The sequence below is a fragment of the Rutidosis leptorrhynchoides genome, chromosome 6 (assembly GCF_046630445.1).
Source record: "Rutidosis leptorrhynchoides isolate AG116_Rl617_1_P2 chromosome 6, CSIRO_AGI_Rlap_v1, whole genome shotgun sequence".
In the NCBI taxonomy this organism is placed as follows: Eukaryota; Viridiplantae; Streptophyta; class Magnoliopsida; order Asterales; family Asteraceae; genus Rutidosis; species Rutidosis leptorrhynchoides.
Genome location: NC_092338.1, coordinates 29825277 through 29897365, shown reverse-complemented (window position 1 = coordinate 29897365; position 72089 = coordinate 29825277). Strand labels below are relative to the sequence as shown.

The following is a 72089-nucleotide window of genomic DNA, read 5'->3' as shown; positions in this document are numbered from 1 at the left end:
CATACGACCAAGTACATCACCATGGGGAGCTCCTGTTTTGTTTGTCAAAAAGAAGGATGGTACATTCAGGTTGTGTATCGACTACCGAGAGTTGAACAAACTTACCATCAAGAACCGTTACCCACTACCGAGAATCGATGACTTATTTGATCAACTACAAGGCTTGTCGGTTTATTCGAAGATCGATTTACCTTCTGAATATCATCAAATGCGGGTGAAGGAGGATGATATTCCAAAAATAGCTTTTAGGACGCGTTACGGTCATTACGAGTTTATGGTTATGCCATTTGGTTTGACTAATGCACCAGCTGTGTTCATGGACCTTATGAACCGAGTGTGTGGACCATATCTTGACAAGTTTGTCATTGTTTTCATCGATGACATACTTATCTACTCAAAGAATGATCAAGAGCACGAAGAACATTTGAGAAAAGTGCTAGATTTGTTGAGGAAAGAAAAAATGTACGCTAAGTTTTCAAAGTGTGCATTTTGGTTGGAAGAAGTTCAATTCCTCGGACACATAGTGAACAAAGAAGGTATTCAGGTGGATCCAGCAAAGATTGAAACCGTTGAAAAGCGGGAAACCCCGAAAACTCCGAAGCATATACGCCAATTTTTAGGACTGGCTGGTTACTACAGAAGGTTCATCCAAGATTTTTCCAAAATAGTAAAACCCTTGACTGCATTAACGCATAAAGGGAAGAAATTTGAATGGAAGGATGAGCAGGAGAAAACGTTTCAATTGTTAAAGAAAAAGTTAACTACAACACCTATATTGTCATTGCCTGAAGGGAATGATGATTTTGTGATATATTGTAACGCCTCAAAGCAAGGCCTCGGCTGTGTATTAATGCAACGAACGAAGGTAATTGCTTATGCATCCAGACAATTGAAGATTCTCGAGAAAATTATACGACTCACGATTTGGAATTGGGCGCTGTTGTTTTTGCATTAAAGACTTGGAGGCACTACTTATGTGGGGTCAAAAGTATTATATATACAGACCACAAAAGTCTCCAACATATATTTAATCAGAAATAACTAAACATGACACAGCGTAGGTGGATTGAACTGTTGAATGATTATGACTTTGAGATTCGTTACCACCCGGGGAAGGCAAATGTGGTAGCCGATGCCTTGAGCAGAAAGGATAGAGAACCTATATGAGTAAAAGCTATGAATATAATTATTCATACTAACCTTACTACCCAAATAAAGGAGGCGCAACAGGGAGTTTTAAAAGAGGGTGTGACGATCGCTCCAAATCCATATGGACAAACACGTCATTCATCGATTTCATTGCGAGGTATTTGACCTTTATATGATACGTTTTGTAAACATTGCATTCTTTTGAAAAGGCACACCATAAATGAATATTTAAATCAAAGGTTTTCGACATCTGATGATTTCTATATATAGACAATCACCGTAATATAATAGTTTACAATGATGCTTCCGTTGACAATGCAGTCAAAATAAGATACATGGTGATGATTTGGTGAATGCAACGTTTCCTTGAAAAATATGCCATGTAAGACTACATACACATAGCTTGTCTAACATATAAGCAAACAGCAGAAGACTTCTAGGGAACCTGAGAATAAACATGCTAACAAGTGTCAATATAAAGGTTGGTGAGTTCATAGTTTTAGTGTTTCGCATAATCTATATATAAAAGTGGATCACAAGATTTCAGTTGTTTCATCCAGAAACGTTTATCAATAGATTCTACATAACAGAGCACCCTGGTAACTAAGCTTTAACGTTATAATGATAAATACCCCATTCGTTTTAATACACGCAAACCAACGTGTCCTAAACTTAAATAACACACGTTCGTTAAAAGGCTAGCACTCTAGCTCGGATGGGGATGTCAAGCCCTATGGATCCATATACTGTTATTCGCGCCCACCAGTCCATATCCTATGTACTGGCAGTTACTAGTTACCAAAGCTAAGGGATTTTCGGTTTAAACTCAGTGTAGAATTAAGTATGTACTTGTATCCATTGCGTTTAAAATAAAGTGCATGTATTCTCAGCCCAAAAATATAGATTGCAAAAACAATTAAAAAGGGATCATATGAAACTCATCTTAGCAGCATATAAAGTTGTTCATCGTAATGTGACCGAAACTCAGAATATCAAATAATCGTAGATCTCAACCTAGAGAATATATGTTGGTCAATAAATGTCTATCAAGCTAGGTCAGGTCATAGTGTATCACAATCCTAAAGCTAAATATCGACATAAAAAAGTTATCCAATGTTGTTACAAAAAGTCAATTTTGACAATAGTTCAACAAACGAGACGTACCTTATATAAGGATTCATTTACTCGGCTGGTAATATTTAAAAAACCATTTTATCAATCTTGTAAACAAGTTGTTTAAATCTTAATTGCAGATTCAAAAGCAATTTCAATTATCGTTGATCATATCTTTTAATCCGTTCATCGAAACTATTCGATATCTAAATGAAAACTCATTGATTTTTCACCAGCTTTCCAAAAACATGCATATCATATACTTTTTACCAGTAATATATGTATTTAATTCGTGATTCATTATAAACTATTTAGTGACGAAATTTAGCATACAAGCATGTATAAATATATATACTCGAGCACTAGACATGGATACACCATTAATATATAAAAGATAAAATATGAGTGCTTACGTATCAATATTGAGATTCATATTGTAGGAAAGTACGTAGACGTAACGGAGATGATAAACACTAGGTTTAACTTGAGAACAATAATACCCACGTACATTACCCATAACCTCCATAGCTATAACCCATAATTTCCTTATCTCTATCCCGCTTGAAAACCCATTTTGAAAGTGACACGCTCATAACCTCGTCATAGTATTTTATGTATAAATAATAATAATACTAATACTACTAATAATGATAAGATTAATAATAATATTAATCTTAATAATAATAATAATAATAATATATAATTTAAATATATACGGAGTAAAATGATTGAGGAAACAAAGAACCAGATCGAGCTTTTATAGTACTTTGGCCTGCTACAGTACCCCATGCGATCTCATGGGGTTTAGCCTCCTTGGCCATGCAATCGTATGGCTAGAGGATCCAGCTCACAATCGTTTAACTTTTAGCTGTCGACATAAAAATACTGTAGCAAATAGTGTTTACTGCAGCAAATAGCGTACTGCAGCAAATAGTGTTTACTGTAGCAAAATAGTGTTCACTGCAGCAAATAGTGTTTTACTGTAGCAAAGTCGTTTTCACTGTAGCACTGTAGCAAAGTCGTTTTCACTGTATCAAATAGTGTTTTACTATAGCAAAGTCGTTTTCACTGTAGCAAATTGTGATTTTCGAAAACACTGTAGCTTTTCGAGTACTATAGCAATTCGAAAATACTGTAGCAAATTAGTGTTTTACTTGTTCATCTTAAACGTTTAACTTATCTAAATATCAATCGAATCAATAATCGAATGTTACTATCGTTTACTAAATAACTTGAAATTACATATATATATATATATATATATATATATGTATATATATATATATATATATATTTAATATACATAAATCAGTTTTTAAATACACATTGCAAGTTATTCATATAATTAATATTCCAACTTATCATATATATATTCAAATAGATATTTAAACCAATAAATTTAATGCCTAGTATCATACAATTAAAACTTTGTTACGCTTTCAAGTTATAGTACACATATCTATTTACACATAATAGTTCGTGAATCGTTGAGAACAGTCGTTGGGTAATTGAATAGTTCAAGAATTTTGAGATTCAACTTCATAGACTTTGCTTATCGTGCCGGAAACGTTAAAGATTAAGTTTAAATTTGGTCAGAAATTTCCGGGTCATCACAGTACCTCCCCGTTAAAGAAATTTCGTCCCGAAATTAGAGTGAGGTCGTCATGGCTAACAATAAAAATGTTTTTATGACGAATATGAGTTGATAAATAGAATTTTTATCACCGTTGAATAATATGGATAAAACAATCCAATTACTCGAAGCGTATGAGGGAAGTTATCGTAATAGAGTGAAATGGAGAATAGAGATGCGTCTTATCTCTTAACTTAGTAATGATTGATTTCCAGAATTTAAGGAATAGAAAATCTTCATAATATAAATAAGATTTGATTCTTCGAAATTTGCGGAAATTAGCATTTCCTTAATTAAATGCGTAATCTGCCTCGATTGCTATGTCTGATATTTCGCTATAAATTGACCTCTTCCGTTTCATTTATTTTCACCACTCCTATAATCTCCTTCCTTATTTCATACTTCTTAATAGATTGTGAAAATGCTTCATCCAGTTCTGATTCTTGATATACTCCTAACTTTCATATCTATCATTCTTCTTTTTCATCTACCGTCGGAGGAATCTATTCACTTTTACTATACTCTTGGCTTTATAGTGTTTTTAGTTCTCCCGTGTCTTTACATTGCAATACTTATTGATATACATGGTTTGTAATTTATGTGTTTTTATCGGGCTTTATATTTTCTGTTATATTTCGAAGCTTCATGCTTTCTTTCTCTCTTCGCGCCTTCAAGTCAAGTGAATAATGGTCCAGAATTCGTAGGTATGAATTTCGAAATGAACATAGTTAATGTTCTAAGAAGGAAATTGTAATGGCACGATCTTGATTTGTTAAATTACCAGAATATTCAGAGAAGACCGAATCATCAAGAAATATATTTTCTTGATATATTTAGAGATTATATAGAATGAAAGAGTTATGTAACATGGTTCATGATGAGGGTGAGATCTGTGAACCTTTATCACGTTCCATTAGAAACTCAACATGACTTACTGTAATATAATCACGTTGATCAAGTGTCATTATATTATACTAATTTATGCTTCAGTTCACAACACTACTTCAAAACATTCATATTTTAAACTTGAAGGTTTCAGAATTTAGAAACTAAAATAGTTTCTTTTATGATGTAACGCAGATAGCGCAAAGAGATGAATGGTTTCAGATAAGAATAATTATGAAAATATCTTCAGAAATATGGAGGATATTTATAATGGGAGATACGATGATTTCTTAGAATATTTAAGATAAGATGATGATGAAGAATATTGTCCGCAACGGTTTTAGAGTAAGGAGCAAGGTATTCGCTAATGATTTCAGCAGACACTGAATCATTTGGATTCTTTGAAGGTAGATTTTGTCTTTGTGATTTTTCCACAGCCTCCTTCATGGTCTGCTCAATCCGTTTTCCAGTTCCAAACCTTCTCTTTTTCTCAGCTTTACCATCATACTATTCTTTATTATCAAACTTTTGACTGTTAAGGTCGTTTACAGTTTTTGCTGCTTCATCAGCATTGTTCCAATTTCAGAGAACTAGTTCATAGTTTGGGATATTTTTCAGAAACTTCACATTCGAAGTATGTAAGTCTAGAAGATAGATGTTATTTATATATAAGTGTTGTCATAGAAAATGCTGCGAGATTCAAAATACTGATTGCTAATTCCCGGTAGTTGGTATGGCAATTACCGTTACAAGATGTGGATTAGTACATGATAGGGTTTCAATGAGTATAATGATTTTTCGGAAGGTCAAGGATCAATGAAGTTGTTGGTAAATTTACTGCTAATGTGGTAGGACATAAAAGGTTCCCCAGTAACAAAAACGTATATACCAAAGTTTCAAGTCTGAAAGGTTGTCGTTGACTGATTGAATGGTTGATAATACTGGATACTTTGAAAAGGAAATTGCAAGGTTATTTTTGGTAAAAACAACGCTAAAGGATCTTGCACAGTTTTGAAGTCAAAGTATATCTTTGAAAGATGCAGAGATCTAAGAGTGATGTCACCGATTCAGAGTTATGACTTGGATTCTGATCCGTCAATATCAGAATATGTAATTGAATTTGTATGAAAACGATTGTATATCGTTGTGAGTATTGTTAATATTTTTTGAATCAAAGTTGAAGAATGTACAGTGTAACATATTAATTGCGAACTTAAATATTTCCCGGGTATTACCTACCCGTTAAAGATTTCACAATTAATATTTTGTACAAAAGAATATTTTTTTTATTACCGTCTTTATGAAAATATATGTATGTATATTTTCTTCAGATGTAATACAGATTTAATGAGTTAATATCATATTAAGCTCATTTGATTTTTGGCTTGACTTAGAAATGATTAATCTCTAAAATATTAAAGATTACATAATCTTTGCGGAGTATTTTGCTAATGTAATCGATACTTCATTATTTATTCTTATTCCTTGGTGAAGGATCTTGATGCTTGTGGAATTCTTGCGAACTTCGCAAGGCACAGATGATATTTTCTGGAAAGTTTCGAGTACATCGAAAATGAAAATGTAAAATCAATTATGTAATTGAATAATACACTTGGTTTATTAGGAAATGGAATTCATTGAGTTGAAACAGAGATTTGTAGTAAACGATGGTTAAGTTGTTAACGAAGGATGTACATCATAGCATTTTAGTAGTATGAATTAACCGAGTAATATTTACCCTTTTTCAATTCATACATAATAGCTTAGTACGAAAAGATTTATGATGGTTTTAAAATTTATATATATAAGATATACATATAAATTCTTTAGAGGAATGGAGTTATTACTTCACAACTCATTGATACAATATACTCGTTGTTGACTCGTAATGATGTCCATGGTGATTTCTTGAACTGGCGGAGCTTGTGATGTAGCAGATGCTGCTGGTGCTGTCGATGCAGATGGTACTGACGGTGCTGATGATGCTGACGGTACTGTTGATGTTGTGATATAACAAGTCTAGCTTGTAAATCATACACCATTCCGATCAGGGTTTCTACTCTACCTGATTTATGGTTAAAGCTAGAATAGATAATCTCTAAGATTATAGATTATATAATCGCCGTAGGATATTTATCCGATGAAGTTATGAATCAATACTTCATCATTTATTGTTGTTGGTACTCCTTGGTACCTATGGTGCGTATGATGTTGATATCCGAGGTACAGATTGTGATGTTGAGGCGTGTGATGGGGATGTTGTTATTGGTGGTGGTAATGGTACTGTTGGTGTTGTTTTCGGTGGTACTGGTTATGCTGCTGGTGCTGCTGCTGGTGTTTGTAATCCTTGCACCATATTCTCCAAAGCCACTACCAGAGCGCGAACCTCGTTGACTTCTTCTATTATACTGGGATGATTGGATGTTCGGAAAAGCGGATGAATAAGATTTAGAATATCGGATATTACGTAGTCATTGCGAGCTGTTCTAGAAATGAGGGTGAAAATGGTGTTACGAACGGGTTCGCCGGTAAGTGCTTCAGGTTCTTCGCCAAGAGGTGAATGTGGTGGATGGAAGGGATCGCCTTCTTCATGTCTCCAATGATTAAGTAGATTACAAACCTATCCCCAATTCATCCAGAATAGATGATGGCTAATTGGTTGATCCATTCCGGTTACGCTGCCTTCGGAGCTCGAGTGGAAATCCATATCGGAATAGCTGTCGGAATCTGAGGAATTCGAACTAGATGCAGAATTCATCTTACACGGTTTGGATAAAGAATTTTTGATATGAAATGATTTTTGGATATCGGATGATATTCTAATTACATAGAATACCTATATATAATACAAGGGATCCGTAAATTACGGAGGAACTTTCGAAAGCTGTCAGATAAAGCTTATAGTAACATATACGCTAAGATATGAATTAGCAGATACGCTATGATACGAATTTTGTCTATACATTAGTCATGCAATCAATGCAGGAAAATGCGTCTAGACTTAAGAATGATAAACAGGTAATTTTCGACAAGAAATGATAAGCAAAACTTTTGACATGCAGACACAGTCGAAGTCCAGACTTACGAATGTATCCTAACAACTATCAGTTAGACACACTAATGCAAGACCTGGTTCACTAGGACCAACAATCTGATACCAACTGTGACGATCGCTCCAAATCTATATGGACGAACACGTCATTCATCGATTTCATTACGAGGTATTTGACCTCTATATGATATGTTTTGTAAACATTGCATTCTTTTGAAAAGGCACACCATAAATGAATATTTAAATCAAAGGTTTTCGACATCTGATGATTTCTACATATAGACAATCACCGTAATATAATAGTTTACAATGATACTTCCGTTGACAATGCAGTCAAAATAAGATACATGGTGATGATTTGGTGAATGCAACGTTTCCTTGAAAAATATGCCATGTAAGACTCCATGCACATAGCTTGTCTAACATATAAGCAAACAGCGGAAGACTTCTAGGGAACCTGAGAATAAACATGCTAACAAGTGTCAACACAAAGGTTGGTGAGTTCATAGTTTTATTGTTTCGCATAATCTGTATATAAAAGTGGATCACAAGATTTCAGTTGTTTCATCCAGAAACATTTATCAATAGATTCTACATAACAGAGCACCATGGTAACTAAGCTTTAACGTTATAATGATAAATACCCCATTCGTTTTAATACACGCAAACCAACGTGTCCTAAACTCAAATAACACAAGTCCGTTAAAAGGCTAGCGCTCTAGCTCAGACGGGGATGTCAAGCCCTATGGATCCATATACTGTTATTCGCGCCCACCAGTCCATATCCTATGTACTGGCAGTTACTAGTTACCAAAGCTAAGGGATTTTTGGTTTAAACTCAGTGTAGAATTAAGTATGTACTTGTATCCATTGCGTTTAAAATAAAGTGCATGTATTCTCAGCCCAAAAATATAGATTGCAAAAGCAATTAAAAAGGGATCATATGAAACTCACCTTAGCAGCATATAAAGTTGTTCATCATAATGTGACCGAAACTCGGAATATCAAATAATCGTAGATCTCAACCTAGAGAACATATGTTGGTCAATAAATGTCTATCAAGGTAGGTCAGATCATAGTGTATCACAATCCTAAAGCTCGATATTGACATACAAAAGTTATCCAATGTTGTTTCAAAAAGTCAATTTTGACAATAGTTCAACAAACGAGACGTACCTTATATAAGGATTCATTTACTCGGCTGGTAATATTTAAAAACCCATTTTATCAATCTTGTAAACAAGTTGTTTAAATCTTAATTGCAGATTCAAAAGGAATTTCAATTATCGTCAATCATAATTCAGTTGATCATATCTTTTAATCCGTTCATCGAAACTATTCGATATCTAAATGAAAAGTCATTGATTTTTCGCCAGCTTTCCAAAAACATGCATATCATATACTTTTTACCAGTAATATATGTATTTAATTCGTGATTCATTATAAACTGTTTAGCGACGAAATTTAGCATACAAGCATGTATAAATATATATACTCGAGCACTAGACATGGATACACCATTAATATATAAAAGATAAAATATGAGTGCTTACGTATCAATATTGAGATTCAATATTATAGGAAAGTACGTAGACGTAACGGAGATGATAAACACTAGGTTTGACTTGAAAACAATAATACCCACGTACATTACCCATAACCTCCATAGCTATAACCCATAATTTCCTTAGCTCTATCCCGCTTGAAAACCCATTTTGAAAGTGACACGCTCATAACCTCGTCATAGTATTTTATGTATAAATAATAATAATACTAATACTACTAATAATGATAAGATTAATAATAATATTAATCTTAATATTATTATTAATAATAATAATAATAATAATAATAATAATAATAATAATAATATATAATTTAAATATATACGGAGTAAAATGATTGAGGAAACAAAGAACCAGATCGAGCTTTTATAGTACTTTGGCCTGCTACAGTAACCCATGCGATCGCATGGGGTTTAGCCTCCTTGGCCATGCGATCGCATGGCTAGAGGATCCAGCTCACAATCGTTTAACTTTTAGCTCCTCGACAATGGTTAAAAACCGCCCAAAGTCGACAAAAGAGCTACGCGGATATTAAAAGAAAAGATATAGAATTTGAAATTGGAGAGATGGTCATGCTTAAGGTTTCACCTTGGAAAGGTGTTGTTCGATTTGGTAAACGGGGGAAACTAAATCCAAGATACATCGGGCCATTCAAGATTATAGATCGTGTCGGACCAGTAGCTTACCGACTTGAGTTACCTCAACAACTCGCGGCTGTACATAACACTTTCCATGTCTCGAATTTGAAGAAATGTTTTGCTAAAGAAGATCTCACTATTCCGCTAGACGAAATCCAAATCAATGAAAAACTTCAATTCTTCGAAGAACCCGTCGAAATAATGGATCGTGAGGTTAAAAGGCTTAAGCAAAACAAGATACCAATTGTTAAGGTTCGATGGAATGCTCGTAGAGGACCCGAGTTCACCTGGGAATGTGAAGACCAGGTAAAGAAGAAATACCCGCACTTATTTCCAGAAGATGTGTCAACACCTTCAACCGCTTAAAATTTTGGGACGAAATTTATTTAACGGGTAGGTACTGTAGTGACCCAAACTTTTCCATGATTATTCCATGATTATATATTAAACGAAAACTATATTTGCATGATTAAATGTTTCCAACATGTTAAGCAATCAAACTTGTTAAGACTTGATTATTTGAAATGAGTTTCATGTAGACAATTGACCTCCCAAGTTGACCGGCGATTCACGAACGTTAAAACTTGTAAAAATGACATGATGATATATATATATATATGGACATATATATGGTTAACATGAGATTATGATAAGTAAGTATCTCACTAAGTATATTAACAATGTGTGATATACATAAAAAATGAGAATATTGAATTATGAAGCTCGAAACGATATACATAACGATTATCGTTATAACAACGTCTTACTAAATACATATGTATTGTATTAAGATATTGATATACTATATTTAACATGATAAAATGATAATTAAGTATATCATTAAGTGTATTAACAATGAACTATACAAGTAAGATGAGACTACTAACTTAAGGATTTCGAAACAATATATATATGTAACGATTATCGTTGTAATAGTATTTTAACATATATATATATATATATATATATATATATATATATATATATATATATATATATATATATATATATATATATATATATATATATATATATATATATATATATATATGATGTTAAGATATATTCATACACCATGTTATCATGTTAACATAAAAATTTAACATCTCATTTAAGTATAATAACAATGAATTAATTACATTTAACAAGATCGTTAACTTAAAGGTTTCAAAACAACACTTACATGTAACGACTAACGATGACTTAACGATTCAGTTAAAATGTATATACATGTAGTGTATTTAGATGTATTAGTACACTTTTGAAAGGCTTCAAGACACATATCAAAGTACTTCTACTTAACAAAAATGCTTACAATTACATCCTCATTCATTTTCATCAATAATTCTACTCATATGCAACTGTATTCGTACTCGTACAATACCCAGCTCCTAGATGTACACACTATTGGTATATACACATAAAAATCTACTCCTTAGCAGCCTTAAATAATTAAGGAACATGTGAAACCAACCATTTGTCAACTAGCATGAATTATTTAGCAAGAAAACAAACTTAAGAATCTTTTCTTTCTTTATAATGAGTAAAAACGTTTTTATGATTTCACCTCATTTTCCCATTCCATTTTCTCATACTTACACTCCAAATTCTCTCTCAAAATACTCCTAACATCATACTTGATCATCTTCAAGCATTTTCACCATATTTTATCTTCAATTACAAGCTTTAATCGTCATAAAAACAACCATTCAAGAACACTTCAATAAATCTTTCAAACTTGCTAGATTACTTCCAAGCTTTCAAATCCATTCCAAGTAATCATCCAAGATCAAGAAACTTTTGTTAATCTTAGTAGTTTTTCATTTTAAATCAAAGGTAAGAATCATATTCAAGCTTTGATTCAATTTCTATAAACATAACTATCTTAATTCAAGTAGTAATCTTACTTGAACTTGTTTTCGTGTCATGATTCTACTTCAAGAACTTTCAAGCCATCGAAGATCCTTTGAAGCTCAAGTTTATTTTTCATCATTTCCAGTAGGTTTACCAACTACACTTGAGGTAGTAATAATGTTCATAACATCATTCGATTCATATATATATAACTATCTTATTCGAAGATTTGAACATGTAATCACTAGAACATAGTTTAGTTAATTCTAAAGTTGTTTGCAAACAAAGTTAATCCTTTAACTTGACTTTTAAAATCAACTAAACACATGTTATATATCTATATGATATGCTAAATTAATGATTTAAACCCTGAAAACACGAAAAACACCGTAAAACCGGACATACGCCGTCTTAGTGAAACCGGGGGCTGTTTTGGGTTAGAAAAATAAAAAAAAAACTATCTTAATCTTTGAATTGGAAGTTTGTTTTTTGGAAAAATAATATTTCATATGAATATGATACTATATCCAAAAATCATGGTTAAACACAAATTTGAAGTATGTTTTTCAATATGGTCATCAAGATGTCGTTTTTTCGACAGAAATGACTACCTCTTTAAAAAATGACTTGTAACCGGTATTTTTAACTATAAACTTATACTTTTTTTGTTTAGTTTCATAAATTTCAGTTCATTATGAAACCATAGCAACTTGAATCACTCAAAACGGATTTGAAACGAAGAAATGACGGGTAAAACAAAATTGGATAAATTTGCTAGTTTTAGCTACGAAAATTTTGTAACAAATCTAGACTAACCATAACTTAACTAACTTATATTGTATTATACATGTATTCTAACATATATTATGTAATCTTGGGATACCATAGACACGAATACAATGTTTTGACATATCATATCGACCCATCTATATATATTTCGGAACAACCATAGACACTCTATATGCAGTAATGCTTGAGTTAGCTATACAGGGTTGAGGATGATTCCAAAATAATATATATACTTTGAGTTGTGATCGAGTCTGAGACTTGTAGACACTGGGTCGTGGATTGATTCGAGATAATATATATTGCTTTATTTCTGTACATCTAACTGTGGACAACTAGTTGTAGGTTACTAACGAGGACTCCTAACTTAACAAACTCAAATCATTAAAACGTAATAAAAATGTTGTAAATATATTTTGAATATACTTTGATATATATGTACATATTTGTTATAGGTTCGTGAATCGACCAGTGGCCAAGTCTTATTTCCGGCAAAGTAAAAATCTGTGAAAGTGAGTTATAGTCCTACTTTTAAAATCTAATATTTTTGGGATGAGAATACATGCAGTTTTATAAATGTTTTACAAAATAGACACAAGTACGTGAAACTACATTTTATGGTTGAATGATCGAAATCGAATATGCCCCTTTTAGCTTGGTAGCCTAAGAATTAGGGAACTGGCCCCTAATTGACGCGAATCCTAAAGGTAGATCTACGGGAAGTAACAACCCCCATTCTGGAATTTGGAATGCTTTAGTACTTCGAGTTTATCATGTCCGATGGGTGTCCCGGAATGATGGGGATATTCTATATACATCTTGTTAATGTCGGTTACTAGGTGTTCACCACATGAATGATTTTTATGCAGATTGAATGTTATTGAAAAATGGAAATGAAAATCTTGTGGTCTATTATTATGATTTGATAAATATATAGATTAAACCTATAACTCACCAATATTTTTGTTGACGTTTAAAGCATATTTATTCTCAGGTGATTATTAAGAACTTCCGATGTTGCATGCTAATTTATGGACAAGAGTTGGAGTCAGCATGCTTGTATAATATTGTTTAAAAACTGCATTCGTTGACTTAAATTGATGTGTAATATTATTGTAAACCATTATGTAATAATCGTGTGAAAACGCTATATTTTAGATTATCATTATTTGATAATCGTCGTAATATTTTTAAACCTTTATCGATAAAATAAAGGTTATGGTTTGTTTTAAAATCGAATGCAGTCTTTGAAAAACGTCTCATATAGAGGTCAAAACCTCGCAACGAAATCAATTAATATGGAACGTTTATAAACGATATGAACGGGACATTTCAGATAGTTATAATTCTTTGTGATTTAATCAATAAAGAATAACAGTTGAAAAATTACCTTTGACTCTATTTAAATTACATGCTTGAATACTAAACTTTGTTTAATTGGTTAGTTAATTAAAAGAAATTGTATTCACCCCCCCCCCCCCCTACAATACTCCTGTTGTTAATTAAGGGACCAACAGTACTATTCGAACATATAAAAAGTTCAATATGATTAATTCTTGATTAAACTTCGTTATGGTTAATTAATCTCAACAATGTTTCGAAAAAGTAGTTTCTAATTAACGTAGATGTACCTATGGTTAGCCAATCATCCTTTTCCGACCTACTTCTTTGGTTGTGCCTTATGTGTAGTACCTGGCGGATCTCCATGTTAGAAAATTGGATATAGCTTAAGAGATGTGGCTAGTATTTTGCAGTTGGAGTCATCTTTAGTTGCGTCATGAAGATTTTTGGTTGTTGGCTCCCATTTTCGACATTTACATCGGTCTTCCTCATTTCTCATGATGACCTATTGTGTTTTGTCGAAATTTTTATTGGTCTCGATGGTACTACGGGGTTAGATGTAGTCTTAGTCGTGTGTTTTTATTAGAAATATACATAGTATATTCTATAAGATATTTATATTTGTATCTTATTCTACATGATCTTTATCATACATAGAATATCTCCACAATCCATTCCATAAATGTATTTTGGTTAGGGTTATCTTGTAATTGTATATATAGGGCTATAAGCCTAATGAAAACATTATCAATTCATCAAATCTAATATGGTATCAAGCCAAAACCCTACATTCTCCTAAAAACTTTCTCCCACACGTCTTCTGTTTTTCTTCTTCTACTCTCTGCCAATTTTTTTTCTTTTCTGTTTCTTTTGTTTCATGATGGCAAACAATACCAAAATACATCCAGCATTCACTGTTTCAAACATCAAAAACCATGTTCCTATTACTCTGGAACTTAACCAACCTCACTATAACACATGGTCCGAACTATTCAAGATTACTTGCACGGCGTATGGGGTACTAGATCATCTCGCTACTTCAACAGACTCGGGCTCTTCTATGATTTCTACTGATCCAGCAAACACGCTTGTTCAACAAGCCACCTGGGCACGTCTTGATGCCCTTGTTCTCAGCTGGATCCATGGAACTATTTCTTTGGATTTACTTAACACAATGTTTGAGGCTGGATCTACTGCAGCCAATACATGGCTACGAATCAAAAACCTGTTTCAAGACAACAAAAGCTCGCGTGCTTTGTATCTTCAACGTCAGTTCAACAACATCAAACTCGATAATTTTTCGGACATTTCATCGTACTGCCAGGAGATCAAATCCATCGCAGATCAACTAGCTAATGTTGATGACAAAGTGTCGGATGCAAGAATGGTGCTGCAGTTAGTTATTGGACTGAATGATAATTTCGATTTCATTGGATCTCAGCTAGCTCATTTTACTCCATTACCTACGTTCTACCAGGCCCGATCTATGTTGTTATTGGAAGAAACACGCAAAGGAAAACAACACGAGTCTGCTACTCATGTTCCTCCTCCTGATTCGGCTTTAATCTCAACTGCCCTAACTAGTCACAAACCGACGACAGCTGCTCCAAACTTTAATTCTCCTTAGACGTATCGTGGTAATTCTTCTAGGGGTCGAGGTAACAACAAAGGATCTTACCGGGGTCGTTCGGGTAGTCGTGGACGTGGTAAAAGGAATTACAATAACAACAATGCTTCGGTTTGGGCTAATCCACCATCATGGGCTTATCCACAACAACCTCCTTGAGCCTATTATCCACCTTGTCCCTACCCCACCACTTCCTGGAACCAGCCCACTTCATCACAGACAGGTATATTGGGCCCCAGGCCTGCTGTTCAGGCCAATTCGGTTGCCTCTAGTTCGAACACTTACTGTCCCACAGACCTCGAAGGCGCATTGCATACTATGACACTTAATCCTCCAGAAGATACATGGTACATGGACACAGGGGCTACCTCTCACATGGCTTCTAGTTCAGGTAATCTAACTTCTTATTTTCCTTTACGTGGACCTAAAGTATTTATTAGAAATGGCCAATCTATTCCAATTCAAGGTGTTGGACACACCTCTCTAAACTATACAACCCGTCCTTTATTCTTACGTAATATTCTTCATGTCCCAAACATCATTAAAAACTTAATTTTTGTACGACGATTATCCACTGACAATAATCTTTCTTTTGATTTTGATCCTTTTGGTTTTACTGTGAAGGAATTTCCGAAGGGCAACCCAATCCTTAGATGCAACAGCACTGGCGGCCTCTATCCTCTCACTCCCACCATGCTACAACAAATAAAGAGGACTCCTCCATCTACTTTTATTGCTTTATCATCAAACGTTTGGCATCATCGTCTTGGACACCCGGGCGATAATGTCTTACGTTCGCTTAGGAATAAGGATTTTATCCAATATAATAAACATAATTCTACTTTATGTCAATCTTGTGTTTTTGGGAAACATATTAAGTTGCCATTTATTTCTTCTCTTTCGTGTACTTTATCACCTTTTGATATTATTCATAGTGATGTATGGACTTCACCGATTTTAAGCACATCTGGTCATCGTTATTATGTGTTCTTTCTTGATAACTATTCTAATTATTTATGGACGTTTCCTATATCACGCAAGTCAGAAGTTTATAGTATTTTTCTTACATTTTGCACATATATAAAGACTCAATTTAGCAAGTCCATCAAAACATTCCAATTTGATAACGGCACTGAATATAAAAATGCATCATTCTATCAATTTTGTGCTAAAACTGGTATGGACTTTCGTTTTTCTTGTCCACATACCTCTTCTCAAAATGGGAAATCGGAACATAAAATACGTGCAATCAATAACATTATGTGATCTCTACTATCTCACGCATCGGTTCCACATTCTTTTTGGCACCATGCTCTTCAAATGGCAACTTATCTTCTAAATATTCTTCCTTCGAAACTACTAAATTATCAAAGCCCAACTCAAATACTTTACTCTCGCAACCCTTCTTATCATCATCTTTGTATATTTGGGTGTCTATGTTATCCACTTATTCCTTCAATCAAAATTAACAAGCTTCAACCTCGTTCTACACCTTGTGTATTCCTCGGGTATCCACAAAATTATCGGGGTTACAAATGCTATGACCTCAACACCAAAAAGTTCATTATCTCTCGTCATGTATTATTTGATGAAACTAAGTTTCCTTTCTCTTTTCCTAATAAGCCTCCTGTTGACTATCAGTTTTTAAGTGAAACTATATGTCCCCTGTTTATTCACTCTCAAGTCGACATGTCCACTAGCCAAGCCCAACCAATAACTACGCCAAACACTAGCCCAGCCCACACGCTACGCGAGCCTACAAGCCCAAATACTCCCATTTCTACACTTACTGTTACATCTACTCAACATACACCTATTGTTGCCTCTAGTCATACGCATGCATCTCCACCTACAGATGAACCTACAAATCTCTCTAATCAATCTCACTAACCACCTCAGCCTATTCGCACAATGACCACTCGTAGCATGGATGGTATTTTCAAACCCAAAATGTCATTTAATCTTCATGTTTCTTCATCTCTCTCTCCTTTACCTTCCAATCCTAACGAAGCCATTTTTGATCCTAATTGGAATAAGGCCATGACCAATGAATATGATGCACTTATGGAAAATAAGACATGAATAATTGTACCTAGGACTAATGATATGAAAGTTATTCGTAGCATGTGGATTTTCAGGCACAAATTTAGATCTGATGGCTCTTTGGAACGTTATAAAGCTCGCCTAGTGGGCGATGGTCGGTCACAAACTGTTGGTGTTGATTGTAATGAAACTTTTAGTCCCGTGATTAAACCTGCTACGATTCGGGTTGTTCTTACTATTGAATTATCAAAGTCTTGGCTAATTAATCAACTTGACGTTAAAAATGCCTTCTTACATGGGGAACTCCATGAAACAGTTTATATGCATCAACCTTATGGTTTTTGGGATCAAACTAAGCCGGATCACGTGTGTCTTCTTAAACGTTCGCTTTATGGCTTGAAACAAGCCCCTCACGCATGGTATCATCGTTTTGCTACTTTTATTTCCACCATTGGCTTTTCTCATAGTCGCTCGGATAACTCATTATCTATTTATCAACATGGTAATGACACGGCTTACTTATTACTGTATGTGGATGATATCATCTTGGTTACTTCGTCCAAGTCACTTCGTGACTCGCTTATGTTTCGTCTTGCCAAAGAGTTTGCTATGAAAGATTTGGGTCCGCTTAGTTATTTTTTTGGGTATTCATGTTACACGCAATGCCCAAGTTCTTTTCTTGAACTAAACGAAATATGCCAATGAAATTATTGAACGTGATGATTTAGCTAATTTCAACCCAGTTCGTACTCCTGTTGACACAAATGGCAAGCTTAGTTCCAATGCTGGACCACGGTACTCGAACCCAACTCTCTTCTGAAGTTTAGCTGGGGCGTTACAATATCTTACTTTCACTCGACCGGATATCTCTTACGCTGTTCAGCAAGTTTGTTTACACATGCATGATCCTAAGGAATCTCACATGAATGCCTTTACACATGCATGATCCTAAGGAATCTCACATGAATGCCTTGAAACGTATTATTCGCTATATCAAAGGCACTATTTCTTTCGGGCTACAACTTCACAAGTCTTCGTTACATACACTTGTTTCTTACACGAATGCGGATTGGGGTGGTTGTCCGGATACAAGACGATCTACTTCAGGTTATTGTGTGTTTTTGGGTGAGAATTTAGTATCCTGGTCTTCTAAACGTCAAGCAACGGTCTCTTGCTCTAGTGCCGAAGCCGAATATCGTGGAGTTGCGACTGTTGTCTCTGAATCATGTTGGCTTCGCAACTTATTATTAGAACTTCATGTGCCCCTTACGAAGGCTACTATGGTTTTTTGTGATAATGTTAGTGCTATTTACTTATCGGGTAATTCTGTTCAGCATCAACGTACCAAGCACATTGAGATGGATATCCATTTTGTTCGTGAGAAGGTGGTTCGGGGTCATATACGTGTTTTACACCTTCCTACTCATTTTCAAGTTGCTGACATTTTTACTAATGGGCTACCACGGATTTTGTTTGAAGATTTTCGGGACAGTCTCAGCATCCGTTCTCCTCCAGCTTAGACTGAGGGGCTATATTAGACATATACATAGTATATTCTAGAAGATATTTATATTTGTATCTTATTGTACATGATCTTTATCATACATAGAATATCTCCACAATCCATTCCATAAATGTATTTTGGTTAAGGAGATTAGGGTTATCTTGTAATTGTATATATAGGGCTATAAGCCTAATGAAAACATTATCAATTCATCAAATCTAATAGTTTTTGCTATCCTCATTAACCTTTGTTCACTCTGTTAGTTGTTAGGTTCAGTTTTATTTAACTAGGTTGTTTGTTCACATGTTTATTGTGTTTGTTTACTAGCTAGTTTTTTTTTTTTCTTGCTATATCAATTTTGTATCTTAGGATCTTTGGATTCGTTAATTTATGTAATTATTTTTTCAAAAAGAACATTGTTAGCCAATTAAAAATGGACTAACGAGCAGAGGCGAACCTACATGAAAGGGTATGGGGTCCTATGACCCCACATGTTTGAAATTTTTTTTAATAATCTACTCTTGAAACTGTGTATGACACCACTAAATTTAAGTATAAGACCCCATATATATTCAGGATTTATAGATTTTTGAAGGTAAACGAACACTAAAATCCCTTCAAATATAATTTGTAATAGCAAAAAATTTCGGGACCCCATTAAATTTTAATCCTAGATTCGCCACTGCTAACGAGGGAGATTGAAACTATTTATATTTTATTCTTTGTCATTTGAGGTCACCTTACTTGACTTTTGCAGAATATAAAATAAAATAAAATTTCGTATCATTTGTTTTCAATGGTAAGAGATTCAAATACATTTTGGTGTTTTCTTTTTGATATTTTATGTTAACTTTATGTCTATTTCGGTAACTTTATGTTACGGAGTATTTATTTTGAATCGAATATACAACTAACAAATAGTTTATACTTTGTTTGAATCTTAGTCTTGTGTGGGCCCAATCCTTTTAATCATTTGTGTCTTGTATATATGTGTGAATGAGTCTGTATGTATATTTCATGTATAGGTATTATGTGGGTTTGCAAAAGGCTAAATTGCACTCACTCTCATCCATGTATATTATTGTGTTCATTTTTATATAATAGTTGCTTAAAAAAAAAAACCAAAATTTAAATAGTATATATGTGGTGTATGGAGAGGCAATATGTAAACAATTTTTTTTTATTCTAGAATAAATAAATGTCATTTATTTATTTAAAGTGAAATAATCTAATAGTAGAAAGTCATCTCTTTCAATCTTTATGGTTAGAAAAATTTATTGGAGAAGGATTGTACCAAGTAAGTTGGTCAAACAATATATCTTCAAGTTATTGTGTCTCCGGCTAAATTTATATGATTAAAAATAACACTAGCAGCATATATATTATTTAATACTTATTCAATAACTAACTAACGCACAAGAATTTTTCAAGGAAAATGGAAACTAGACTAGTACTATAAGGTACTCTCTACAACTTAACAACAACAATACTCGATTTTACGAATGTAAAGTATGAAAGAAAAAATTAATAATTATTTTATGCACATAAACTTTCTATCTATAACACAAAGTTCATTAATTATAGTAATGAAATTTCAATTATACATTTATATGAATATTAATTAAGGTTTATATTATTCAATAGTCATATATATTTTTTGTTATAATGTAAGCTATATACCCCAAAAATACCAATGTAGATCACATACTTTCAAAAAGTGTAGCGATGTGTACAAAAGGTAACATCTTCATCTTCATGTTCAACAACAGAATCCGGCAGAAGCTATAGTGGTCCATGGCGACTTATGGTGGTGCAAATCGAAAACACCTCAAAACTTGAACAACACTTATTAAAATTTGTAGTTAGCTGCAGTAGATCATTCTAAGCATAAACCCATTCATGGATTTCACAAACGCATAACCAAATCTGAGAAATCAGTCGATTCCATTAACAATTTTTTGAAAACAAAAAATGCTCATAACTTGTGAAAACTTTGAGTTAGCCTATGAGATTTTGAGGAAACATTCACTAGATGATTACCAAGATTTCCTCATTTTTACTTTTCTCAGATTCGTGCTAAATCTCTCAAACCCAAAAATAGTCAACAAAAGTCAAAAGGAGCACAAGAACTTCTGGTTAACAAGTTTAGTCAGTTTACATTGATACATCACTTGAGAGTTTATGACCTACAATAATATTTTTTTTTTAATATATAGCCTACATTTGAAAAAAATATGACTATTGAGTAGCATAAACGCTATTAATTATAGCCTAAGTTACTTTTGTAAATCTAAGCTTTATTAAATGTTATTAGCTCGTGTTCTTTAGACAATAGTTAATTATAGTTAACATTTAAATGTTATTAGCTCGTGTTCTTTAAATAATAGTTAATTACTATATTAATGGTTCCTATGGTCTAATCAAAATTATACCGATAGCCTTTAAAATAAAAAAATTATACCGGTTTTTCCAATCGTTTTTGAAATGCACACCGATGGTCGTACGATTTTGAAAGCCAGTGGTGGTGATTGCCGCCACTAGAACCAGGTGACGGTGGTGGTCTCTGTTGTTACCACCCCGTAGCCGAAACCATCTCGAATGTCAGAGGTTGCGTGTACTTGTTTATAATTATTGTCGATTGATTTGTGAAATTGTGATAATAGGCCACGTTAGCAGTGCTTTTGCAAGTTTGTTTATAAACTAGATCCAGGGTTTTGAAAGAGATGTTGAAGGTGTTTCTGTAAGATCGCATAGCCCAAACACAATTTCCTGCAATATAAGCCCAAGAGTCCATCCTTTTCTAAAACCAATTGGTATTAGAGGGACTTTCCCTTAGACTTATATACATACATTTGTTTTTGTCTCCATCCTATGTGGGATAGGTTTGCACCCCAACTGTGATGACCCGGAGATTTCCAACTAAATTTAAACTTAATCTTTATATGATTTCGATACAATAAGCAAAGTCTGTAATGTTGAGTCTCAGAAATTTTGAACTGTTTTCATATATACAATTACCCTTCGACTTTTCTCGACGATTCACGAACAACTATTTGTAATTAGATAAGTATATATATATAAATAAATATATTTATATAATAAGTGTTATTAAATTCTTATATGAAATTGTTATTATAAATAAATATGTAAAATAATATTAAGTAATGAAATACATATATATAAATGTAAGTATATATGATAATTAAAAATAATAAAATAGGATTTAAACATTTGAATTACAAAGGTAAGATAAGTTGTAAACTAATTATGTTGTAAAGAATTTATATAAATATATTTGATTTTATGTATATTATAATATGTGTATAGGGTATAAATATTTAATTACATATCAAACAATTAGTAACTATGATATATTTGGCAAATTGTAATCTTAATATATCAAATGTAGTTACAAGCTAAAAGTAAAAATTTGTTACATTAAGAATACTACTTATTATTATTATTAATATTATTATCTACAGATAAGAAATTGGATATATATGAAGTCTTATTATTATCATTAATAATAGTATCATTATAACTAGTATTATAATAAATAATGTTATTAGAATTATTAATACCATTATTATTATTATATTTTTTTAAACTTATTAGAAATCATTATTATTATTTTTTTAATATTACTAATAATATTATTATCATTAGTGATATTATTATCATTTTTTTATCATTACTAATTATTATTATTAATATAATTATTATTATTAGAATTATTATTATTAATACACTTATTTATTTATTTATATTAATTATATTATATTAATTATAAAATCAGTTATATAATTGGAGTAGGTTATATATCTCGATCAAATAGTACAGATTCTTGTTTCCTTCTGCAATTTGATACCATCAATTTCACAATACTACAAAATCTGTTTAATGCCTCGATCCACATTCCATTCCTTATTTATTTATTTTTTTTTTTTTAAAAAACCCGTCGACCAAATTGATATATAACACCAATGATTCCAGTTGTAAATGATACCCTACAACCTTACATTATCAATTACAATTCATCAAAATCATTAACCACTCTTAATTGAACGAATTCAATCAGAAAACTTATGAAAGCAGCCGTACCCTGTTCTATCTTCCATTTTTTCAAACAGCTCAATTCTGTAATGAATTTCAAAAAGTGAAAATGCAGTTTTGTTAGGTATTTTATACTTAAACTATCTTCAAATTTATAGCCTCCAATTCCTTGTCTTGATTTCTAATTTTAGAGTCAAACTTTTGAAATTAAAAAGTCAACTATCTGTTCATCACAAAATTTGAATTTGTTTCTATGATTTCAGTTAAATTAAAGGCTCAGATAGTTTCTAACAACGATTTGAAATTTTTTTTTTGTGTTATAAGTATAGCCTAAAACCTTCAAAAAGTTTGAGTTTGATTTTGAGTTCAAATGGGTTTTTTTTTAAACGAGCTGTAAAGTTTTTTTTTATTATTATTTTTGTTCTAATCTAATTGAAACGTTCTTATGGGTTGTGCCTATTACTTGTACAGATCATAAAATAAATACTTAATTTAAGCTTAGAAAAGTTCCAGATCAATTTGATTTGTAAAGAAGATGAAGGTTATAAATTTACGGGTTATATAATATAGAAATGGGTATAAATCAGAAAATGGGCAGCAGTCCAATGGTCAGACGTTGTTTGTGTGAGCGAGAGGTCTCGGGTTCGAGACCCGGCTGAGGCATTTCTTTTTATTGGAGGTAGCTTTCAATTTTTCTTAATTGAATTATTATTATCATCAGCATTATTATTATTATTATTATTATTATTATTATTATTATTATTATTATTATTATTATTATTATTATTATTATTATTATTATTATTGTTGTTGTTATTATTATCATTATTATTTTAGTATTATTGTTACCATTATTATTATTATTCTAATTGTTATTACTATTAATATTAGAACAAGTATTATAACCAAGATTATTGTTATTGTTAATATATTATCATTAATTATCATTGTTGTTATCTTTATCATTAATATTAAAAGTATTATTATATAGTTATTGAAATCTCTAGTAAAACTATCATTCTTATCATTTTTTTATTTATTTATTAAAATTAACATTATTATTCATATTATTATTATTATTAATATATTTATTTATATTATTATTATCATTATTAGTATCATGATTAGTAAGTATTATACATACTAGTGTTATTATGAAAAAGATAGTAATTGATATGTTTTGATGCTAAAGAATATAAGTATAATATTAGTATTAGTATCTTTTTCTATAATTATTAGTATTAATATTGACGTAAGTATTATTATTAATAGTACCACTTTCATTAAAATGATTATCATTAACGAGTATTGTTATTATTAAAAATTTATATAATCATTACTAAAAAGTATCATTGCTTTGAATATATATATTTTTTTTATATGAAAACTGTTATTAATACTATCAATATTATTATTAAGAAAATTATTATTTTATCATTATACTTATTCTAGTATAACTATAACTATATTATGTAAACAAAAGATTTTCTTAGATAAAAAGATATATAATATAAAACTTAACTATATTAAAATTCTTATATATTTAAATAAATAAGAATTCATATAATTTATTAATATAAAAATTATATCATTAATAATAATATATATAAATTTGTTCGATTACGATTATAGGTATTAATATATATATGAATGATATAGGTTCGTGAATCCGAAGCCAACCCTACAATTGTTCAATGTCGTCATATGTATTTTTACTACAAAATACAGTATTGTGAGTTTCATTACTCCCTTTTTAAATGCTTTTGCAATATATATTTTTGGGACTGAGAATACATGCACTTTTATAAATGTTTTACGAAATAGACACAAGTACTTAAAATTACATTCTATGGTTGGATTATTAAACCGAATATCGCCCATCAAGTCTGGTAACCTAAGAATTTAGGGAAATGGCCCCTGATTGACGCGAATCCTAAAGATAGATCTATGGACCTTGACAAGTCCCATTCGGGGTACGATTGCTTTAGTACTTCGAGATTATTATACAGACGAGAGGTTCTGTTTGGGGATATTCTATGCATTAAGTTAACGTCGGTTACCAGGTGTTCAATCCATATGAATGATTTTTATCTCTATGCAGTTTGTGAAATGCTTGATACGAGAATGATGTTTATGAAAATGAAATCTTGTGGTCTATTATACTATCTGAAATTATTATTTATGATAAACTAATGAACTCACCAACCTTTTGGTTGACACTTTAAAGCATGTTTATTCTCAGGTATGAAAGAAATCTTCCGCTGTGCATTTGCTCATATTAGAGATATTACTTTGAGTCATTCATGACATATTTCAAAAGACGTTGCATTCGGGTCGTTGAGTTCATCAAGATTATTATTTAGTCAATTATAGTTGAATATATTATGAAATAGTATGCATGCCGTCAACTTTCGATGTAAATGAAAATTTGTATTTTAAAACGAATGCAATATTTGTAAAATGTATCATATAGAGGTCAAGTACCTCGCAATGTAATCAACTATTGTGAATCGTTTATAATCGATGTGGACTTCGTCTGGATGGATTAGAACGGGTCATTAGAGTTGGTATCAGAGCGGTGGTCTTAGCGAACCAGGTCTTGCATTAGTGTGTCTAACTAGTAGTTGTTAGGATGCATTAATGAGTCTGGACTTCGACCGTGTCTGCATGTCAAAAGTTTTGCTTATCATTCCTAGTCGGAAATCATCTGCTTATCATCCTTAGGAAATTACCTGCCTATCATTCTTAGTCTAGATACATCTTACTGCAATGACTGCATGAATAGTGTGTAGACAAAATCCATATCTTAGCGTATCTGACAATTCATATCTTAGCGTATCTGTCACTGTAGACTTTGCCTGACAACTTCCGTAGATTCCTCCGTAACTTATGGGATTTTAGTATTATATATGCATATGTAAATTATGTATTGCAGGGTACTAATCTACATCCTATAATCTATTTCTTATCGAAAATACTTCATCTGATCGTACGAGATGAATCCCTCAACCAGTTCGAATTCCTCTGATTCCGACAGCTATTCTGATATGGAGTTTCACCTAAGCTCCGAAAGCGGTGTCACCAAAATGAATAAATCATCAACCATCCCCAATTCATCTGATGGGTTTGTAGTCGACTTAATCAATGGAGACGCGAAGAAGGCGACCCTTTCCATCCACCAAATTGCCCTCTTGGCGAAGAACCTGAAGCACCTACCGGCGAATCTATCCGAAACACCATTTTCAGCCTCATTTCCGGAGTAGTTCGACACGATTATATTCTATCCATAATTCTAAACCTTATTCATCCGCTCGTTCCAACTGACAATCATCCCGGAATAATAGAAGAAGTTAGCGAACTTCGCGCTCGAGTAATCAATTTAGAGAATATGGTGCGAAGGTTACAAACACCAGCAGCAGCACCAGCAGCATAACCAGTACCACCACCAACGCCAATAGTACCATTACCACCACCAAAAACAACCGCATCGCAAACCTCAACTTCACAATCTGTCACGCGAACATCAACGTCATACGCACCATGGATACTAAGGAGTACCAACAACAATGAACGATGAAGTATTAATTCATAACTTCATTGAAGAAATATTCTGCGAAGAATATGTGGTTTCTAAAAGTTTTAGAGATTATTTATCTTAACTCAAACCGAAAATTAAATAAGTTTAATATCATATTGACTCATTAAATTCATAATTACATCTGAAGAAAATATATATGTATATATATTTTCATAAAGATTGTAATTAAAAATCCTTTCGTACAAACTGTTAATGGTGAAAATATTTTAACGGGTAGGTAATACCCGAGGAATATTTAGATTTCACATTAATAAGTTATACTGTACATTCTTCGAATCCGATTCAACAGTCATTTACTATCTTACTTACAACCACCGATATACGTATCCGTTCACCACAGAATAACCATTTTTTATTCAATTTCATATTCGGATTTTGACCTATCAGAATCCAACAAGTGGCATAATGAAGAAAACATATGACAAAATAAAATTTGTTAGAAACAGACTAATTAACTATGAGAAATTGTGTTTAGAATCCACGCTAACTGTTCCTAGCTAATTGTTCCTAGCTAACTGATTACATTTTATTTATCGCAATTTACATTCTCACAATTTACATTCTCGCAATTTACATTCTCGCAATTTTATTTATTGTCATTTAATTTCTGTATTTATTTTACGCACTTTAAATATCGGGACACGTATACAAGGTTTTGATATATCATATCGATGCATATATATATATATTATTTGGAATAACCATAGACACTCTATATGCAGTAATGATCGAGTTCTCTATATAGGGTTGAGGTTGATTCTATAATAATATATATACTTTGAGTTATGATCGAGTCTGAGACGAATACGGGTCACGATATTTATTAATTAATTCAAATATTATATATTAAGTAATATATGAATTATTGGACTGTTATTTGTGGACTATCAACCGTGGACTGCCGACATTGGACAATTAAAATGAATTAAAATATTGATTATAATATATGAAACTAAACAATTCTTCAAGTTTGCCACTTGATCTCATCTTAAACCTCAATTGTATCTTGCTGATTACAATCTACGTTCAAACCTTTCATGATTCTTGAAAACACCTCAATCAAGAGGATGAATCAACCGCACTTCATCTACGGGAGAAAAGATTGATGCATATAGTTATGTACCTGAAAACACTCGGAACCTGAGTAAACGCTTAAAACGTATCTGTGCTAGCTCTTTTGGCGTTGTTATTACCGAAAATAACTTTGCTATTCATTTTCAAAGTAGCAAATTTTGTCACAGCTCCAGCAAGTCAACATCGACTTTTCGTTTGAAACAACCTTATTATAACCTTGATATATATGCGTGCTCTTTTATTGTTACCAGGGAACCTTTTATATTCTACCATATTACCAGCAGACATACCAGTAATCTCGTTGCTCCTTGGTTTAAATCCCTCCGACAAATCACTATATTTATCTATTGAAGTCTCATCATGTACTCATCCACATCTTGTAACAAGAATTGCCATACCAATTACCGGGAATTAGCAACCAGTATTTTGAAATCTCGCAGCATACCTATGCCAACAGTTATATGTGTACATATAACGTCTATCATCTGGACTTACATGCTTGAATGTGAAGTTTCTGAAAAACACCCCGAACTGCGAACTAGTCATCGAAATGCTGATGAAGCAGCAAAAATCATAAAACGACATTAATCATCGAAAGTTTTATGATAAAGAATAGTATGTTGGAAAAACTCAGAAAGGTTGGAACTGGAAAACGGATTGAGCTTACCACGAAGGAGACCAAGGACAAATACAAGAACCATACCCTATATTCAAAGAATCCAGGTAATTCTGGATCCAATGAAACCTTCAACGTATATCTTGCTCCGTACTCATGTTAAAATCTTGCGGAAAATCTTTCTTCATCAACCATCGATATTAGAAATTCCAAGATATCATCGTATCTTTCATTATAAATATCCTCGATATTTCTGAATATATTTTCATAACTAATCTTATCTGAAATCATTAATCTCTTCGTGCTATCAGTGTTACATCATATAGAAACTGTTATTTTCTATATTCTGTAAACTTTTGAGCTTAAGATATGAATGTTATTGAAGTAATGTTGGGAACTGAAGCATGAGTTAGTATAATATCATGACATTTGATCAACGTGATTATATTACAGTAAGTCATGTTGAATTTCTAAATGGAACATGATGATTCACAGATTATAACGTCATCATGAGTCATGTTACATAACTCTTTCATTCTGATTAACTTCTGAACATATCAAGAAAATATATTTTTGATAGTTCTATTCTCAGTGATTCTGGTAATTTTGACAAATTAAATCGTGCTATTACGTTCTTTCTCGTTTAGAACATTAAGTTCATTCGAAACTCCATATTTACGAAGTCCGGACCATTACTCGCTTTACTAGAGGACGAGAGGAGAATAAAAAGGCAAAGAGCTCCAAAATATAAGAGAAAATATAAAGCCCAATAACAACACGGAGGTTACAAACCGTGGATATTAATACGAATAGCAATATAAAGACACGGTATAGTTAAGAATAGTTTCACCCCGAGGTAATAGTAGAAAGGAACAGATTCCTCTGGTGGTAGTTGAAAAAGAAGAGTGATTGATACGATAATCAAGAAGATATTAAGGATTAGAACTGGATTAAGCATTTTCACAATCTTTTGGATGTACGAACAAAAAAAAAGAAAGTATAGGAATGGTGGGAATAATGGAATAGAAGAGTTTAATTTATAATGGAAATATCAGACAGAGTAATCGAGACAGATCACCGTATTTAATTATAGAGATCTTAATTTCCTTACTCGCCGAAAAATCAAATCTTTTAGATTTAAAAGATTTTCTTTAAATCCTTTGAATTCTGGAATTCAACCAAGGCAACGTCAAAAAGCTAAGACACGCCTTATTTTCTAAATTCAACCATGACTAGTCAAAAGTTATGATGAAACTTGTCTTTCTCATTTCACTCTTTTGTGATAACTTCACTCACCCGCTTCGAGTAATCGAATCATATTATCCACATTACTCAATGGTAATAAAATTCTATTTTATCAACTCATATTCGTCATGAAGACATTCTTATTGTTAATCATGACAACCACACTCAAATTTCGGGATGATATTTCTTTAACGGGTAGGTACTGTGATGACCCGGAATTTTCGACTAAATTTAAACTTAATCTTTATATGATTTCGATACAATAAGCAAAGTCTGTAATGTTGAGTCTCAGAAATTTTGAACTGTTTTCATATATACAATTACCCTTCGACTTTTCTCGACGATTCACGAACAACTATTTGTAATTAGATAAGTATATATATATATATATAAATATATTTATATAATAAGTGTTATTAAATTCTTATATGAAATTGTTATTATAAATAAATATGTAAAATAATATTAAGTAATGAAATACATATATAAATGTAAGTATATATGATAATTAAAAATAATAAAATAGGATTTAAACATTTGAATTACAAAGGTAAGATAAGTTGTAAACTAATTATGTTGTAAAGAATTTATATATATAAATATATTTGATTTTATGTATATTATAATATGTGTATAGGGTATAAATATTTAATTACTTATCAAACAATTAGTAACTATGATATAATTGGCAAATTGTAATCTTAATATATCAAATGTAGTTACAAGCTAAAAGTAAAAATTTGTTACATTAAGAATACTACTTATTATTATTAATATTATTATCTACAGATAAGAAATCAGATATATATATATGAAGTCTTATTATTATCATTAATAATAGTATTATTATAACTAGTATTATAATAAATAATGTTATTAGAATTATTAATATCATTATTATTATTATATATTTTTTAAACTTATTAGAAATCATTATTATTATTTTTTTAATATTACTAACAATATTATTATCATTAGTGATATTATTATTATTATCATTTTTTTATCATTACTAATTATTATTATTAGAATTATTATTATTAATACACTTATTTATTTATTTATATTAATTATATTATATAAATTATAAAATCAGTTATAAAATTGGAGTAGGTTATATATCTCGATCAAATAGTACAGATTCTTGTTTCCTTCTGCAATTTGATACCATCAATTTCACAATACTACATGATCTGTTTAATGTCTCGATCCACATTCCATTCCTTATTTATTTATTTATTTATTTTTTTAAAACCCGTCGACCAAATTGATATATAACACCAATGATTCCAGTTGTAAATGATACCCTACAACCTTACATTATCAATTACAATTCACCAAAATCATTAACCACTCTTAATTGAACGAATTCAATCAGAAAACTTATGAAAGCAGTCGTACCCTGTTCTATCTTCCATTTTTTCAAACAGCTCAATTCTGTAATAATGAATTTCAAAAAGTGAAAATGCAGTGTTGTTAGGTATTTTATACTTAAACTATCTGCAAATTTATAGCCTCTAATTCCTTGTCTTGATTTCTAATTTTAGAGTCAAACTTTTGAAATTAAAAAGTCAACTATCTGTTCATCACAAAATTCAAATTTGTTTCTATGATTTCAGTTAAATTAAAGGCTCAGATAGTTTCTAACAACGATTTGAAATTTTTTTTTGTGTTATAAGTATAGCCTAAAACCTTCAAAAAGTTTGAGTTTGATTTTGAGTTCAAATGGGTTTTTTTTTTTAAAACGAGCTGTAAAGTTTTTTTTTTTTATTATTTCTGTTCTAATCTAATTGAAACATTCTTATGGGTTGTGCCTATTACTTGTACAGATCATAAAATAAATACTTAATTTAAGGTTAGAAAAGTTCCAGATCAATTTGATTTGTAAAGAAGATGAAGGTTATAAATTTACGGGTTATATAATATAGAAATGGGTATAAATCAGAAAATGGGCAGCAGTCCAATGGTCAGACGTTGTTTGTGTGAGCGAGAGGTCTCGGGTTCGAGACCCGGCTGAGGCATTTATTTTTATTGGAGGTAGCTTTCAATTTTTCTTAATTGAATTATTATTATCATCATTATTATTATTGTTATTATTATCATTATTATTTTAGTATTATTGTTACCATTATTATTATTATTCTAATTGTTATTACTATTAATATTAGAACAAGTATTATAACCAATATTATTGTTATTGTTAATATATTATCATTAATTATCATTGTTGTTATCTTTATCATTAATATTAAAAGTATTATTATATAGTTATTGAAATCTCTAGTAAAATTATCATTCTTATCATTTTTATTTATTTATTTATTAAAATTAACATTATTATTCATATTATTATTATTAATATATTTATTTATATTATTATTATCATTATTAGTATCATGATTAGTAAGTATTATACATACTAGTGTTATTATGAATAAGATAGTAATTGATATGTTTTGATGCTAAAGAATATAAGTATAATATTAGTATTAGTATCTTTTTCTATAATTATAAGTATTAATATTGACGTAAGTATTATTATTAATAGTACCACTTTCATTAAAATGATTATCATTAACGAGTATTGTTATTATTAAAAATTTATATAATCATTACTAAAAAGTATCATTGCTTTGAATATATATATATATATATATATATATATATATATTTTTATGAAAACTGTTATTAATACTATCAATATTATTATTAAGAAAATTATTATTTTATCATTATGCTTATTCTAGTATTACTATAACTATATTATGTAAACAAAAGATTTTCTTAGATAAAAAGATTTATAATATAAAACTTAACTATATTAAAATTCTTATATATTTAAATAAATAAGAATTCATATAATTTATTAATATAAAAATTATATCATTAATAATAATATATATAAATTTGTTCGATTACGATTATAGGTATTAATATACATATGAATGATATAGGTTCGTGAATCCGAGGCCAACCCTACAATTGTTTAATGTCGTCATATGTATTTTTACTACAAAATACAGTATTGTGAGTTTCATTACTCCCTTTTTAAATGCTTTTGCAATATATATTTTTAGGACTGAGAATACATGCGCTTTTATAAATGTTTTACGAAATAGACACAAGTACTTAAAATTACATTCTATGGTTGGATTATTAAACCGAATATCGCCCATCAAGTCTGGTAACCTAAGAATTTAGGGAAATGGCCCCTGATTGACGCGAATCCTAAAGATAGATCTATGGACCTTGACAAGTCCCATTCGGGGTATGAATGCTTTAGTACTTCGAGATTATTATACAGACGAGAAGTTCTGTTTTGGGGATATTCTATGCATTAAGTTAACGTCGGTTACCAGGTGTTCAATCCATATGAATGATTTTTATTTCTATGCAGTTTGCGAAATGCCTGATACGAGAATGATGTTTATGAAAATGAAATCTTGTGGTCTATTATACTATCTGAAATTATTATTTATGATAAACTAATGAACTCACCAACCTTTTGGTTGACACTTTAAAGCATGTTTATTCTCAGGTATGAAAGAAATTTTTTGCTGTGTATTTGCTCATATTAGAGATATTACTTGAAGTCATTCATGACATATTTCAAAAGACGTTGCATTCGGGTCGTTGAGTTCATCAAGATTATTATTTAGTCAATTATAGTTGGATATATTATGAAATAGTATGCATGCCGTCAACTTTCGATGTAAATGAAAATTTGTCTTTTAAAACGAATGCAATGTTTGTAAAATGTATCATATAGAGGTCAAGTACCTCGCAATGTAATCAACTATTGTGAATCGTTTATAATCGATGTGGACTTCGTCCGGATGGATTAGGACGGGTCATTAGACCAACAATCCTCCCCTCAAACCGAAGACCATATCACCGAGCCTCCCCTTCAACGATACTCCCGCCATCTTATATCACCGGTCTCTTTTTCTTTCACTTTTCTTTCACTACCGGGACACGCCTCTTATACCACCGATCTCTTTCTTTCACTTTTTCTTTCACCATCGGGACACGCCGCACTTCCACGCCTTGGGAAGGAAGACTTTCGATATAAGGTACCATGGCTCCATTATCGTTGGCAAACTGAGGGGTGTGCCATGTCGCACCGTGCGCTTAGGGGTGCGCCACCACTGCGTCGTTCACCACATCGGGCTATAGCCTAGCTCTGATACCATTTGTAAGATCGCATAGCCCAAACACAATGTCCTGCAATATAAGCCCAAGAGTCCATCCTTTTCTAAAACCAATTGGTATTAGAGGGACTTTCCCTTAGACTTATATACATACATTTGTTTTTGTCTCCATCCTATGTGGGATAGGTTTGCACCCTGATATCGGCTAAAAAGTCACGTTTTCACCCCGGTATTAAGGCCCAAAAACAAGAAAGATTCGAACTTTGTCGGAAAAATACTCACTTCGTCGGTTAGAATTGAAGAACAAGTAATTACGAAGACGGTGCAAAAAGAATCAAGAGAATCGGAGCTAAAACGAAGATTCTAGAGCGAAAACGGTGAAAGACAAGAAATCAAGTTACGATCCAGGGAATTCAGGCTGACCAGCAATCCAAACGGCCTGCCATACCGCCTGCCAGTATGGAAACGGCCTACCATATACGAGCCACCACACGAGCCACCAAACGGCCTGCCTTGCATACGGCCAGCCAAATACGGCCTGCCATACGGCCTGCCAAACGGCCTGCCAGGCGTATTTGGCAATTTTCAAGTCTATTTAAAGGGTCTTTGTCATTCATTCCAACACACACTTCAATTCACTTCTTTCTCTCTCTTGTACAATATTAGTCATACTTTCAAGGCCTTCTCACCTCCGAGCGGGAAATTAAGTACCCGGAGGCGAACGCTGAAGATTGTATTAGGAGCGGTCTGGAGTCTTGAAGTTGTCTTTTTTGTATTCGGAACTCGTTTAATCTACTGGTACTTCTATCCTTTATCTTATAATGTTTTATGATATTATTGCCATGATTAGCGAGTAGTTATCTTTAGTGTATGCTATGATGTAAGCAGTTATAATGCCGAAATAATATTATGGTTTGTGTATGCTGTTGAAATGCTTTCCGATTATGCTTTAAACTCAATCGCTTTTCCAACTAATAGAAAGTAGTTATAGGCTCTGTTATTGAGAAGTCGCGAACCCCGATTCAGAGTACACTATCTGTGTCACCCCTTGGTAAGAGAAGTCTATCGGATACAACGTAAGATCGACCGAGGCACACCGGTTGTAGTAAGTCTATCAAGCTTTGGATTTTGACTGAGGACTCTTTCGTAGTGAAACATCTAACTAGACCCCTAGTACATTGTCGGTCCTAGACCATGCTAGTGTAGTCACCAAGAATATAAACTTCGTACGTGCACGCTGAAGCACAGCGATTGTTGTAAGCTGTACCTCTGCTAAGTAAGGCCATGGAACACGGTTAGTGTTGGCCAGTACGCTGCACCATAACGCGGTCTCAAGCATTGCACCCCGCTTGAGGGATTCTTAGTTAATTAAGGAACTGTTTGTTTAGACACATAAAGGATTGGACCGTTAGGATAACCGAACGTGTTCATGGAAGTCATCTTGACTTGGCCATGGTGTTCTTTATGGTTGAACTCTTTTTAAGGGCCTAACTATCTCTTACCAATCATTAACGAAAGCATTGAAGCACATCACGTCTCTCGAATATGGTACACCATGTATTCTATTATGCTTAAGAAAGTTTAGACCATTTTGAAATGTTAATACGTCACCCAACCGAGTCGCTCAATTGGATGAGCCGTCTGAACGTGTATGCCTGTAATCAGACTGCACGGGCGTCGGGGGTAAGGGACGTTGCTGTCTATTCAGAATCTTCAAGCCTAACGCAATACCCAGTGACATGTCTTATGACAGGGGCGTTTAGGACCAGTGTAATGAATACAGGGCCTCTGCCTATTCATGAGCCAGCATTCCATAATCTCGGCAGAATAACTGATGAAGTCATAGTATGCACTTACTTTAACCTTATCTGAATTACAAATTTTATCGCATTTACTTTATCTATCTTATAAATTAGAAAATCCCAAAATAAATATTCACTACTCCCTAACTATCTTAGGTTACAATATAGGTTCGATGTTACTGATATCTCTAAAATATGACTCTAGGTCATACTTCCCTTACTTATAATGAGTAGTAAGATTTAGGCCCCGCTAAATATAAATTTAAAACAAGTATCCTCTCCCACGAGTGGCTGATCCTGGCGAGCCGCGGCCTAACGATACCGCGCAAATAAAAACCGTCCGTTTCGGCCATATCACACCCCAACAGTTTCTTGGTAGTTTGAAGGTTGAAAGTTAGGTAGCCGGTGACATCTTCAGTTTTATTTAATTTGGATGAATGAAAAGGTGAATTGATGGAGATGATGAAAAAAAAAGATGCCTAGTAAGAAATTTTCAAACCATCGAGGAACATAGATTGAAACCCAGATTTTATTCTTTTTGATTTCAAGATGAAGGTGAAAAAATTTATGTATCCTCGTAACACGATTATGTTTTATGAGTTAATTATAACATTGGTTTATGTGGATTACCCCTATGCTTTAAAAGATTCACGTCGTTGATCCTAAATCTAACAACGATTAATTTGTTCTGTTAATCAAACAACTGACGTTAGATTTAGGACCATCGTTGTGTATTTTAACAACCATATGAACTACCGGGAAAATTTTAAAAAGAAAAGAACTAACACTACAATTTTGAGTAAACCAGGGAGACCAACGGTATAATTAACTCTGATATTTGTCTATTTTAAATATCTTAACGCACTTCTAAAACATTTTTACCTTTTTACTTTAAAAGAGATAGTACCAGAGGGCTTCTGACTTAGCGGTATCAAGGGAAATCATCAATCTTAATGTTGTGAGTTCGAGTTCTGCTATGGACAAAAAACATGTGTATGTTTGTTGTTCAAAAATGGAAAAAAGTTAGTCAAAATCAACAATTCCTACAAAAAGTTAACAATATACACATTCAAATGATTTCTTGGAAAAAATAGATAATACATGTTTTTTATTTCATGAGTTTCCGACTCGCTTTGATAGTCCACTAATTTTAAAGTGACGACTCACTTAAAGAGTAACCCGAAGTCATAGTGTGTGTACATGGCCACATGCTTTTTTTTAAACACATGTTAGAAGACATGCATAAATACATACACATGCACACTATATATGTATGTGTGTGTGTGTATTTGCATGCTCTTGAATGAAAAAGTTTTATTGGGTAAACAATCTGAAGGGACCAAATTCTATGAACATAAAACAAATGATAAGAAAATCACGTAGGCTTGCCTGAGAGGCCACTGAGTTGCTCGATGAAACACACCACTCGGGTTCGAATCTTGGCAAAACCATTTCATTCAAAAAGGAAGTGTGACCAGAGGGTGCATCTTGTGCGCAATTCACCCGGTACCAGGTCTCGCGCTCAGGGGGCTTAATTACCTGAGGTTTACCCTCTACAGGGGAGTCAATATTCTCGTTCATATGGGAGTTTCCTCGCTAATCCTAAAAATTAAATAAAAAGGAGTATGCTCCTTGAATGAACAAGGTAAAAAAAGAATGGTAGCAGGACTTGAACCAGAGGAATTTGAAAGATTATGATTCAAGAAAACCATTTAACTAGTCTAACCTTTGTCGTACTATTTTGAAAATCATTAGATATAACCTAATCTTTTGAGAGGGCTAGCACCCACCTTTGTCCTCTAAAAATCCGCCAAAGGGTTCAAGTTCCCCGTGAACATGTTGATGAATTAATAGGTGTTGAGTGTGTGAGTTGATATTCCAAAATATAATACTTTGTGACTATAGATATATTATAGAAGTATTATTATTATTATGGTAAAAATAACGAAAACTCGTATATAATCGAAAACGTTTTTTAAAAGAAAATGATTCCAACCAAAAGATAAAACACGACACTGAAGAAGTTCGTACATAGAAAGCTACAACAACGAAGCTTGTATGTATTCGAATAAATCAATCAACTAAACAAAGCTAATCCATGTTAGAACACTAAACGGCTACAACAACCAAAACAAGGATTCAAATAAACCAATCAAATACCACGAACACAAAACGAAACAAGCAAATAACAAACGAGGTTTGAGCCTCGTTTTTTTCTATTTACCATTTACGGTTTCACGTTGAATTTTCTTACCCAACCGATTAACTATCTTGTATGTAAAGATATTAGAGGAGCCATATCCGACTAATATTGACGTTGAGGGAGCTAGCTTTCCACGATCTACAAAATGTTGTAAACAGCGTTTGTGGACCGACTTGTTATCCGCAATCGACGGGCACCCAACACCAGCAACGCCTTGACCTTCTTTGAACAAATTTTGAACCATGTGATAATAATACATAACAGGTAGGGCACCAGGTGATCTCCAAGCATTGCTCAACATGTTGGCTGCCTTTTCTTTTGTTCGTGGTAACATAGACAAGTGGTGCTAGAATATGGCAACTGATGGAGGGTTAAAAGTCAAGACACTAACACTAGAAATTAACAAAAAAACTCTGGGAGCAAACAGTTCGCAGCAAAGCACTATACATAACAATTATGTTCCAAAAAAGATTGAGATTTTCGTTTGGCGAGCTTCAAAGAAAGGAGTTCCGGTAAGAATTGAACTTGACAAAAGAGGTGTGGATTTACATAGTGTAAGATGCCCGCTTTGTGACGACGATTTGGAGTCCGTGGACCATGCACTTATATTTTGTAAATTCCCACTCGACGTCTGGGATCGGGTGTTTAAATGGTAGAACATGGGTAGCTTCGGGAATTTCAGTCTAGTAGAGATCTTCAACAATTCGGGTATGCAAGCAATGACGAGATGTGGCAAGAAGATATGGCAAGCCTTACAATGGATTTGTGCATGCCTCATTTGGAGTAACCGAAACAATATGGTGTAAACTTGGAATACCCCGGTCGCTCTAAATGAGATACAAGTCATATCCTTCGAGTGGATCTCAAATAGAGTGAAAGGAAAAAAGATCGAGTAGCATTCGTGGTTACACAACCCAAGCGGGTATCTATATAGTTAGACTTCTAAAAACTGCTTCGAGTCAGTGAGATGCCTCCTATGCATCTTAGTATGTTATATAGTTCGAGTCATTTTTGTGTTGGCAAATTCTTATGGTTCTCATATGTGACCAAAAGTTGTAAGGTTCCTATGGGTCGTGGTGTAATTTTCCTGTGGTTATAAAATCTTCGGCCTTTCAATAAAAAAAAAAAACACAATAAATATAAATATAAATAAATATAAATATAAATATAATTATAATTATTATAATTATTATAATTACTATTAAAAAGGCAGCCAAAATAGACGACACTTTTTGTGGGACATGTATAAACGTAGTATGTGTATGTGTGCATTTTGTTACGACCGGTATATTCGGTGTCATAAAATAAAATAATTTTAAAAAAAGAAATATGGAAAACATGTTGACCCCAAAAGTAGTGACGGGGGAACCACAACCACACGCACCCATCAAAACTCACATGACCAACTAACCAACTCCTCCTATATCTTATCTTCTTATTTCCACCATTCAATTACCTCATCAATCTCTTTTTAATTTCATTCAAACAATTCAATTGCCGATCAAACCCATTTCAAATCATTAAACTAATTTTTGTTGCAGATCAGAGGGGGGAGAAATTGAAGAATAATTCCGTCGGTGTAATCGGGAAAGAAAGTGGGGGGGGGGGGTAAAACCCAGGAAAGACAAGTTGTAGACATCACGGCTATACACGGAGCAACGGCCCGGACACTCGTACATGTCCACCCATCCGTACGAGGTGGTAACGGCGGTCCGATAACTATTGAGAGCAACCCTTCTACTCACGGCGGACGTGGTGCTTTGCCTTCCGAAGGCGGCAGCCCTTCTGACCTTCTCTTTCTCGCCGGCGGTGGTTCAACCTTTTTCCTTCTCCCTCTGTTAGTTTAGGTTATATTAGGTTATTTTTAGGGTTCTACGTATAAATTATATATCTATTGATCGTCTTCATTATCTGCTTACCTGAATTTCTTAATCGTTCGCTGCTGTTGTTAAATACTCGTAATCAATTAAACAATTAACGTACGAATTTAAAAAGATGTTGAGGATTAAGAGGGTTCCTACGATTCTTTCTAATTATCAAAAGGAGGATGCTGACGAAGGAGGTGGCGGCGGCGGTGGTTGTGGCCGTAATTGTCTCAGAAACTGTTGCCTATCAGGTGTTCGATCAAATGCCTGGCTATCCTTTTTCTTTTATAAATATAATATATTCTTAATATTTTTCAAAAATATTTAATTTAATTAACTAATATTCATATATGTGTATTGTATTGAATAACAGGTGCTAAGTTACCTTTGTATGCTTTTCCAAAATCCAACAAGGTTGAATCGTGTGACAAAAATGAGTTTCCTTTTGCTTTCTTGGATTCCCTTCTACTTGGAGAAGTAATAACTAAATTTCAGAAATTATGTTTTTGGATTAAAGTTTTGATTATTAGATTAGAGTAAAAGTATTACGTGTCAAACGCAGTGGGAGGATCGAATGGAGAGAGGACTTTTTCGCTACGATGTTACTGCTTGCAAAACAAAGGTTTTTATCAGTTACTTGCTTTTTGATGTATTTTGTCAACAAACTATAGTGTTATGCTGATTGTCAGTTGCTTATACAGGTGATTCCGGGTGAACATGGGTTTATTGCTCAGTTAAATGAGGGTCGCCACCTCAAAAAACGTCCAACTGAGTTCCAAGTTGATAAGGTGCTGCAGCCTTTTGATGATAACAAGTTCAACTTTACCAAAGTTGGGCAGGAAGAGGTACTCTTCCAGTTTGAAGCAAGTGAAGATGATGAAGTTCACTTCTATCCAAACGCTCCAGTTAATGTTGATAAGTCACCGAGCGTTGTTGCCATCAATGTATATTGTCCTAACCCTTATGATAGTATTTGTTAGATCATATACAATTGAGTATCATTACTGTAAACATCTGTTTAAAAATATGAATTTAATAGGTTAGTCCCATTGAATATGGACACGTGCTTCTGATTCCTCGAATTCTTGAACGCTTACCTCAAAGGATTGACCATGAAAGCTTATTGCTTGCACTGCATATGGCACATGAGGCTGGAAGTCCTTACTTTCGTGTAGGCTACAATAGCTTGGGTGCATTTGCTACCATCAATCACCTTCATTTTCAGGTTTTTTTCTTGTTTAGGATACAATAGCTTTGCCAACTCATTTTTCACAAATCTGATAACATGACTAGGTACACGTTTGTGATTTTTATACTTCAGGCTTACTACTTGGCTGTGCCGTTTCCAATAGAGAAAGCTGCCACTAGAAAGATTAAGGACCTCAGTGGCGGAATCGAAATTTCTGAAATTTCCAACTATCCGGTTAAAGGTCTCGTGTTTGAAGGCGGGAATTCTCTTAAGGATCTATCTGATGTTGTCGCTGACACCTGCATATGTCTTCAAGATAACAATATGCCGTACAATGTGCTAATTTCAGAATCTGGTCGACGAATATTCGTCCTTCCGCAGGTACAAATAACCACAAGTCTGTTTTAGCAGTTATTTGAAATGAAATAATGTGATGTTAAGTATGTGAATCGATGTAAATGCAGTGTTATGCTGAGAAGCAGGCTTTAGGAGAAGTGAGCGCTGAGCTGATCGATACGCAGGTGAACCCTGCTGTGTGGGAAATCAGTGGGCACATGGTGTTGAAAAGGAAGGAAGATTATGAAGGAGCGTCTGAGGAAAAAGCGTGGAAACTTCTTGCAGAGGTTTCGTTGTCCGATGAAAGGTTTCAGGAGGTGATGGTTATTATTTTTGAGGCCGTTGAGAAGAAATTGTGCAAGAATGAGCAAGATGTAGATGAAGTTTGTGGTCTTGATAATGATTCACGTGCAACTATCGTGACTGGCAAACAAGAATGCCTAGTTCAGAACTAGGTGGGTATCATCGTATTATATAAATATTTGAAGCTTACTCTTAGTAACATGTATATTTGGTGTGCTTACTACAAGACGGGACAATTATTAAATAAAGAAGACGTGGGTTCGCGTTTGTTTGATTTGGGTGTGTCGTATATGCAAAATGCTTGTGAATGTATGCATGTAAAGCTATTAGTGTAAGGCTGCTCTCTGAGCTGATGGATGTTGCCAGTTAATGCTATTGTTGGTTTGGTTTGTGTTAACACTGTCAAGTCTTGGTTCTTTAATATTGTATGCAATTTTTTAAGTACTTGCGTTGTTTTTAAATGATTTTCGTAGATTAAACATGATTCGTTTTCTCAAGAGTTCGAGGGGGAAAAAAACTAGTAAGTGATGACCCGTTTTGCAGGGTGATCATCTACTAACATCGTTTAATACCTATGAATATCTTTGAAGTTAGATACTGAACCAACGCGCACACAGATTTCTTGTGATGAGTTGAAGTTGCCATTGTTTTACCATATCTAAGATCCCGCAACTTTATGACTGAATAATGTGAGTCTGTTGCAGCTTGAGGATAAGTGGGTCGAGTAAAAACTGAACACACACTACTATTTATCTGTCAGTCGCCTGTTCACATGCCCTGCAAATAGAATCACGAACACCTGCAAATATCAGTATTGGTTCTCGCTGACTCTACGTTTTTCTCCTTTCTCCTTTTTGTTGTCTGTTCTGTTCCACTTATTTTGTTGTTTCAATCATGTATAATTTCAGTTGTGTCCACTGCTATTTTGTGCTTTTTCTACGGAGTAAGATATTTTTGGTTGACTTTCAGTGCAGCAAGGGCGATTGGTCACCCCTACTTGCACCATGAAAGTCTTGCATATCATACAGGTCTAGGGGGTCCTGGTCCTGGTCCTGGTGCATGGTCCAAACCACAAATTGCAGTGGATTAGGTGCAACAAACACAAACCCCCATATCATGAGACTGAATCTGGGTAATAATATAATTCCACAATGAACACAAACATGCAAGATGTAGCAGACAACAAAACACATGATGAACATAGAAGGTAAAAGCTAAATAATTGTCTACCAATTTTCTCCAGACCAATATAATACAAGTCTACCAACAAAATATAAAGTAAAAAAAAAAAAAAAATTTAAACAAAAAGATCCATTTGTGACAAATCCAGGCAGCCCTTTTCGGATTTTCCTTCTCATCTCCTTGTAATATCAAGGGTGAAGGAACACGAACCCTATACACATTCTAACCTTCTAAAGGGATCAACTGAGCAACAAAATAAGCTCCTACTCAACCCCTCACAACTAAGTTTTTTAAAATAAGCTCCTACTCAACCCCTCACAACTAAGTTTTTTGATATTAAAAACACGATATGTAAAGATTGTAAGGCTATAACAAAGACGCAAACTTACTTTCTATCATCAACTGTGCATATTTAAACTTCAGTAGCAGCCCATGTGTTCTCACTGTACACCCAACTACTATAACTGCTATTCGTTCCCGAGCACAGGCATTGAACGCTGAGCGAATTCCAGTAACATCTTCTTCTGGTTTTCATTTATATGAGGAAGACTGGCACGCAATAGTTCAACCGGCATTTCCTGACTAACAGCTCTCGCACTATCATATTTACTAAAACAGTACTTCGTAAGAAGTCCAAAAAAAGAATCAAAACATGCCTGCCAAAATTGCCGATTTGGCATGCTGCAGTTACTAAGCGGATCAGTTAAGATCTCGGTTCCCCTTTCTAGTACAGCTTTTAACAAAAGCGATGCACCATCGCCTGCCGCACTACCAACCGGACGTAACGGTGGATGCTCTGACGAACAAACGACAGATGCAAGACAACAACCCAATGTTCGAAGCTCCATTGATTTAACAGACAACGTAACGGTCTTCACAAGATCGTTAATCGTTTCGGTTGCTCCGGAATCTACCGGAAGAACTCCAAATAAAAACCGTAGGTGACGGAATATAGACATGCAAACGATGCGATTTCGCTCGCTTCCTGGGGGAACATGTTGAAGGTACAACGAGAGAAGCTTACGACCCTTTGGAAGAGAAACTATCCGTAAAAAGACGAGATCGTCCTTGGGAGATAATTCTACTGGTTGACCATCCTTACCTAACGGGTCAACAAGATGAAGTGACGTTGCTAAACCTTCTAAAAGGACTCGTCTCCTTTGCCTTAATTGGGTTCCATTATCATGGAGCTGATTAAACTGTAGAAACCGGTCAATATCATCGACATCTAAAAGAAGACAAATGCCATCTTCAATGATGACTCTAGCTGCAAGCATGGGTTCTTGTTCCAACGGTTTGTCCAACGATTTTGGATCATGATTTCCACCGCCAGCTGGCTTTGGTGGGTCCACCTCAAGAAGCGGTCGAGGACGACGTATTGAGGAAAAAGAAACTCGACCCAAAGCATCAACTTGAAGAAAAGCATGTGGCTCGTTAGCAGCACGGGCTTTAGAAGGACAATCCCGTAACTGAGTCGGGCAGAAATGATGTCTTAATTTTGCACCGCTAGATTTGTTTGCTAGGCAAGCTTGATGATAGTAGTCATCTACGTAAGGATCGTTACTGTGTGTAGCTGCAAGTTGCATTCTGATAATATTTTCAATCTCATCGGGTGACATGTATTTTGATTTGAACTTGGGCCATCCAGTTGTGTCAAAACCATATCTTAGACCCGGTCTAACTTTGGGAACAGATTTGGGCCTCAAATCTCTTGAACCCGACCCAAGGGGTTCAAAATTGTTCATTAAGTGTTGCGGTAGCTGCAAACCAGATAAAAGGCCAAAGGATGGCTGAAACTGATTATGGAGCCTGTGTTGCATCAAGCCGTTCTTTTGGGCAAACTGTTGTTGCAGTATACCGTCTGAAAGATCAGGTAAATTACCACCAAACTGGTTTTGTAGACGATTGGGTGCAAGAGGGCGAAACTGAGACGAATTCCCACAGACATGGGACCCGTGAGGCATCCCACCCATCTGAACTTGTGGAGATATATTGGAGAACGGTGGTTGCATCTGGTGTCCATATGGAAAGTCAAGGTATCGTAAATGTTGGTTGGGTGAAGCTTGGGGGGACCCGCTACCTGGCGGAGTGTATGAGATGAAGGTAGATTTTGGAACAGGCACCGGCTCGCTAGAGAAATGCATGTGCATACTGAATTCTTCTTGTTGTTGTTGTTGCTGTTGCTCGGGGTAAGATGATGTTCTGAGGAGATTGTTCGAGTCGTCTATTAGGTGCTGGTTAAGGTTCGGTTGTTGATAGTGTTCAGGATATGGTGGTATTCGGTTAATATTCTGTTGATGATCAGGGTACGAAGATGTTCTGTGAAGAAGGATTGACGGATCTTGAAGAGGAAAGGCAGAGTTTGACCATCTATTGCTTTGTTGACCATTTTCAGCATCAAAAATATCTTGATCAAGCCAGTTGGTGTGTTCCCCTCCTTGTGCCAATTCCGCTGAAGATGAATCTAGAACAGAAGCGAAAAAAATGAATAAAACTCCGCGTATTAATACGTGCGCAATAATAATTTTATAGAGAAAGCGATGATTATTATCTATGGGTCAAAACAAGTCAACATCTAAATCAACACGAACATGTGCACTCACTTTCTCTGGATCCTCGGTCACTAAAGACTCCAACAATTGGCCCCCTGACATCTTTATGGAGCTGCAGGATAAAGAAAAAAAAATTCCGATATTAAATGATAATAGAGGTTAAATATTAATTGTTCGGAACTAATTTATCATGCCAAGCATTCACTCCTAAGATATGTTATATACAACAAAAAATGCACACACCACACCACACAAAACTATGTCAATTTTATTCATAAACTGAGAAAAACTTCTAAGAAATGTTGAGCGGACCAACGTAGTAAGTGACTTATAGGCTTCTAGCGCTACATTGTCTAAAACATAACTAAGGGAACTTTTAAGTGACAGAAACTATATACTGAAAATCACTATAACTAAACTATTAACATACGGGATAGGATATAATCTTATTACTACCATTTTTGGTATTTTGGTATTTTGGTAATATTATTGTTACTACTGCACGCTTCATTGATCCAGTAATACAATTACACATACAAGATTGAAATGATAGTCTTCTCGTTAAGAGATGTCCATAGTTGAAAACAAACATAACTAGAACCATACATTATGAACCATTTTGTGCAACGTATCAATGTAGCACCAGTTAAAAGATATGCACTGCATTTGGATTTTAATTGTCTATTAAAAAATTTTTAACCTACAAATTGACAATAACCAGTTAAAATTGTATACAATATAAAGCAACTAGATAAACTAGAATGAAAATACACCAAAGAAATTCCCTATATACTCACAATGAATATTAATTGCAAATTCAAAGTAAAATATATTGTTTTAGATATTGTGGGGTATTCAAGTAATTCGACAAGCAAGCAAAGGCGGAAATTTCCAATTCAAGAGAAAAAAATATTTGATTTCCTAAAACAGAAGCTGGGATTTCTAGATACATAATGAGTAGTACTCTTATCGTGATAAGTTTAAATTTATGCAAACCCCATAGTGTAATATGGATAATAAGTAAGACACTTCACTAGATTGACATTTAGCGAGCGATGACTAAACAACAAACAAACCGAAGGTTCATCGAACATGCCATGAACCGTTCGGCAGGAAGTTAATTCATGTTTGTTCGTTTAGTTAAATGAACGAACACAATTCTTCGTTCGTTCGATTACGTTCGATTACGTTCGTTAAGATCCATTCCTTTTGTTCTTATATATACCTATATCCATATTCTATTATTCTATATACAAGGTATTAAACTACAATACTACATAGATTGATCTAAGCCTAAACAGTTTATATAGATTTATTTATTTATTTATTGTAATACATATCTAAATCTAAATATTTTAAGACACATACAGCTACAACCATAAAAACATATAATCAACTAGCATTCAAATTTAATTGGACAATAGTTAGTAGCAGACTTCTGCAAATGGAGAATTCATACACCAAATGCTCCCCTATGACGAATAACTTTACAGATAAGATGAAGTGTCACCAAATATGAATATTATATTGAACCATATGATTAAGCTCATACATTATTCGTTTCAGTAAGGCTAACCTTTGAAAATGTGGTGGAAAGATCGTCAATTCCTGGATACGCCCCCTGCAAGAGAAAACGATATCAGTTACCACGATCACATAAACAAATTTCCACATATGGAATAAATCATTCAAACCATACCCATTATTACAAAAGAATGCAAGATTTCGCGTTTAGAAAGATAACAATAATGTAAAATAAATCATTCAAACTCTATCAATTACCACAGTGCACCATGAAAATTTGTACGAGACAAAATTGACCGGGAGCAACCCCAACCCTCTACTTAAAGAAACTGTTCAAATGAACAGCTTCAGGAACGAATATGGTGAAAAAAGCCTTGTAACTTGGTCAGATTAACAAACAAGTGACTAATTTAGTATCAAGTGTAACCTTAACCAAAAAATATACAGGAACGAAACCTAACACTTCTAGACGTTACTATTTAAGAACAATGATTAAGTACGGAGTAACCAGTATAGAAAGAACTTAATTTCTTCCCTAAAAACTGTAAACGTTTGAGTTGACCAATTTTATAGTTTGATCATGAAATCTACCTTTTAAGTGTTGTCAACAATATCTCCATGTCTATCACCAGGTCATTAGGTTTTTTAGTGCGCCACACAAACGATAATCAATGTTTTTTAAAACAATCACTTATTTTACCATTTTATCACATATATAAGCTTGTATGAGACAGCGAATAATAAACTAGAGTGTAAATCTCCCTCAGCAATGTTCTAGCAGCATGTGGGACTGTGGGACCCAATCCGATCAACCTAGGGTCTAGCAGCATGTTTGACAGCAATGTTCTAGCAGCATGAACTAAATGATTGCAAATAAGGTATAGCATAATGACAAAGTCTGCTGAGACCCAATGCGATAAACCAAGATATAACGTCTAGAAAGAGTATAAATTTTTCAAATTTTCAATAACATGACGTTTAAAGCCCGTAACATCAAAATCAATCACGTTAAATACGAACAAGACAATTACTCCAACCAAGCGAAAACAGGTATATGTATACCTCTTCTGGCTCCAACTGAAACTCTTCTTCCTCGAATTTAGCTACCGGAATGTCATCCTCTTCATCATCTAGGCCTCCCAACTCAACTTCTTCGAGAACTTCATTACCAAAAAATGCATACTGTGATGCATCAAATAAAGCATCTGCTAAATGGTCAAAGTCAAAAGTTCAAGTTAGATACTACTACATGATATGAAATGCATAAACATCAAAATTAAGCTAAACACAATAAAACAAAACCATAATTCTAGTGACCATTTCTAAACATGTGAAATGGTATATCAAGAGAGATTTAAAAACAGAATACATCGATATACGATCTGTATAGCAGTAATGTAGTCAAAAACCTAAATGATAAATCTGAAGCAGGATATTATAAAATCCTACATTAATTGTGGAAAAAAAGGAACCTGATGAATTCGAAGCAAGTTGCGGATTAAGATCACCACGACCACCGGCGAATCGTTCCATGTTTCAAGTATTCGACCCTACGAACTCAGAAATATGAATACGAAATTTGACAAAAAAAAATATCTGTGAGATCAAATGTAATCTATAAACCCTAAAAGACTGCTAAGGACGAAAAATATAGGATTAATTAAGAAACATAAGGAACCCTAATTGGATGGATGGATGGATGGATGGATATTCTAGGGTTTGTAAGTAAGAATTAGGGGAAAGAAGAAAATAAAATTAAGAATTACTGGATAACATCATAGAAAATCAGTTTTGCACTAAATTTACTTAATATATATAATATATAATAAGTTGTAGGATTAAGGCTAAGTAACCAATCCGACAAAACGGAGGGAATCAAATTTCTTTTTTTTCGTTTTTTGAAAAAAATTTGTTCACGAACATTATAGATTGGATGAAAAATATGAACATTTAATAAAGACACTTTGTGATAAATTTTTTTATTTTGGCGGGAAAATGCTCGAAGAAGTAATATATAACAATTATTGTGTTTTTCGAGCGTATGTTGAGGTTTTAAATATTAGGGTTTATAGTGTTTAGATATTAGGGTTTAGAAATTTAGGGTTTAGGGTTTAGATTTATGATTTAGATTTAGGATTAAGATTGAGTTTTTAACACGAACAATTTAGAGTTTAGAGTTTAGGGTTTAGGGTTTAAGGTTTAGGGTTTGGTGTTTTGAGTTTATGGAATAAACCCAAAACACCAAACCCTGAACCCTAAACTCTAAATCGGGCTAAATTTTACTTCACAAAACATGAAGAAAAAAAAGTTCACATTCTTCACGAACAATATTATCTTGAATGTTATTTTTGTCGATCGTTTTCCCGTCTAAATAATAACATTCATCACGAAGTGTCTTTTCTAAATGTTCATATTTTCGTGTGATCTTGATGCCGGAAAAAAATTTCCAAAAAAACGAGAAAAAAAAATTGCTTCTCCCCGATTCCCCCGGTTGGTTACTTCCCCATTGATCATGCCCCTATATAATAAAACTTAAAATGAAAAATTATTAATAGACTTTATTTTTTTACTTAATAAATAAGATGCGTCTTAATTTCAAAAAAATCTAAAGATTTGTGATTTTTCATTTGAATCATCTGTTTTAATAACTATTATTTTAACTGCCTACATAAGGTTAATTTATTAAATTTAATTATTTAGACAGTTATTTAGCTAAAAAAATAAATAATAATTATTTATTCATTGCTTAATTTTTTTCAGACATCATATGTATATTCAGACAAGAAACTTAATAAGAAAAAAAAACAAACGGGCCCATAGTGGTTTATAAACATAGGACGATAATAAACTATGAATAAAAAGTAAAATATGTTCCGAATTAATAATCTACTTTGATAAATAAATAAGAAAATAATATAATAAAGTTTATTTATGTCTTTAACTTTTGCATATAAGACAAAAGTATATGTAAAAAGTAAACAATAAAACTGTAAAATAAATAAAAGTACAGTGTAATAATGAGATTTCTTAAACTGTATGTCTTTTGTCTGTTGACTATTATAAAACGAAGGAAGTATACATAAACCAGATAGCTAGAAGAATGACACGAAATAATATAAGGATGAGCATAGATCACTTAAAAGTATCAACTTCTACTCCAGATCCAAATAAATACAATAATGTAACACCGGCCATTTTTTTTTTTTTAAAACACACAGCGGAAGACTTTATTTACAAACACAATATATGTCACGTCATTACATTAATCCGTGGAATTACATTTAAGTTTACACAACGGTGTTACGTTATTACAGAACATTATTTATACGAAAGTCCACATCAGAGTAGGGTGGTCAAACATGTCTTCTGCAACAGCACCCATCCCGACTAGCAGTACCTAAACCTGCAAGGGGAGAATATGTGGAGGATTAGCGCACCGCTAAGTGAATGGAATCTATCTAACAGATATAGCTTAAGCCACACACAAGCTATATACTAACAACAACACTTGCTAACTACCAACTAGCATACAATAAGACAATACGAGGAACGGCGGCTTGTACGAGCACACGACTCCCAGCTGATCGGGCCTGAGTCTACCGATAGTCCCTGCTACTCAATTCACAGTATAGTTATCCAGATGCAGGGTATGCATCGTTCACACTATACTCCACAATCAGTAGCCTATGGACCCAACCTCCCCTAGGCACGGTTGACCTCATACGGACTCTAACCTCTTCTAGGCACGGTCTCGAGTCCCCAGTCTCCCTAAGCCCGACTGGTGCCATTCACACAGTGTACACATAATTCACATACAACATCAGGCAAACGATATTATTCTATCATGGCAATTCCTACACTATGCATGGTAAAAGAGTCAACCACTGTAGCATGATATGCTACTTAAACTCTATCCGTAGATAGACCCACTCACCAATTACCAGCAACTGCTCAGTTATTATTTCTGAGCTTCCTCCTTGTCCTTATCTCCTGAGAACAGCAAAAACCAAGTTAGAATAGTGTTCCCATCAAGATTAGACACACTAAAAGCGAATTATAGCAAATTAGTAAAAAAAAATTGCGTCCGCTAAAATTTTCATGCTTAACACTTATGCACTTTCAAAATTTACATCCTGAACACCAAAATACAAACGGGCAGCATAACAACTAGAAAAAGGCACTTTGGTAAAACATTCTGCCCTGGACACACAGTCGGTCGACTGTCCCCTCAATCGGTCGACTGACGTAGACAGTCGGTCGACTGTTGACACAACCGGTCGACTGTTGACACAACCGGTCGACTGAATTTCCCCATCGGTCGACTTATTTGGTACTTCACAATCTGCCGAAAGTCAAACTCAGTCGGTCGGTTTACTCGCCAGTCGGTCGACTGTCGACCGACAGTCGGCCGACTGTGTTCATCATCTGCAGATTCTGAACACAACCTACGGACTTCAAGCTAAATTCACCAAAACTCGATCTAGAGCTCGTTTTCGACACCAAAACTTACCACAACTCAAATACAACATGTTATAGACTATAAACCCACAAAGTTTTGACCATAACAACATCAAATCCATGGATTTTGACACAAAATCAAGCTTTTGAACAAATACACTTAAAAACACCATTTTAACACTAAATTGATCATGAAAGCCCATGATTCATACCTTAAAAGAATCAGTAGAGTGTAAAGAACGTGATTTCAAGACCAATTCGAGCTCAAGATCAACAATGGGGAATTAGGGTTTGGTAGATGGGAGGGATGAAGGTACGGGTGTGTTTGGGAAAATACTAGAATTGGGAAGAAGAAGGCAGTACACTAGTCACATATTTGGGATTAATTCCCACACTGTGCAACACACGGGTATTTACCAGTTATCTGATATCTTTCGTACAGGATTAGGTAACCCAAACGAAGTCCAAATAAAATAAACAAAACTGTTCTGGGACCCTTGTCACAAACTGGTCACAACACAATTATAATAAAACACTAATTAAATAATTAAAATAAAAAGCACTTAAGACTAAGCACAAATCCTAAGGGAAAAATAGTCCACTTACAACTAGCCCGGGTTTCAGTTTGTTACAAATAACTCTTATCATCATTTATAGTATCACTTATCAATTTTTTTAATTTGAAATATACATTGTCCTAGTGTTTCAAAAAAATCCAAAGCCTCGTGTTAAGTATTAACCACAACATTTGGCAAGGTATTTTGACATTGCATCTGAACCAAAAAATACAAATGATCCTTTTTATAGCTATGAATAGTGTTTACAAAATTTTCCTACATTCAGAGACCCATATTCTCGTAGTATATTGGCTACTCAAAGATTAGATGAAAATATATGTTTATATACATTGAGATGTGTTCTTTGTGATGATTAAAGGATAAATATTCCTTGATTGCCTTTGATCCTCAATACAACATACATATATACGGATGTTACCTACACTATTTTAGGAACATATGACAAATCTTCTAATATAATAGATAGTGATATACACGCTGACTCATTATTGATATGATATACAATATACATAAATAGGATATATGCACACGTTGACTATTACTCCCCCGCAGTCGAAGCTATCGGTTCAAGAATGCGAAGACTGGAACGAAACTCTTCAAAGAGAAGTCTAGGCAATCCTTTAGTGAAGATGTCGGCAATTTGGAATCTAGTAGGAACATGTAGAATTCGAACCTGACCTCGTGAAACCTTTTCTCGGACAAAATGAATATCAAGTTCGATGTGTTTTGTCCTTTGATGCTGAACTGGATTACCCGACAAATAAATTGCACTAACATTATCACAAAATACAAGAGTCGCCTTCGATATTGGACAACATAGCTCTAGTAACAGGTTACGTAACCAGCATGATTCGGCTACTACATTTGCAACACCTCGGTATTCGGCTTCGGCACTTGAACGAGAAACAGTAGGTTGGCGTTTTGAGGACCATGATAGAAGATTGTCACCTAAATATACACAATACCCCGAAGTGGAACGACGAGTGTCGGGACACCCGGCCCAATCAGCATTTGTATAACATACAAGCGAGCTGTATGTAGACTTGGAGATAACCATACCGTGAGAAATAGTCCCCTGTATGTAACGAATTATCCTCTTGAGTGCAAGCATATGTGCCTCATGTGGAGCATGCATGTGAAGGCAGATTTGCTGGACTGCATATGATATATCGGGCCTGGTAAACGTAAGGTATTGTAATGCCCCAGCTAAACTGCGAAAATATGAGGAATCGTGATATGGAGTGCTCAAAGATGCACTTTGTTTACCATGTGTGTCTACGGGTGTAGCGACTGGATTGCATGAAGTCATACCTGCACGACTAATAATATCACGAGCATATGCACTCTGTTTTAAAAATAACCCGTTAGTAGACCCAGTAACAGAAATACCTAGAAACGAACTTAAGGGGCCCAAATCTTTCATAGCAAATTCCTTCGCAAGCTTGCACATTAGACTATCACGCAACTGATTAGAAGAAGTAGCAAGAATTATGTCGTCTACATATAATAGCAGGTAAGCAATGTTCGTAACATGGTGATACACAAATAGACTGTGGTCACATTTGCTTTGAATGAATCCAATAGTATGCACAAAATCGGCAAAGCGTTGGTACCATGCACGTGGTGCTTGCTTCAAGCCGTAAAGAGATCTCTTAAGCAAACATACATGATTAGGCCGTGAGTGATCTTTAAAACCAATGGGTTGATGCATATAGACCGTTTCATTAAGGTGACCATGTAAGAAAGCATTTTTTACATCTAACTGATGAATGGGCCATGACTTAGAAATAGCAATACTGAGTACGGTCCGGATGGTTGCGGGTTTAACTACCGGGCTAAATGTCTCGTGACAATCAACTCCTATCTATTGAGCTCGACCATCGCCAACAAGTCGAGCTTTATAACGCTCGAAGGTGCCATCGGATCTTGTCTTATGATGAAATATCCACATGGAGCGAATTATATGCATATTTGGTTTGCGGGGCACAAGTTCTCACGTCTTATTATTAATCAAAGCTTGGTATTCGTCAGTCATGGCACGACGCCAATTATGGTCGGCTAAGGCTATTTTTGGGTTGGATGGTAGAGGTGAGATGGATGTAGTGGCAGAGAGATTAAAAGGAACTTTTGGTTTAAAAATTCCAGACATAGCACGAGTGGTCATGGAGCGAACTGGAGGAGGTGAAGTAGGTTGTGATGGCGAATTAGGGGAAGTTGAATCTCCTGATGTCGCGGAGCATGGAGAATTATTTTGTGGACTTACGGATGAAACATCAGGTGCGCCAGAATGATTATTAGGTGAAACTTGGGCCGGAGAGTTTGGGCTAGAAGTGCTAATGGGCTCGTTAGATGAAAGTGATCCAGTATGAATTTGCGAAGTAACAGAATGTGGAGAATCCGGTCTAGGAGTGTTATGTGGAGAGATGGAGTGTAGAAAGAAAGGGTGAATATTTTCATGGATGAATTTATAATCTGTAGGTGGAGCTTTCGACATAGAAGAGAAAGGGAACTGATTTTCGTTAAATATAACGTGACGAGAAAGAATAAACTTTTTGGTTTTAAGATCATAACATTATATCCACGGTGATTTTTGGGATAGCCGAGAAAAACACACGGGGTTGAACGTGGTTGGAGTTTGTTTATAGTGGTTGAAGGAATTAGGGGATAGCACAAACATCCAAATACTTTTAAGTGTTGGTATTCGGGTGTGCGTTGATAAAGCAATTGAGTTGGGGATAAGTTGTTGAGAAGTTTGCTAGGAAGAATATTTAGTAGGTACGTGGCCATTTCAAGTGCGTGAGGCCAAAAAGATGGGGGGACGGATGCATGAGACATTATGGTACGCATGATATTATTTATAGCTCTAATTATTCGTTCGGCCTTTCCGTTTTGAGAAGATGTATAAGGACAAGAAAAACGAAACACCATGCCATTATTTTTACAAAAATTGTGAAAAGAAGCATTATTATATTCGGTACCGTTATCACATTGAAAGGCTTTTATTTGTATCCCGAATTGTGTTTTAATGAGATTTTGGAGGGTAAGAAAAATATTGAAAACTTGAGACTTGTGACTTAAGGGGACGGTCCATAGAAAGTTAGTAAAATCATCAAGAAATAAAATATAGTAACGATGTCCGTTAGTACTAACAACGGGTGATGTCCATAAATCACTATGTAATATATCAAAAGGAGTAAAAGTAGAAGAAGTAGATGCATAAAAGGGTAAACGAACATGTTTGCCAAATACACAAGATTGACAAAATGAAAGTTTATTAAATGAATTACATTTAACGTAATCTTTATTTCTAAGTGATCTAAGAACATTAACACCCGGATGCCCTAGGCGTTGATGCCACAAATCTTGTGCTGAAACTGATAAAGCAGAAGGAGAATGGAGTTGATGCAAGTTGGACAGGTCAAGTGGGTAGAGATTACCGGTGCTATTACACCACATAATGGGGTTCCCCATCGGAAATTCTTTCACAGTGAAACCAAAGGGATCAAATTCAATGGATATACAGTTGTCAATTGAAAGACGACGAACGGAAATTAAGTTTTTAATTAATTGGGGTGCATGAAGAACATTAGATAGAATAATGAGCCGGTTTGGATTAATAGGTAGGGAGGTTTGACCGAAACCATGTATAGGTATTCCGTGACCATTACCAACAATAATATGCTTAGAAGCATTTGAAGGATAATATGACGTAAATTTACCTGTAGAGCCCGCCATATGTGATGTTGCGCCAGTGTCGAGGTACCAATTTTTATCAGGAGAATTTAAACTCATAGCGTGCATCGCAGCCTCAATATTTCCCTTAAAATAATTGTTGTTAATATCATTCCGTCTAAAGTTGTCGGATATTTGGTCCATTCGAAAGATAATAAAAGGATGGCAGTAGAAATTATTCACTTGAAAATAATAATTAATGATAAGTGATATAAACGACGGTGACAAGTTGATAGCAAATTGCAACACCAATGATTAATTCAAGGCACCAATTTAATAAGTGCCATACAAGTAAAGAAATAAATATTTGATACTTGCCGACAAGAAGTAATAGCAAGGTGAAGAATATGAGCCGGTGATACAGTATATAAGTCGACGGCCAGAAAAAGGAAATTAAAAGAAATACTAGGCTAAGGTTTAAAGTGAGGAAGAAGAACAAAAGAAAGAGATTGAGAAAAGTATGGCTCTTGATACCATAAAGGATAAATATTCCTTGATTGCCTTTGATCCTCAATACAACATACATATATACGGATGTTACCTACACTATTTTAGGAACATATGACAAATCTTCTAATATACTACCTCCGTCCCTAAATTATTGTCCAGTATTTCATTTTGGGATGTCCCAAATTAATTGTCTACTTCCATAAATAGAAAGGAAAGGAGATATTTCATTGGTGGATCTGGAGAGAGAAGATATTTCATTGGTGGAGAAATAAAGTTAGTGGGATTTCCTAAAACTATGTGTTTTTTGTCTGGGGACAATTAATCTGGGACGGAGTGACATAAATAGGAGATATGCACACGTTGACTATTAATGATGCCTTCAATAATTGTTTTTGCAATTATTTCTCTCGAGAATATAGAACTCATTGAGTCGTTAACTTTGTTACAAGAATCAAGCTTTGGTAAAGAAAACTAATTAAGTAATACAATAAATTTTACTCCGTAGTTTCTACCCCAATAAATCGTACACCTCAAAAACAAGCATATGTTCTCACAGTTATAAAATTCAAATCTAACGCCAAAACTTGTAAAAGAAAAGAGTTCTTTAGTATCACTATGGCATATAGTTACGAACAATTACTATCTATACTAACTACCGTACATGGAAATGAGTTTTGATTGGTCCGTAGATTAGGCCATCATATGATAGCACATTTACTCCTTACTAATTAGTATTAGTAATATGTATAAATGGAGAAGAGTTCAAGCGTATTTCAAACTTTTTATACTTATGACATATTTATACAAAATTGTTATTTACTTTTTTTTAAGAAGAAGAGTATAGGTAAATCAGATTAGGTAAGGTATTATTAATTAATTAATAATATGTATTTAGATGGCGTTTTGCAGTAATTATACGCCCAAAATCAGGGCTGCAAATAGTATACATATTTATACAAAATTGTTATTTACTTTTTTTTAAGAAGAAGAGTATAGGTAAATCAGATTAGGTAAGGTATTATTAATTAATTAATAATATGTATTTAGATGGCGTTTGCAGTAATTATACGACCAAAATCAGGGCTGCAAATAGTATATAAGGATAATTAGTAATATGTATAAATGGGATTTCAAGTTAAATCTGAACTTTTTGTTGTTATGACATATTTATACAAAATTGTTGACATCTGAAAAATGAAATCCAAAAATACGTTGTTGTAGAATGTTGTTACTAAAAATATCACGACACTACTAAATCCGTATCAATGCACTTAAGATAACGCGCAGCGAAGTGCGGACCTAAGCAACTCATTTCAAAACAAATAGTGAACAATAGTGAGTCCTTTATTAACTAACTTCCGAGCTACGTGCCTTTATTTATTATAAATTATTATTATTATTATTGTTATAATATATATATATATATATATATATATATATATATATATATATATATATATATATATAATATATATATATATATATATATATATATATATATATATATATATATATATATATATATATATATATATATATATATATATATATATATATATATATATAAATAGATAGTCAATTATTGATACACAAAAGTAATATTATTGTATTACCTAAACTTGTGATATTTTTGCTATAAATAGCCATGAATGCAAGCATTAAACTTGCACCATTTTCTCACACTTACAAAGTGTTTCTTTCTTTCTCTCCATTATCATCTTTGTTCTTACACTTCATTATTAGCATTCTTAATCAAGAATCAAACCACTAAAGGTAGTTATAAGCCTACTGAATTATAACATCAAGAATCAAACCACTAAAGGTAGTTATAAGCCTACTGAATTATAACACGTTATCAGCACGATAATCTTAATACTAATTATGGTTGGCTCTGCCACCTAAATGATATATGGTCGGTTATACCACCTGAATAATATATGGTCGACACTGTCGCCTAATTATCATTTATGTTGCTAACATTTATATTTCTATTATCTAACATTTATATGGTCGACACTGTCACCTAATTATCATTTATGTTATATAACATTTATTTATGATTGCTTACATATGGTCAACACTGTCGCCTACTTATCATTTATGTTATATTAAATTTATGTTTAATGTTTATATACTTATGAATATAAATTGACTCTAATTTATCATGTTATTTGTTTTAATTTTTGATAATAGAAAATGTCGAATCTGGAAAAGCTTAAATTTACTCCTTTAGAATCAACGAGAAACAACTACATGCCATGGGTTATAAAAGTAAAAATGCATCTTAAATCAATGGGCATTCTTGAAACCATAAATGAAAACAACACTTGTTCTGAAAAAGAACAAGCAACGACATGTTGCTTTATTCATCAACATATTGATGAATGCTTACAAAATAATTATGTGACTGTAGAAGATCCCCATATTTTATGGGAAGGTCTCAAAAGCAGATTCAATAATCAAAGAGAAATTTTACTTCCAGCTGCTATGGAACAATGGAGAACATTAAGGTTCCAAGACTTTAAGAAAGTAAATGAATACAGCTCAGCTCTGTATAATACATGTTCACAACTTAAATTCTGTGGACATGAAATAAGTGATGCAGACATGATGGAGAAAACTTTCTCCACAATGAATGCTGCAAACATCACAGTGCAAAGAAATTTGAGAATGCTAAAGTTCAAAACATATCCTGAACTTAATTCATATCTCTTAGTTGCAGAGCAAAATGATGAGCTATTAATGAAAAATCAGCAATCTCGTCCTACTGGTACACTTGCAATCCCTGAAGCAAATACTGCAAATAATTATAAACAGGGACAAGGACGCGGGCAAGGTCGTGGTTATAATAACCATCACCATCATCATTCATATCCTGAACTTAATTCATATCTCTTAGTTGCAGAGCAAAATGATGAGCTATTAATGAAAAATCAGCAATCCCGTCCTACTGGTACACTTGCAATCCCTGAAGCAAATACTGCAAATAATTATAAACAGGGACAAGGACGCGGGCAAGGTCGTGGTTATAATAACCATCAACATCATCATGCCAAAAGGCATAACTATGGTAGAAACCATCCTTATGGTAATGGTAATGGTAATGGGCGTGGATGTGGTCGTGGTCGTGGCCGTGGTGGTCAAAGAAATAATAATCCACGAAAATATAAATATCAACCACAAAACAAGCCCACTAAACAAGATGTTGAAGAAAATTCTTCTAAAAATTCTGAATAATCTTGCTACAGATGTGGTAGAATGGGCCACTGGGCTAATACTTGCCGAACATCTAAACATCTTGTTAAGATGTATCAGGATTCGTTGAAAGATAAAGAAAAGGAAGTAAACTTTGTGGATAACCTCGATCCAACAGTCACTGAGAAACCATCTGATTTATATGAAGATTTCTTGAATGTTAAAGTTGTTGTGTGTCTTTCAAAAAATAAACGATTTAATATCGTCTGTCTTTGTCATTATGTTTGCTAAATGTTTCAGTACTATCTATTTGCGTGTAAAATATTATGTAATATTAATGTACTCATTATTTATTTCTTATATATGAAGTTCAATATGAATTTTGCTAGAATACAACATCAATCAAGTGGTGGAGATCTCTGTATAGCAGACAGTGGAACTACACACACTATACTTAAATCCGAGAAATATTTTATTGATCTAAAACCAACGGAAGGAACTATACATACAATATCGGGACCTGCTAACTTGATAAAAGGGATGGGAAAGGCAAATTTCATACTACTAAATGGTACAAAATTTTTAATAAATGATGCCTTATTTTCTCCCAAGTCAAGCAGAAATTTATTAAGTTTCTCCGACATATACCTTAATGGGTATGATTATCAGTCATTGACAACAGAAAATGAGAAATATTTAAGTATCACTGACAAGAGTCATGTGGTTGAAAAACTGCCAAGACTTAGTTCTGGATTACATTATACACATATAAATGTACCAGAAACACATATGATAGTTAATGAAAAATATATTGATCCTGGTGTATTCAGTTTATGGCATAACAGATTAGGCCATCCAGGATCAACAATGATGAAAAGGATTATTGAATGTACTCATGGACATCCACTAAAGGATAGAAAAATCCATCATAATACAATGGTTCCATGTACATCTTGCTCTCTTGAAAAATTGATAACTAGACCCTCACCACTTAAGGTTGAGAAAGAATCACCAATGTTTCTTGAAAGAATTCAAGGTGATATATGTGGACCAATTCATCCACCATGTGGACCATTTAGATATTTCATGGTTCTAATAGACGCATCTAGCAGATGGTCTCATGTTTGTCTGTTATCAAGTCATAATGTGGCATTTGCAAAATTTCTTGCCCAAATTATTAAATTGAGAGCACATTTTCCTGATTGCACCATTAAAAGGGTGAGACTTGATAATGCTGGTGAATTTACATCTCAAGCATTTAATGACTATTGCATGTCTATAGGGATTGTTGATGAACATTCTGTTGCTCATGCGCATACACAAAATGGTTTAGCCGAGTCACTGATTAAACGTTTACTGTTAATTGCTAGACCATTGATAATGAGAGCAAAACTCCCTGTATCTATATGGGGTCATGCAATTTTACATGCTGCTGCATTGATTCGCATCAGACCGAGTGCAAGTCATAAATATGCATCCCTACAACTTGCTTTTGGTCAAGAGCCAAATATTTCCCACCTTAGAACATTTGGTTGTGCAGTGAATGTTCCAATTGCGACACCACAACGTACAAAAATGGGTCCTCAAAGGAGGTTGGGAATATATGTTGGATATGAAACATCTTCAATCTTAAGGTATATTGAACCTATGACAGGTGACGTTTTTACAGCACGTTTTGCTGATTGTCATTTTAATGAAACATTGTTCCCTAGATTAGGGGGAGAAATGAAAAATAAAGAAAATGATGTTTCATGGTGTGAACCTCAATTAAAGTATCTTGATCCTCGCACAAAAGAATGCGAGATAGAAGTTCAAAAGATAATGCATATACAAGAACTTGCAAATCAATTGCCTGATGCATTCACAGATACAAAAAGGGTGACTAAATCATATATACCAGCAGTTAATACTCCAGCTCGAGTTGAGATTCCAAATCGGAAAACTGATAATGTAGTCACTCAAGAATCTATGCCACGTCTGAAACGTGGGAGACCAGTTGGTTCCAACGATAAAAATCCTCGAAAAAGAAAATCAGCTGATAATAAGGTAAAAGAAAGTGTTCAAGAAGAACCACAAATCAGTACTCCTACTGCAGAGGAGATTGATGATGTCAATACAGAAATTGCAATCAATTATGCACATTCAAAAATATTATGGAACCGAAATGAAATGAAAAATCTTTGAGAAATTTTCATTTAATGTTGCATATGACATCATGAATAATGATGATGATCCAGAACCAACATCTATGGTTGAATGTAAAAATAGACATGATTGGGCTCAATGGAAAGAAGCAATACGAGCTGAATTAGAATCACTCAATAAAAGAAAAGTTTTCGGATCCATCATTCTCACTCCTAAAGATGTGAAACCTGTAGGATACAGATGGATTTTTGTCCGAAAAAGAAATGAGAAAAATGAAGTTACAAGGTATAAAGCTAGACTTGTAGCTCAAGGTTTTTCTCAAAGACCGGGAATTGATTATGAAGAAACTTATTCCCCTGTTATGGATGCAATTACTTTTAGATACTTAATCAGCCTGGCAGTTTCTAAAAATTTAGAAATGCATCTCATGGATGTTGTGACTGCTTATCTATATGGATCACTTGATAGTGATATATATATGAAGATACCTGAAGGATTTAAGGTACCAGAAGCATTAAATGCAAAACCCAAAGAAATGTATTCGATTAAATTACAAAGATCTTTATATGGGTTAAAACAATCGGGACGTATGTGGTATAACCGATTAAGTGATTACTTGATAAGCAAAGGGTATACAAATAACCTTACTTGTCCTTGTGTTTTCATTAAGAAAACAACATCCGGATATGTGATCATAGCTGTTTATGTTGATGATCTTAACATCATAGGTACAAATAAAGAGATCCATGAAGCCATTCAACTTCTAAAGAAAGAATTTGAAATGAAAGATCTCGGAAAAACCAAGTATTGCCTTGGTTTACAAATTGAGCATATGCCTAATGGTTTACTTGTACATCAAACAACATATACTGAAAAGATTCTGAAACATTTCAATATGGACAAGGCAAAACCATTACGTACTCCTATGGTTGTTAGATCACTCAATGTTGAAACTGATCCATTTCGTCCATGTGAAGATCATGAAGATATTCTTGGACCAGAAGTACCATATCTTAGTGCAATTAGAGCTCTTATGTATCTTACAAATTGTACAAGACCTAACATTTCTTTTGCAGTTAATTTGTTGGCAAGGTTCAGCTCTGCTCCTACCAAAAGACACTGGAATGGGATCAAACACATATTTCGATACCTTCGAGGAACTACTGATTTAGGATTATTTTATTCTAACGAATCAAAACAAGATTTGGTTGGTTATGCTGATGCAGGTTATTTTCTGATCCACATAAAGCTAAATCTCAAACTGGATATGTATTCCTAAATGGAGGTACTGCAATATCATGGCGTTCTCAAAAACAAACACTTGTTGCTACATCATCAAATCATGCCGAAGTGATTGCATTACATGAAGCTACTCGGGAATGTTTTTGGTTGAGATCAATGACACAAATCATTACTGATTCTTGTGGACTAGAACACGATAAAAGTCCAACAATTATCTATGAAGATAATGCAGCTTGCATAGCACAGATGAAAGAAGGGTATATCAAAAGTGACCGAACCAAACACATACCTCCTAGATTCTTCTCATACACTCAAAATCTCATTAAGGACAACGAGATTGAAATGAGATATGTTGAATCCAGTAAAAACTCTGCTGATCTTTTCACGAAAGCACTTCCAACTGCTATTTTCAGAACACACGTTCATAACATTGGTATGAGACATGTTCAAAAGATGTAACAACTGAAGCAATGTCTGCTTGAGGGGGAGTCAACTCCATGCTGCACTCTTTTTCCCTTAGCTATAGTTTTTTTCCCACTGGGTTTTCTTTAGCAAGGTTTTTAACGAGGCAGTAACTTACAGTTGATCTTCAACAAACAAAATTGCTATCCAAGGGGGAGTGTTATAATATATATATATATATATATATATATATATATATATATATATATATATATATATATATATATATATATATATATATATATATATATATAAATGGATAGTCAATTATTGATACACAAAAGTAATATTATTGTATTACCTAAACTTGTGATATTTTTGCTATAAATAGCCATGAATGCAAACATTAAACTTGCACCATTTTCTCACACTTACAAAGTGTTTCTTTCTTTCTCTCCATTATCATCTTTGTTCTTACACTTCATTATTAGCATTCTTAATCAAGAATCAAACCACTAAAGGTAGTTATAAGCCTACTGAATTATAACATCAAGAATCAAACCACTAAAGGTAGTTATAAGCCTAATGAATTATAACAATTATTATTATTATTATTATTATTATTATTATTATTATTATTATTATTATTATTATTATTATTATTATTATTATTATTATTATTATTAACTAACTTCCGAGCTACGTGACTTTATTTATATATCATTACCATCAATAAAATACTTAGTCCTTTAACTTCAAATTCAAACTCAAACTCTGCCCCTTATATTGTGTCATTCAATCCAATATTTAAATCTATAGATATATAGATATCAAATGTACTAAAATAGTAAAACTATATACCAGGATCTTGTTTGTCAAATCTGCTTTATTTTTGTCAATTCAATGTGATTGGGGCCACGTTAAATTCATGATTATCAAAGGGCCCTTGGCCTGGCGGTATGAGAGGAACCCTTCAACCAAGAGGTTGTGGGTTCAAGCCTCACTTGAGGCAGTGAGATGTAAATATTCGTGTTTTTGTGTGTAGATTGTAGGTTTGCCTTTAAAAAAAAAAATTTGGAATTAGGAATGGGCTTTTTATAGTTTGGGTTGCTAATGGGCTTTTATGAAAAATACATATATGTATATTTAGTCAACAAGATTTCGGGTCATTTTCGGCTTAATAGATCGCCTTCATGGGCGAATCTTTTCAAAAATAATACGGACTAGTAACTAGTAATAGCTATGCATCAAATATGCTTGTAAATAAATGCATAAATAAATAATAAATATAAATAATAAATAATAATAATAATAACACATGTTAAATCTATTTAAATTTATTATCAATGCATTATCATTTACTATATGTCAATAGAATAAAGACAATAGTTATCACAATTCACAACACTTAGAAGTAATAATAAATATATGTATTATGAAGGATACATGTAAACTTTAATTGGTGACGTTGAGATGAAGATGGCGCGTCTGTTGTGTGAGATGGATAGAATGACAATGAAGAGTCTAGAAGCAATTGTAAAAGAGACCATGTAAAATTACAATTAAGGACTAACTGAATAGTAACAAAAACCCTTGTGGTTTGATAAATATGGTAAATGGTAGTATTGCTCACTGTTGGTACTAGTTTCCGTCTAGCGGCTAAAAGGTACCAGTACAATGCTAGAACTGCCTAGCGTGGAGAGATTTGTTGTCGACTGATGTTTGTCCTCGGGATAAGATCCATGCAGACCCGGAACACGGACGAGATCTCCGTGGGGTGGCCTTGTAAATCTTTGGACCAGACTGTGAGCTGGTCCGTTTAGTGTTCAGTTGCTAAGCGGTGAAGTTCTAGAGTGAGAAAGTCTTGTGTGAGAGAGAAAGTGTACTTTCTATCACAGGTGACTGAACTGTGAAATGTGGTGACCCATTGAAATGTCCCGTTCATATAGATTATAAACGTTCCATATTAATTGATTTCGTTGCGAGGTATTGACCTCTATATGAGACGTTTTTCAAAGACTGCATTCGATTTTAAAACAAACCATAACCTTTAAAATATTACGACGATTATCAAATAATGATAATCTAAAATATAGCATTTTCACACGACCATTACATAATGGTTTACAATAATATTACACAACAATATATGTCTTTGAATGCAGTTTTTAAACAATATTATACAAGCATGCTGACTCCAACTCTCGTCCATAAATTTGCATGCAACAGCGGAAGCTCTTAATAATCACCTGAGAATAAACATGCTTTAAACGTCAACAAAAATGTTGGTGAGTTATAGGTTTAACCTATATATTTATCAATTCGTAATAATAGACCACAAGATTTCATATTTCCATTTCTCATAAACAACATGCAATCTGCATAAAAATTATTCATATGATGAACACCTGGTAACCGACATTAACAAATGCATCTAGAATATCCCCAATATATAGATACACTCATCTGTATATAAAATCAAAGTACTAAATCATCCATAACCCGGATGGGGTTTGTTAGGCCCATAGATCTATCTTCAGGATTCGCGTCAATTTGGGGGTCTGTTCCCAAATTCTTAGGCTACCAAGCTTTTTAAAGGGTGATATCCGGTATAATGATTCAATCATAGAATATAGTTTCAAGTGCATGTGTCTATTTTGTAAAACATTTATAAAACTGCATGTATTCTCATCCCAAAAATATTAGATTTTAAAAGTGGGACTATAACTCACTTTCACAGATTTTTCCTTTGTCGAAAATAAGACTTGGCCACAGTTCGATTCACGAACCTATAACAATTATATACATATATATTAAAGTATGATCGAAATATATTTACAATATGTTTTATTATGTTTTAACGATTTAAGTTTGTTAAGTTAGCAGTCCAGCGTTAGTAATCTATAACTAGTTGTCCACAGTTAGATGTACAGAAATAAATCAATATATATTATCTCGAATCAATCTACGACCCAGTGTATACAAGTCTCAGGCTAGATCACAACTCAAAGTATATATATTATTTTGTAATCAACCTCAACCCTGTATAGCTACCTCAAGCATTACTGCATATAGAGTGTCTATGGTTGTTCCTAAATAATATATATAGATGGGTCGATATGATATGTCAAAACATTGTATGCGTGTCTATGGTATCCCAAGATTACATAATATATGTTAGAATACATGTATAATACAATATAAGTTAGTTAAGTTATGACTAGAATAGATTTGTTACAAATTTCACGTAGTTACAACAAGCAAAAATATCCAATTTTGCTTTACCCATAACTTCTTCGTTTTAAATCCGTTTTGAGTGATTCAAGTTGCTATGTGATAATGCTAAAAACGAACATATATTTCATAGCATTATTCCTCAAGAAAGACAAGCTTTTAGTTACAATTGTTCTATTTACAAGTAATATTTGTTTAAATAATAAAAGGTGAAGACAAAAGACAGATTCGACGAATTGAAGACGCAAACGACCAAAAAGCTCAAAAGTACAAAAGACAATCAAAAAGGTTTCAATTATTGATAAGAAACGTCTCGAAATTACAAGAGTACAAGATTCAAAACGCAAAGTACAAGATATTAAATTGTACGCAAGGACGTTCGAAAATCCGGAACCGGGACCAGAGTCAACTCTTAACGCTCGACGCAACGGACTAAAAATTACAAGTTAACTAGGTATATAAATATAATATAATATATAATTAATTATATTAATTATATATATATTATATTTATAAATAAAAACCGTCGGCAGAGAAAGACTCCAAAGATGTGAGCTGTAATTTCATTCTCCGCGACTCGCGGAGTTTGAAGGCCAAAATGGCCGCGAGTCGCGGAGCCCCAATTTCAGAAAATCCCTATAAAGCTCGCGCATTCTGATCGTAATCATCCATCTTTTTCTTCTTCTTTCATATATACGTAAAATATATATATATAATTTATATTTTAATTTTAATTTTAATTATAATTCTAATAATAAGGATATGTTAGCGAATGTTGTAAGGGTGTAAGTCGAAATTCTGTCCGTGTAACGCTACGCTATTTTTAATCATTGTAAGTTATGTTCAACCTTTTTATATTAATGTCTCGTAGCTAAGTTATTATTATGCTTATTTAAAACGAAGTAATCATGATGTTGGGCTAATTACTAAAATTGGGTAATTGGGCTTTGTACCATAATTGGGGTTTAGACAAAAGAACGACACTTGTGGAAATTAGACTATGAGCTATTAATGGGCTTTATATTTGTTTAACTAAATGATAGTTTGTTAATGTTAATATAAAGATTTACAATTGGGCGTCCCTATAAATTACCATATACACTCAATCGGACACGATTGGCGGGGTATTTATATGTACGAATAATCGTTCATTTAACCGGACACGGAAATGGATTAATAGCCACTAGAATAATTAAAACAAGGGTGAAATTATGTACAAAGGACACTTGGTATAATTGATAACAAAATATTAAAACCTTGGGTTACACTCAGTCGACATCCTGGTGTAATTATTAAACAAAGTATTAAAATCTTGTTACAGTTTAAATCCCCAATTAGTTGGAATATTTAACTTCGGGTATAAGGATAATTTGACGAGGACACTCGCACTTTATATTTATGACTGATGGACTGTTATGGACAAAAACCAGACGGACATATTAAATAATCCAGGACAAAGGACAATTAACCCATGGGCATAAAACTAAAATCAACACGTCAAACATCATGATTACGGAAGTTTAAATAAGCATAATTCTTTTATTTCATATTTAATTTCTTTTATTTTATATTTAATTGCACTTCTAATTATCGCATTTTTATTGTTATTGTATTTAATCGCACTTTTAATTATCGTACTTTTTAATTATCGCACTTTATTATTCGCAATTTCATTTATCGTTATTTACTTCATGCTTTAATTTAAGTCTTGTATTTATTTTTAATATTTTACATTTGGTTTTAACTGCGACTAAAGTTTTAAAATCGATAAACCGGTCATTAAACGGTAAAAACCCCCCTTTATAATAATAATATTACTTATATATATATTTGTATTTTTATAAAAGTAAACTAATATAGCGTTGAGCTTTGTTTAAAAAAGATTCCCTGTGGAACGAACCGGACTTACTAAAAACTACACTACTGTACGATTAGGTACACTGCCTATAAGTGTTGTAGCAAGGTTTAAGTATATCCATTCTATAAATAAATAAATATCTTGTGTAAAATTGTATCGTATTTAATAGTATTTTCGCACTAAAAATAATACTATTTTGTATACACCCACTACGACATCAAGTATTTTTGGCACCGCTGCCGGGGAACTCTTAAACGCCGGAAGCGCAACGCTATATAAAAAAAAAAAGATTTTTAGTTAACTTTTATTAAAATTCGTTTTTGTAAAAATACATTTTAATTATTCAAAAATATAAAAAAAAAACAAAAATTTATATATTTTTAAGAGTTTGTTAAAATTTTTATAAGTTTCTTTATTTTTATTTTAGTTTATAAAAATATAAGTTTTATTTAAATATCTTTTATTTATATAAAAACAGAAAACAGAAAATAAAAAAAAAATAAAGAAAAACGCGTCGAATTTAAACCTGTCAGTTGAATTTCTGAACCCCGCGACTCGCGGGGTTTGCTGCCTTGAGTACCGCAAGTCGCGGAGACCATCTGACACAGCTGACCAGAACCCTAATCAAGCATTAATTACGGGTAATTATAATAATTATTAATATAAAACCCTAATTATCAATTATTATTAAAATTAAGTTTTATTTTAAAATTTCTTTTTAATTAATTTGTATTATTTTGTTTAATTAGTTTAATTAATTTGTAAAATTAGTAGTTTTAATAAATAAATAATATAAAAATAATATTTTTATAAAAATTGTAATTTTTACAACTTTTTGTATATTTTTATATTTTGTCCCTTTTTAATTGTTTTAGCGTAATATTTGTATTTTTTCGCTCATATTTAGTTTTAAACTTAGTTTTTGCCATAGTTATTTTTACTTCTAGATTTTTAGGCTTTGCCGTAGAATTCCTTAAGTGCTTTTTCTTTAGACTAAGATTTAGGTACTTTAGAATTTTGCGACGCCTTTTTAAGTTTTAGTTTCTTTTTAAGTTATTTCCAATTGGGATATAGTTTTTCCTGTAAGCTTTAATATTTTTAGACACCTTTTACTATGTATCAATTATCATTCCAATTAGTAATCTCAATTTGCGATTATAATTTTAAGTTAGTTGTAGTAATAAGGTTAGGTTAGTCAAGTATTTTTAAGTTTTTATAAGTTTCTTTTGTTTTTTTTTTCGTCACCTTTTATTTTTCAACCATTTTTCTTTTTTTCGACCTTTTCCGACGAACTCTTTTTCTTTCTTATTTCTCGCTATTCTAGTTTTAGGACATAGATTTTTATTCTACTTCTTATCTAAAATTCTTAAAATTACGAAAATTTATTTTAAGTGGTTAAATTAATAGACATCAAAATTTTCTGGTTCGTAGTAATAGTTGGATTTGTACGTGGACCGGGTTATTGGAGCCAAACAGTCCTCAATTATATTGAGACCAAACGAATCCTGCCCCTCTGCTGCATCTTTTGGCTATTCGAAACGTGGGCAAAATCAGAAAAGTCTATTAATTGGATAACTTATTATAATTTTTCTTTCCTTTTTAAAACTAATAGGATATTCAGTGAATGCACCGAGCAAGATGTTCACCACCTTTTGTACGTTCACCACCTGTAACTAGATCAAGACATTTAGCAAATATAACCGCCGTTGATTTTTCTTTAGAATCGTCATCCAGTCGACCAAGTACTTCAGTTCAAATTTCCTATAATCCATTTTTTGAACCCGACCTCACAATTGAGAATCCGGAGAATATTCAGGAACGGTTCGTTGATCCTGAACCACTAAACTTTCCTCCGGAACCACCAATCATTCAAACAGAGATTGTTGAGGAACGAACCATTAAATCAGAATCATGTAGTGATTCCGATTCAACAAATTCAATTATGGAGAATCTGGAACCTTTAAGTATGGAAGACCGAATGAGAGCTAAACGCACTGGCCAAGGTCACGCAATTACTCATCCAGACATTAATGCGCCAGATTATGAAATTAAAGGACAAATTCTACACATGGTGACTAATCAATGCCAATTTAGTGGTGCGCCGAAGGAAGATCCAAATGAACATCTACGTACCTTTAATAGGATCTGCACACTATTTAAAATCCGAGAAGTGGAGGATGAACAGATATATCTCATGTTATTTCCCTGGACTTTAAAGGGAGAAGCCAAAGATTGGTTGGAATCGTTACCTGAAGGGGCGATTGATACATGGGATGTTTTAGTTGACAAATTTCTTAAACAATTCTTTCCTGCATCTAAAGCCGTAAGACTTCAAGCAGAAATTGTTACGTTCACACAGAAGCCGAATGAAACTCTATATGAGGCATGGACAAGATATGGAAAGTTGTTAAGAGGATGTCCGCAACATGGTTTAGACACCTGTCAAATAGTACAAATATTCTACCAAGGATGCGACATCACTACAAGGAAAGACATAGATATAGCAGCTGGTGGTTCTATTATGAAGAAAACCGAAACTGATGCTTACAAAATTATTGATAACACTGCTTCCCACTCACATGAGTGGCACCAAGAAAAAGATATCATTAGATCATCTAAAGCAGCTAGAGCCGATTCTAGCCATGACTTAGATTCCATTTCTGCAAAGATAGATGCTGTGGAGAGACGAATGGAAAAGATGATTAAGGATATTCACTCAATACGAATTAGTTGTGAGCAGTGTGGAGGACCACATTTGACAAAAGATTGTCTCAGTATTGAATTAACAATGGAACAAAGAGAGAATATTTCATACATAAACCAAAGGCCTGGAAATAATTATCAGAATAATTATCGACCGCCAAGACCGATTTACAATCAAAACCAAAATTATAACCGAAATATTCCATACAAAAACCAACAAGGTCCTAGCAATCAACAAGTATCCAATAATACTTACAATCAGCAAAGACCGAATTTTCAAAACAAACCACCAGAACAAACTGATGACAAAAAGCCGAATTTAGAAGATATGATGACAAAGCTAGTTGAAACTCAAACACAGTTTTTCACATCTCAGAAACAAACTAATGAACAAAATGCTCAAGCATTTAGAAATCAACAAGCTTCTATTCAAAATCTGGAACAAGAAGTAAGTAACCTAGCAAGGTTAATAGGTGAAAGAAAACCGGGAAGTCTACCTAGTGATACAAATGCTAACCCCCGGAATGAAACAGCTAAAGCTATTACCACAAGAAGTGGTACAACACTTAAACCACCTGAAATAACTGTAACTTCTGATGAAGCTATTCCTACTCCACAAGAACCACAACCTGATCAAGATAAGGAAAAAGAACCGGTAGTTGAAAAGATTAATGAAGATAACATAGTTAAGGATAAACCTTATGTTAAACCATACCAACCACCACTTCCTTACCCGAGTAAAATGAAGAAAGAAAAACTTGAAGCCGAGCAATCCAAATTCTTGGATATGTTTAAACAGATAAATGTAAATCTTCCTTTCATTGATGTAATTTCAGGAATGCCTAGATATGCTAAATTCTTGAAAGATCTAATCTCAAATAGAAAGAAAATGGAAGAACTCTCGGCTGTTACTATGAATGCTAATTGTTCAGCAGTGCTGTTGAATAAGATACCAGAAAAACTATCTGATCCAGGAAGTTTCACAATTCCATGTTTTCTGGGTAGTCTTAATTCAATAGAAGCATTGGCAGACTTAGGTGCTAGTATAAATCTAATGCCGTATTCACTATACACTAAACTAGACCTTGGAGAATTGAAACCAACCAGAATAAGCATACAACTAGCCGATAGATCAATAAAATATCCTAGAGGGATAATGGAGAACATGCTAGTTAAAGTTGGTACTTTAGTATTTCCAGTAGATTTTGT

At 33.4% G+C, this 72089-nt stretch overlaps 4 protein-coding genes across 4 annotated transcripts; 2 read left to right on the top strand and 2 right to left on the bottom strand.

Moving 5' to 3' along the window:
* Positions 1-14896: 14896 nt before the first annotated feature.
* Positions 14897-15643, top strand: LOC139853515 (uncharacterized). The gene has a single exon (XM_071842906.1). The coding sequence runs from the start codon at positions 14897-14899 to the stop codon at positions 15641-15643; it is 747 nt and encodes a 248-aa protein (XP_071699007.1).
* Positions 15644-39369: 23726 nt separating this feature from the next.
* Positions 39370-42022, top strand: LOC139851381 (GDP-L-galactose phosphorylase 2-like). The gene is made up of 7 exons (XM_071840409.1): positions 39370-40048; positions 40171-40274; positions 40360-40419; positions 40499-40741; positions 40837-41022; positions 41119-41367; positions 41451-42022. Exons 1-7 carry the CDS (start codon positions 39928-39930, stop codon positions 41775-41777), a joined length of 1290 nt encoding a protein of 429 aa, XP_071696510.1. The 5' UTR covers positions 39370-39927; the 3' UTR covers positions 41778-42022.
* Positions 42023-43105: 1083 nt separating this feature from the next.
* LOC139852383 (protein PAT1 homolog) lies at positions 43106-55732 on the bottom strand. The gene is made up of 6 exons (XM_071841667.1): positions 55639-55732; positions 48356-48433; positions 47946-48088; positions 46936-46980; positions 45411-45471; positions 43106-45271 (listed from the first exon to the last, which is right to left on the bottom strand). The coding sequence occupies exons 2-6, from the start codon at positions 48414-48416 to the stop codon at positions 43275-43277; spliced, it is 2307 nt and encodes a 768-aa protein (XP_071697768.1). The 5' UTR covers positions 48417-48433; positions 55639-55732; the 3' UTR covers positions 43106-43274.
* Positions 52458-53630, bottom strand: LOC139853514 (uncharacterized mitochondrial protein AtMg00810-like). Its single transcript, XM_071842905.1, has one exon. It carries the CDS (start codon positions 53628-53630, stop codon positions 52458-52460), a length of 1173 nt encoding a protein of 390 aa, XP_071699006.1.
* Positions 55733-72089: the final 16357 nt, after the last annotated feature.

Coding starts and splice junctions, on each gene's coding strand:
- LOC139853515 (XM_071842906.1), top strand. CDS start 14,897: ATGGCAAACAATACCAAAATACATCCAGCATTCACTGTTTCAAACATC.
- LOC139851381 (XM_071840409.1), top strand. CDS start 39,928: ATGTTGAGGATTAAGAGGGTTCCTACGATTCTTTCTAATTATCAAAAG. Junction 40,049..40,170: donor CAGAAACTGTTGCCTATCAG/GTGTTCGATCAA, acceptor ATTGAATAACAG/GTGCTAAGTTACCTTTGTAT. Junction 40,420..40,498: donor TTACTGCTTGCAAAACAAAG/GTTTTTATCAGT, acceptor TTGCTTATACAG/GTGATTCCGGGTGAACATGG.
- LOC139852383 (XM_071841667.1), bottom strand. CDS start 48,416: ATGGAACGATTCGCCGGTGGTCGTGGTGATCTTAATCCGCAACTTGCT. Junction 45,472..46,935: donor TTTCCACCACATTTTCAAAG/GTTAGCCTTACT, acceptor TTTATCCTGCAG/CTCCATAAAGATGTCAGGGG. Junction 45,272..45,410: donor TGACCGAGGATCCAGAGAAA/GTGAGTGCACAT, acceptor CTTCTGTTCTAG/ATTCATCTTCAGCGGAATTG.
- LOC139853514 (XM_071842905.1), bottom strand. CDS start 53,630: ATGCATCAACCCATTGGTTTTAAAGATCACTCACGGCCTAATCATGTA.